Source organism: Chenopodium album, chromosome 26 (genome assembly GCF_948465745.1).
Source record: "Chenopodium album chromosome 26, dcCheAlbu1.1, whole genome shotgun sequence".
Lineage (NCBI taxonomy): Eukaryota > Viridiplantae > Streptophyta > Magnoliopsida > Caryophyllales > Amaranthaceae > Chenopodium > Chenopodium album.
The window spans coordinates 14,155,831-14,227,919 of record NC_137859.1 but is presented as its reverse complement, the minus strand read 5'-3'; the positions used below and the strand labels follow the sequence as shown (position 1 = coordinate 14,227,919).

The following is a 72,089-nucleotide window of genomic DNA, read 5'->3' as shown; positions in this document are numbered from 1 at the left end:
CTTGTTTCAGGTGAAGAGGTTTTATAACTTACAGTCCTAATATAAATAAATAAAAAAAAAAAAAAAAAAATTGTATACTCTTCAAAATAAGATAATTAATTTTTTTTAAAAAAGTTCATTTCATACGTAAAAGATAACTTATATACTTTTTTGTAAGATATAAAATACGTAGTACTGTATAGTTTTTTTTTGGGAAATTTTGTGGACAACTACCATTTAAATGACCACTTTTGAGAACAACTACCATTTAAAATTTTCTTTTGAAAAAACTGCCACAAAAATACAAATAGTTTGGGTAGCACTACCACATTTATTGTTTCCGGCAAGAATATCCGTTTTTGGGGCATATTTTATAAAATTTCCCTCAAAAAACCCAAATAAAATGACAATATTGCACTACATTAACCCTTGATTGGATTATACACTTCATTTGCCTCAATTCCCCCAATTTCGTAATGTCCTAAATTCAATTTTTTGACCATAAACTCTAACTTTAAGATTTAATTGAGAAATTAAATAAACTATAATGTAAAATTAAAGATAATTGACCTATACTTGTGTTTTACTATCGAAATCTCTTGTTTTCGATACCATAATTGATTGAAATTTTATAAACTAGGCTTTTTCAATCGGAAATTTCTGCCGGAAAATAAAACGTGGTAGTGCTACTCAAAGTTTTTGTGACTTTGTGGTAGTTTTTTTAAAAAGAAATTTTAAACGGTAGTTGTTCTCAAAAGTGGTCATTTAAATGGTAGTTGTTAGCAAAATTTCTTTTTTTTTTTCTAATGTACATGACTCGTTAATTGGAATATAACCTTTATTTTCTCAATAAAATAAATGATAATTTTCTTTTCCTCAAAAAAAAAAAGAAAAAAAAAAAAACTTCTCTAAAAATAGGCGAACTCTGCCTATCCATACAGGTAACAATGCTTGCTAAAACACATTCTCTGTTTATTACTTGCAAGTTACAAAGTTTCCTAGTTTTGGTAGTATTAGGAGTTTAAGTGATTACATTCAACCCCATCCATTTCATAAACGCTTTCACTTGAACTTTTCACAATTAAGGAGAGAAAACGGGAAAGTTAGAGAGAGGCATGGATTAGTGGAATGTCGTAAGAAAAGAATAATTAAAAATAGTTTAGAGTTGCATTTATCAAGAAAAGAACAACAAAAATAAAAAATAAAAAAGGTTGAGAGGAATGCCAAGAAAAAAGAAGAATTAAAAAAATTTAGGTTTAGTGGAGGGTTGTACTCCGTTTGTAAAGAGGGAAAAAGCAGAGTGGGGAAATGGTTTAAATAAGGTGGGTCGTAGACCCAAAATTTAAATGCAGCAAGTGTAACCACTAATATGAAACGCCCATTTTCGAAAGCATAACCATATAATGATACGAAGAAGTCACTAGTAGCTCCTCCGTATAAGACTAGGATAAAATCTTGTCTTTCCTAATACTAATCAACAACAATATCAATACCACTTCAAGCCAAAGATAAAAACGTAAAGAAGAGAAACTTCTTACTTGTTCAGAAGTTAGCTCAGTCTTGAATTTGTGGGTTCTCTCATCATAGTTTTCCTTAATTGCATTCTTGAAAGCGCTTTCAGGGAGAGGCAAACAGTCTTCATAAATTCTAAAGCGCACCTGAAAAAGTGACATCAATATCAATAATAATTACAGGAAAATGTCTAAGAAAAACAAAACCTTTTTTTTTTTTTTTTTTTTTTTTTGAGATGATCCACCTGAGCAGGGAAAGCTCCACCAAAAGCATCTGGCTCAAGTTTCATACCCCCAGCAGAAGATGCTTCATAGATTCCATACATGAGCCTTAGATCAAAATCGTAAAGGAAAAGCTTAAAACCAGGTTTTATACCAAGCACAACCTCCTTTTTGCTGGAAGGCAGGGCCATGACTTTGTAACGAAAACAATCAGGTTTTGTTTTTGCATTACACATGAAGATCAATCCACCAACTTTATGCTCAGAATTTGGAGCCTCGACCCTTTTTCGCTCAGGCTTACTGTTTCTATTTTTTTTCCTTTTGTCTTCCTTGAAAGAACCGTTATCTTTCCTATTATCACTTGAATTCATATTGCTTTCTTTTTCTACTCTTGCTGCTGTCTTGTTTTTATACTTATTATCGCTTTTTGGCTCATGCTTAGTGTTTCTATATTTCTTATTTTTGTTCCCCTTGGGAGCACCATTCTCTTTGCCATTTTCACTGGCATTCAGATTGCTTTCTTTATCCACTATTGCTGCTGTCCTGTTCTTATCCTCATTTGTGACTTGACTCTGTGAGGCAGCTTCTTTTCTTTTTGCTCTTCGCAACCTCCGTTTCTTTAATCTCTTCAGCTGTTTAGCAGTGAGCTTCAAAGATTCCGGAGTCTTCTTCTCAGTTGATGCTTTAGAGGAGCTATTGGCAAGCTCAGCTTTTTTCTGACTCTTCTTCTGCACCATCCTGTTTTCCTTTCCAAATAAACATACCAAATGGTGAAACTTCACAGTAAAAGTAGGTTAATTTCACTAATTCAGTACATAGAAAAACCTTGTTTAATTCAAAGAGAAGATATGCTAGGGGAAAAAAAATTAAGGGCATATTGCACATTTGCACATTATAGTGATCTAGAGTTTAAACATATGTATATGAATCACAATTAACCTCTCCTCTGTGAAAACAGCTGATAAGATCATTCTTTTTTTTTTTTTTTTTTTTTTTTTGCCACAGTTTTGTAGGTTCATGAATAAAGTGGTAGTCATAGGACTCATAATCAGTAAAGTCCCGCAAAATCTTCCCGATTGCTAAGGTGGGCACTAGCTAATATTTTTTCAAAGATTGCCTAACAAAAGACTAAAAAAACCATGGAGTGACTAGTAAACTAGACCACAAGAATAGCTCAAAGGCTAATAATCTTGACATATGTGATTACGGGTGAAAGACTGATGACAGTTTCTATATCAACAGACTCGAGTATGACACAAAACAAAAAAGCTCCATACATCAAAATCTTTGCAGACATTTTAACCTAGCAATACCTACCCCTCCGCCCTGTTCCTGAACGAAGGCAGGAGGGAGAAAAGTTCCAGTTTCATAAAAGGTCCTGCAACACATTTGCAACCAAATTTGATTCAATTTTCAAACAAGGCTCATACATTTAGGAGAAAAGTACAATTTCATAGTCCAATCCTATCACTCAAAGGTTCTGCAACACATTTGCAACCAAATTTGATTCAATTATCAAATAAAGCTCATAAATTTAGGAGAAAAGTTACAATTTCATAGTTCGATCCTATCACTAAAGGATTCTGCAACACATTAGCAACAAATTTTATTAAATCATCAAATAAAGCTCATTAATTTGGTGTAAAAATGTCCCAATTCATAGTTACATCATAACATTTAAGGCAAATTAGATTGAAATGTAAATTTATACGTAGAACCCTAAATTGAGTAAACTGAGAATTAAATTAACCATAAACCTTCAATTGTGAAAATGAAATTCGATTATTACAAACAGAAACATCTTACCTAAGAAACTGCTTCAATGGAAGATATAAATATCAAAAGTCGCTTTAATGGAGAACGTTAAGTGCGCTACAATGGAAAATTGAGAGAATGAGAAGAGAGCAATGTTTTCGACCAGTACATTTTTTTTTCAAATTTATTTTAACAAATAAATACTCTTTGCTTTTTTTTATATGCATCAGTTTTGACCGGCACATTTGTCAAGATGTTACTTTGACTATAAATATCTTTAATTGTGTATTAGTAAAAATTATAACAAACTTATATTGTGAAACTAGACATTATGATGAATCTAATGATATATAGTATAATAACATTTATTTATTTTTTAGAGGTGAAAAAATTAAGTCAACCATGGTATGTGAATAGTGCAATTGTCAAAGTGATGCATATAAAAAAACGGAGGGAGTAAATGTTTATTTAAATATTTGCCATTAGTGTAAAGGCGAGTTAAATACTACCTACGTTTCATATTATTTGTAACAATTTGACATAAAGTAGAGAGAAAAATATATAATCGTTGCAAATAATATGAAACTGAGGTAATATAATACTCCCTCCGTCCCCAAATGATAGTCCCTTATGGGCAAAAATCACGGGAATTAAGAAACTTAAATAAAAGTAGTAAAATTACATTGGAAAGATAAATTTACATTGGGTATGTAAAATAGTAGAGAGAGAAAGTAATAAAAGTATATTGGAAAACAAAATTTATATAGGATAGATAAATTTGCACAAATATTGTTGTAATTAGAGAGAATTTTGATAAAAAATTGATATTAATGGTACTTGAAAAAAGCAAATGGGACTATCATTTTGGAACTAACAATAAGCTATAAGGGACTATCATTTGGGGACGGAGGGAGTAATAGGGTCTAACCTTTTCATTTTGTCACTTTTTGGGACCTCCCACTTTTTTTTTCACCTTTTGGGACCTTTAGCTAAGTTTTCGGTCAGCAAAAGTCAGTCCCTTATTTCATTATTTATCCTAAAAAAGTTAGTCCCTTCATTGGAATTTGCACAAATAAGTGAGTCCCTTCATTAATTTAAGCATGAATATGCAAAACAAGAGTATATTATCCAAATATTCAACGGAAAATTAATTCCCCAAAATAAAAGCTACATCAATATTCATCTAGCCGTTTAAATTCAAAAAAAAAAAAAAATTAAAATCCATAAATGCAGCAGCACCAAGCCTTCAGTACATCATTTTTCTTCTCCAATCTCTGCAAAAACATAGGAATGGGTAGTGTCACAAATTTCTGCATATGTTCCAAAAGGGTTACTTGGAGAATTTCAAGAACAACCAAAAATCCTTTTAGGAGATTTCATATATGCCAAAATTACATGAAACCTAATGGATGTGACTTTTGGGAGTGGATTGATGATGATTATGAATGGGGGGTGAACAACGAAATGATCAAACTGATACAAAGCAATGACAAGCTGCATGAAATGGAAGAAATTAGGAAAAATCATGTTTCATTTTATAGGATTGTAATCTTAACTCTACTTATGGTGATTGTTGTAATGTATGTAAAATTGAGTTAGGGTTTGTGAAGAAAAATACCTTGTTAGTACATCCGAACTGCTCTAGTAGTTGATCTGAGGTTGGATTGTGTTTGAGTTGTCTGTGATGTATGAATTGGCTGTAATAATTATCAATAAAAGCTTAATTACTCATAAGTTTGTTGTTGTTTGAACTAACAATAAGTACAAATGGGATGTTTAAGCTTACCATTGCAGGTCTGATGTACCCATTTGGGTAAGTATAGACACCTACACCTCTTTGATGCATAGGCAGATTCGTCTGACTTTGCTAGGTGCTTGGAATGGCCTGATCAGGCTGCTGTTGGGTCTGTTTTCTCTTCTTAGCCCCTAGCCTACAGCGGATGACTCTCCTGTCTGTGATGCATTCTTGGTAGACTTTGGAGGGGCGGGCTATTTGAGTGGCAATGGGCATTTGGTTCTGTTATGCCCTGGCTCCCTGCAGTTGCTGCACTTGTGAGCTTCCCCCCCTTTTGGACAACTTAATACCTTCAACCTCACCAAGTGATGGCTTTTTTTAGTAGTTGGCCTGTGTTGAACCTTTTTAACTTGTGGTGCTTGAATTGGTGCATAGGGTGATTTAGGCCACTGTTAAGGACCATTCAAAGGCTCTAAAGGATAATCATATGCCTTAAGATAGGTTTCTATTCTGAACTACTCAAAGACATAGTGCTCAGGATGCTCAACTGCCTTCCATATAGCTACCACAGTATGATGGCATGGCACACCACTAATTTGTCATGCATTGCAACTACATGTCTTGTCTAGTAAGCTTACAACATATCTTGTTTGTGTAGCTCCTTCCCTCACTCCATAGCAGTAGTGGCCATTCCAAAATGCAGATCACCCTCTAGCATTAATTATTGATTTCTCTTACCTTGTTTGGATTCTAGGACATATACTGATCTCTTTTTTGGCAATGAAATCTCTTTTTTTTTTTTGTGTTTTTTATGCAACCTCCCTATCAAGCTTTCCCTTTTGTCCATTAACATTGTTATAAAAGGCTTATGCCTTCTAGACGGAATATAAGCACTAAAGACTTCATTCATGTTGTTGTCAATGTTGTCACGTGTGGATTGGGGTGTGATGAATGCCATGACCCATTTTATATAATTACTTTTGAGCAAGCCTTGCCCTACAACAGCTGAAATCTTACTTAACTCATACAAATTCCTCTTGAATCTGCTCTTAGTAGTTGACTTTGCTATTCTCCAAAAGCCAAGTCTATACTGCAAACTCCCTCCAAACACTGACCCGTGATATGTTATTTTTTTATAAAATATATATATAAACTACAGTTGCTAGGGTTTGTTTTCTATTTCACTTAGCAGCAGCCACCTTCTTCTCTCTCCTTCATCTCCCCCTATCTCTCTCCTCCAACTTTCTCTATCCACTTCTTCTCTCTTTCCCCGTCTCCTTTGTCTCTCTCCGTCCTCGTCCCCATCTCTCTCCGATCCTTTGTCTATCTCTTTCTCCGCCTTTCTCTCTCCCCGTCCCTCTCTCTTCTTTCAGCAATTAAATCGAAGCAACAAATAACGCAGCAACAATTTCTTGAATCCCAGCAAATCGAAGCAACCCGTAGGTGCGGTGCAGTGCTGTGCTTGCTTCGGTAAGGTGGCGGGTCATGTCTTCTCAAGCCAACTCCATTTTCATTATTCATGCTCAGATCTACAAGATTTACAAATTTTCAAAATACTAATGGAGTATATTTGTTAAATAGGGATGAATATGTTTACCCAAATTAATTTGGGTTTTATTGTTTTACAATTCAATTAGTAGTAAATTAATCTTTTATTGTGTTCGAATTAGTATATTCATTCATGGATTTGATATTATAAAGTTCAAGTACTATTTTAATTTTCTCTTGAGGTTGTATAAATGTATAACTTGTTCATATTAACTTGTTAATTGGTTTTTTTAATTTTTTTTTGATGCAAGGTTTTTTTATTAATCTATGTTATATACTTTTTTTTTTGAGGAAATCTATGTTATATACTTACTGATGCTAGAATGCCAGTCTCATATAATTATATGAGAAATTTTATACGGTACATATAAAATAAATAGACCTTTTTTGAAAAAAAAAATAATAAAAAAAATAAGTCGGGTACCCTGTGACCCGACCCGAGAAAATCGGGTACCCGATAGCCGGGTACCCGATTTTCTCGGGTCGGGACATGGGCCGGTTACCTAACTACCTGCAATCCCGGGTACCCGAAAATCCGGGTAACCGGATTTGAACAGCCCTAGCCACTAGCAGCTGGCCACCAAATGGACCTTTGAGGAAACAACCATCCAATCTAAAAAATGGCCTACATCCAGCTAGAAATCCTTTCTTTAAGGCAGCAAAAACACAAATACACTATCTCTAATAACACATTATTGTTCAGTTGAACTTGATTGTATTCTCAAGGTTAGAACTAAGTATCTCTTATGCATATCTGTACAACAAAGAAAACTGCTCCCTATACTCACCCAATATTAGCTCTTGAGCCATTCTCCTTGCCTTAAGAGCCATCCACAATGTGATTTTGATACCCCATTCAGTCCAAACTGTGTCAACAATTTCTTGGCACTTCAAATAGGGGTTCACATTGAACTTTGGATGATAATGCTTAGCAATCCATGATTGCTCTAATCTTCCTGACTTTAGCTAATCTACCATAGTTATGTTGTGGGAAGTGTGTTTTCACTGTCATTGTCCCTTTCCCTCCCCGAAGTGAAGCCCACAAATACCACTGGCAGTCTTTCCCGTTACACCTAGCACCAATCCTCTTCTTGTCATTTTTTGTGTAATGAACATCTCTCCCTATACTGACACAATAAGAAGTGATTGCTAACCTCAGTGCCACATATCCTCAAATTCTTGTCCTAAATAAAATGGTGACTGCACTTCTACCCTCCCCCTAAGTGGTTTATTTAAGTTGAACTTTGGTTTTACTGTTTTAGTCTTCATAGGCTGTGGTAGAAGGTAACCACAGTCTTCCTCATTGTCAAAGTGGGGGGTGATTCTAGGTAAAAACTAGAATCTTCACCATCATCACTACTTACATCTATGTTGCCTTCACCTGACCTAGATGCAAGTCTATTCAGAGACTCTTCTTCTTGAGTGAACTGAAACTCATTATCTATATCCACCCTAACTTTCTCCCTAGCATCTTTCACTTCAACATCATCAATATACTCCCCTCTTCATCATAGTCTATGTCGTCTTCTAAATTGATAGTGCATTTAAGTTATAATCACATGTGTCAAACTTATTTTAACCTAGACCCATTTCTTCAGGCTCATCCACTACAACTGAAAGACTACTAGACCCATAAGCATTCCCTAACCCAATATAAAAACCTTGTACGTACAGTGTCATGATCATGTTCAATGTACACATCAACTATCTTATACTCAAACAATATACTCTTAAGTTTGGTGAAATGCATTCATCATATGACAAGAATCTAACACCATTTGACAAATTTTTCAACGGATCACAATAGAGCAATTTTCATTGTTGTAGCCTAAAGAGTTGATAAGAGATTTCAGAAATGTACCATCAAAATCATCACCCAACTCATTGAATACCTTCACTTGTCCCCCAACATAGTTTGAAATGGGGTTATTCTGCCACTATCCACCATGATGAAGAATGATACATGGTGCAATGTCATCAACCATTTCTACACAACATTTATTTCAAGATTTTATGTTAACATTATCATCATTTGAATTATTGCATAAAATAAATCAAATATCCAATTTAATTATCAATTTCAATACTAATCACAAACAACTTATAAGACAACAAATTGACAACATAATCAATATTCATTACTTCATTCATTTCAAAAGATTCAATTACACCATTATTGTCAAAGTTGTGACAAGGTGTTACAAAAACCTACCTCACCTTGTTACCCAAGCACGCATTAACAAAATAAAAAAAAAAACATCCAATACAACACTACTTCCCTAAGGGCTACAAGCAACCAAAAAATAATACAGCCCCATAATTATTAGCTACAACCGCCAAGGATGACCCCAAAATGCTAACTACAACTACCCATCCACAACAAAGACTACTCCTCCCCAAACAACCAAGGGAATTCATGACAATAGGTTGTCCAATCACCAGTCATGTGAGCCCAAAGTCATGACCTCCATTGTTAACGAGGTCATCAGCTTCCCAACCCTTGTGGGAGTTGAAGTTGTTAAAATGACGGTAGACCACAATCCTACGCTTATGGACCATCTTTTGTCGGTCCATACAATCCCTCATAGCCACAAGTTGCTCTCCCCAAGATAGTTTGGGGAATACATGAAGCACCATTATTTGCTCTATCCCAAGAACAGGATTAGCCTCCTCCGGCCATATCGTATCATCTTCCTCCACCTCTTATATGTGTTTGAGGCCGCGACCATTGCAACTGGGTCAAGCCTTGGGAAAACATGAAAACGTAGGACATCAAGGTGTAGCAAAGGGTGAGCATTTTCAAGTCCGTCCATTTCACTCCTACAATCACCAAACACAACAATTTTTTAAAACATTTAACACTAACACTCTTTTTCAACTAAACCCTAACCATAACTCATGTTATCGACTAATTACAATAAAATAACGATCACCAAACACATAAACTACATGTACACAACGCTAACACATCCAACATCTAATTTCAACACAAATTTGCATAATTCAAGCAATCGGAAAAAAATTCAAAACCCTAAAACCTATTTCAACCCAGATCAAAAAACATACATTTTCGCCAAAAAAACATGCACATTAGTAGTTTAGGATGCTTACCTCACTATCCTTGCAACTGGGTGTGCGGATTACCAGATTTGAGAGCCACCAAAGACGAAGAATATTCACAGGAAATTGGAATTTGCAGAGCTTTAGCAGGGAGTAAATGAGAAAAATAGCGCCTAAATGAGTAAATGCCCACAAAGATTCCCACTACTACAAAAATGGCCAAAGTGATAACCTATTAAAAGAGACCTGTTATGTCATACAACATGTTTCTTTGATCAGTAAGACCTAATATTACTAGTAACATGTCTCTTATGTATTAATTGATCGATGGTGGGAAAAAAATAATGAGACCTGTTTAAATCTTTAACAATTCTCTTTTATACTATTTTATATTATTTAATAAAAATATCTTAGAATAATACTATACTAGTCTACTAATATTAGAATCAGGCTCCTTGTTTACAAAAGAACAAACTCCTTTTTAGTTTTTATCGTCCACTCTCACCTAAGTCAACTCTCACCCTCGCTTCACTACCCCCTCCATCGTTGTCCACACTGCCGCCCTCTAACTCTCACTGACGCTACTCTCAGGTGTTCCTCTCTAGTGTTGGTACGGTTCCCTCCTAACCCGAAGTTGCTTTCCTACATAACCGCGAAGATTGCCATCTCACTCTCGAACCTCTGGTGACTTCTACATCTAACGCGACCTTAACCTCTAGCGACTCCGTGACTGTCGACTCCATTACTCCCCTCCTATATATACTCGAAGCATCCCCCACCCAACGCTTCCATCAATACCCTTTTCCCCATATTAATTTTTTTTTTTCTAGGGTTTATCGGCTTCTCTTTTATCTTTCGATTGCTGGGCTTCTTTAGCTGAATATTGTGGAGAAGAAGTAAATTTTTAAATTGGAGATGGCAATCATACACTCACATCTTGGTATAGGTAATTTTTTTCAACTTTTTCTCAATCGTTTGTTGGCATTAAATTTTGATTAATATACAGTATGATTATTTTATTTACTGAATTTTGTGAATGATTGAATTTTAGTAATTTTGTTTATGATTTGGGGGAGAATGCGTGAAATTGTTATGGAGTGTATTCCTAATTTTGTTGTATTAATCATGAAAAATTGCTAAATTTTGGTTGATTTTTGTGTATAAAAGTGAGACAGTGAGTATAATATGAACTAGATGTTAAAAATTGAAACAACTTTGATTTAGAGTCTATATTCATTTGAAATTGGGTGTTTAGAATTGAAATGTAAATGTTTTGGTGAAAGATTAAATGCCCCTTGTAGTCTTTCAAGACCTAAGGCACTGGCTTCACCTCACAAGGCAATTTTACTCTACGGTTGCAATTTAAAGCATTATAATGTATATGAACTTCGCCTGAGAGATGGCTTTTTTTTTTTTTTTTTTTTGTGATCTTATACTTTCCAAAGGCTAGCATGAAATATAAAATGTGCTCTTGGAATGAACATTTAAATCGTTTTTGTAGCACGCTGATAAGTGTTTTATTTGTCCACTTATCATGGCATTTTTAGCACAATTTTGTTGTCGTTTTCCCCTCTTTACCCCCCTTTCCGACTCCTTTTTGTGTATGATTACAACTTTTGGCTTCCCCGTTCCTTTTTATGTGTGTGTCCGTGTTTGTAGATGCAAGGAGAAATTGGTCATATAACATGAACATGAAGAACTATATTGGAAGCAAAGCACAAGAGGAGAGGGCGTGCAACCCCTTAGGAGAGGGCGCTCCTACCCCAAGCGCCACAATCTGCCTCTCTTTATTCCCAGCTAGGAGAGGGCGTGCACCATAGTAGGAGCGGGCGCTCCTCCCTGATCTTCCACAAACTGCCTCAAATTGGTGCAGGAGGAGAGGGCGGCAAGAGCCAGGAGAGGGCGCTCCAGCTTGAGGAGCGGGCGCTCCTCTATGTAGGAGCGGGTGCTCCTACATGCAGACCCGACTTTTTGGGCGGATTTTACAATGTTATTTCGGGGTGTATAAATACGACCCTTGGCTTCAGTTTTCTGCATCTTCTTCCTTGGAGAAGATCACCTTCTTCCCTTTAGTCTTCTTAGGCCCTTAACTCTCTAAACTCTTATTAATTAGCTTAGTTTCTCTCAAACTCTATCATTGAAGTAGATTAATTGAAGTTTGTATTCTTCCTTTCAACATTTTCTCAACCTTGAAGCTTCATTAGTGTAGGGAATATTTCAAGCATTACGATAACCCCAAACTTGAACCCCACTGTGATCATACACTAAAGTACGGTGGCGTTCCAAAGGGAAAGACAAAGAGCAAAAAGAGTCGTCAACAAGTTTTAGGAACTTGTAAACCCAAAAGACAATCCAAAAGGACCATCAACTACTCCATAAGGTCTTGAACCAAACAGGGTCCGGGGATGAGGGTACGAATCCAATCTACAAACGAAAGGACCCGCCCTATAAAATAGGCCTCTACTTTGTTCTGCTCGTATTCATGTGCGCTTTTCGAATAACATACAAACATTATATTGAACCTACCCTGTTTATCTATGTTGGTTGAATATTAATGCACAAATAATACTATTATTGGCGATCACTTGAGTTAAAATCACATTAGCCTAAACCAAATTAATAATTATCTTATTAAGCGTGATTTCAAGTACAAATTCCCTTTAAACCTGCATAAAAGGTGTGATCAAGCAATAACAATAGAATATAAAACAAGCAACATAATAATAATCAATAACAACGATGATAATAGCATGATAAGGCATAATAAAGCTTAATAATAGCAAGATCCTAGGCATGATACTAACAAGATTAATAACAAATCCTAGTATGTCACTAAACAATAAAGATCAAAGCTTTAAACCTAACATGGTACTAACATGCTAACATGATATTAGAAAGAGTAAAGGCATCCTAAACATGATACTAGAAAGCATTAAATAACATCCTAACATGATACTAGGAATTATAAGACAATAATAAGCATGCTTTCTATATTGAAAGAGAGTAATAAGATTACATACTTTGAAGCCTCGTACCTCTTTCTAATAACAAAATACACAAGTTAGTAAACTTCAATGAAAATAATAAAGAATAATTAAAGAATTAAATTGAAATCAAGTTAAATAAAGTTTAGACTAGTTTTGGACCAAACCCTCAGAAATTATCAACCTTTCACGTCTAGGGCGAAGGCAACTTCGAACTTGGCTAAGAGACTCAAAGTCTTGTGAATGCGGAATATTGTATTTGAAAAAAGGTTGTTTAGAAAGAGAGAAAGAAAAGAATTAAGTAATTCTTGAGAGGGAATAGAGAAAATTGAGAAAGAGTTGATCATGAAAGTTGATTGTAGATGATTTTGAAAACAGGGATTCGGACGCTATTTATAATGAAAATAATCCGGAAAAACATAGAATTTGATAAGGAATAAAACTCCACGCTGTCGTCAGGAATTGACTCTGTCGCGACGCGACAGGGTCTGTCGCGCGGCGACAGGGTCTGTCGCGCGGCGACAGGGTCTGTCGCGCGGCGACAGACTTGTCGTTTGGCGACAGCCTGTATTAGCGTGTTTTTCTTCACGCGGAATCCGATCTTTAATCAACTTGATCTACGGAATCCGTACAGAAGATAAAATATATTTTTAAGATAATAAAATTATATTTCATTCCAAATAAAAATCTTTTTAAAAATAATTAATTATTAAATCTAACAATATTAGAATTAAAATGAACTTTCTAGAAACTTCTAGAAAACTATAATTAATCCTAATAACTTTAGGAATAATAATTAATATTGGGCCCTCCTCTAGATCATTGGGCCGTATTAAAATAAATAACCGAGCCCAGTTTAGTATTTTGGCCATAACTTCCTCAATATTCATCGGAATCGGGCTTATAATATATCGTTGGAAAGGTCTCTTCGAGCCCCATCCATCTACACCATTATTGGACCCTTATCATGGACCAAAATAAACTGAAATGGACGTTTTCAAATAAATAAGGTCATTTTCAAAAACAGAGAGAAAAGAATTTAATTAAAACTAAACCGCAACACTTGACTTTCAAACCACTTTCACCTAATTCGATAATAACACGACGTGCAAGGCATTCATCACTGGGTTTGGTTTTGGGGAGACCCAAATGGGTGTCTACAGAAGCCCCCACTTTGACTGAGTTTGAAGAAACTTATGTTTCAAAAAACGAGAGTCAAAGTATCGATAGGGACGGAGAATGATTCAAAATGTTCTGCAATTCCAAATCATTCTTATAACGCCGATACCTGCAAACCAATCATTAGTTAAACAGATAAAAGAGTTAAGAAACGCGTATCTTGCACCGTCGAGCACACGTCTCTGAAAGTAACCATCTTGTTGTTGCTTCATTTGTTGTTTGTGACAACCTCCACAGTGCCTCGTGAACGCCATCGTTGAAGATAACCATATGTCGTCGCCTTCAATATTCTTGGTAACAATCCTCCACAGTACTTCAGGACATCGTCGAAAATAACTGTATGTCGTCATTTCCTGGGTGTGGCCGTACATCGCCACAGCAGTATGTCGCCGCTATAGACAATCTCTTCTTTACCTTGAGGGACCGCCGAAGGTGGCCTTACTTCGCCATCCCCACCATTTGTGACACTACCTCGTCACGACCGTACTTCGCCGCTAAACAATTCCTCTTTATGTTGAGACATTGCCAAAGAATCACTTTACCTATTGACCCTTAATATGTTGTTATCATCGTTTTTTATATTCGTGCCGGTACTTTGGTGCTTTTGCCTTCGTAAACCATTACTTTGGTGCATCTATTGAACCAATATTTCGGTGCCTGTTGAACCAATATTTCGGTGCTTTGAACCATTATTTCGGTGCCCTGAACCATTATTTCGGTGCCTTATTTGTTAAACCAATATTTCGGTGGTTTATTTGTTGAACCAATATTTCGGTGCTTTATTACGAGCCAATACTTAGGTGCTTTATTATGAGCCAATACTTAGGCGCTTTATTATGAGCCAATACTTAGGCGCTTTGAGCTAAAGTGAGACGATCTTTCATCAAGTCGATCACTCAGTGCATTTTGATCAAGCTAACTAAATCATGTCAATTTGCTTAAAGGGGCTAACTGGCGTACCAAGGAACCCAAACTACTAAAATGGACCCATAAAACCATAAGGAAGAGCCCAGCACTCTGTCGCCACTCCTGCGCTGTCCAGAGACACCTGTCGCGAGCATTTTCATCTGTCGCCACGCGACAGAGTCTGTCGCCTCGCGACAATTCTGTCGTTTGGCGACAGAATCGGGGTTTTAAACCCGTCTTCTTCTTCTTTCTCATTTCGCTGCTCTGCTTCACAAATTTCGCGAAAAACTTCAAATTACTCGTTCTTGCTCATTTCTCAACCAAATTCGCTCAAACTTGTTGCAAATCGAAGCTTTTCTCATCTATTTTCCCGATCTATGTAAGTTTTGCTCAAACTCTACTCGGTTTTTGACGAATTACGCGTTCTAATTCGCGAATTTTCCGAAAAATCGAAACTCATTTTGCTTAATTTGCTTTGCTCGTTGAATTTTATGCCTTGAATTTGTTTAATTATGCTTGTATATTACTTGGGGAGTATTTTGAGACTTGTTTGACCCAATTTGGTGAAGAAATAAACAATTCACCATTGTAGGACCTCTTAAGGTCGTGAAGAACAATGTGAGTCGTTCTTTGCATTTTGACTGCTTTTACTTGTACAATTTGTCACAATATTCATCATATATTTGCAAGAAATTATTTATTTGCTCACAGAACACACTTCCATGCTCGTTCGAGAATTTGCTCTGTTTTAGTACTACGTACTCTGTTTTTTTTTTTTAACATAGTATCATGCGGCTTAGGCGAACTTTAGATACTGTAGAGCCTTAAACTTAATTACTTTTACATACTTTAGCATGGCTAGACGACGTGGTTCCGGTTCTCGGTCGAGGGACACACGTCGAGAGGACGAGCCCACCAGCGAGGGCGAGGACGTGCCTTCTACTTCCGGGCTGGGTGTCATGCCCGACTGGGACGAGCGCACTCTATTTCACGCGCCAGTTCATCATCTGTCGGAGAGAATCCGACGAGGTCTAGCGAGTGGGAGGACCCGTAGCCATGGTTCGGGTAACTCCACCATCATCTCCCTGTACGACAACTTTATCTGCCGCGATGAGGGGCTTCGTCGTCTTTGGGAGTCATGTGGGTTGACTCCTCTGCTGCAGGCCACTCGGGCCATGTTTTCATACGATGGGGGTAACCTCGTCGTCCGAGCTTTGGTGGAGTTCTTTTGGGACACCACTAACACTTTTCACTTTCCCTGGGGTGAGATGACAGTCACTCCAGCTAACTTTAGTCTCATTACGGGGCTAGAGTTTCAGTCTACTCCTCTACCTTTCGATGCTGGCGTTACCGTTTACTCGCCGGAGGTTTTGGAGTTATTAGGGCCGATCGTTATTCGGGCCCAGGCCGAGGCTCAGTCGGGACAACTGAGTTCCCGATGTATCCGTCGCGGCACGCTGGCTGCGGCTTTCGAGGATGATGCGACTACCCGAGAGCAGTGGGTGCGCATCTTTGTGCTGATTCTGCTATCAGGGACATTTTCCCCCGATCGAGGTAGTAGGGTACTTCTATACTACCTGTTCGCCGTTCGCGACCTCCAGTTGGTCGGGACATATGACTGGGCCAGCATGGCCTATGCTGATTTTTTACTGGGCTTGCGGTGCTCCTGTCGTCACAAGGCCTTGTCTGGAGAGATAGCCCTTTCCAGTTTCTGGAGGGTCGTAGAGGTATATCTCCTTTTTCCCATTTAGATTTTAACTCTAGCTTTAGAAGCACCATTTTTACTGATTCTCACTTTCTGTATAGATTTGGTTCTACGAGTACTTCCCTTCTCTTGCGCCTGCGAGGCCTTCTCCTCGCGTGCTCCCCATTGCTGCTAGTTGGGGAGGCCGCAGAGGTCCGCCGGAGGTGTTACGCCTTCGAGAGATGATCCTCACGGTAGGTTTTTCTTTAAATTCTTACTTTCTCTTTTATCACCTTTTAGCGTTAGTATCTTACTTAGTGATGTTTCAGGAGCCTAGCCCGGTATATCGACCTTGGGCTGCTTTTCCTATCCCTGCGCTGGCGGCGCAGTATACGGCTGAGCGTCGTTACTTTCTGGGGACATATGGCGCGGTGGTCTACCTAGGGGAGAGGGTGGCCATCCAGCACTCCTCGGATACTTTCGTTGTTCCTGCTCCTCCACCTCGGCATATGTTCCACGATGCCTTGCAGCGGGATCGTGCTGGTGGGCCTTCGCAAGGTACTCCCTGGAGGTCACACGTTCTCCTCGAGCAGAGCTATGAGGAGGACCCGCTACCGTTGCTAGCGCCGGCTCCTGTCCCTTCAGAGGAGGCAGCGGTACGCTTTTATTCGTTTAGTTTATCTTCCTTAGGTAGCCCCCAAGTATCTTTCTAATTTTTACTTTTAGCAGGCTGGTCCTAGGGAGTTCATCCCTCCGAGGATGTCTATACGCTACCAGGGTACGTATGGACCGATCGAGGAGCTTATTCCGCCAGCTCCAGCGGGAGAGCAGTTTATGGAGCGGTCTATTCCTCGTCACCAGACTCGAGTAAGTAGTTTTTTTTTTTTTTTTTTTTTTTATATACCATCCCTATGTTGGACTTTATAATTGTTATTGACTTTGGCTATTTTGGCAGTTCTCTCGTGAGGTGGTGACGGCTATGGCCAGGTGCATTGACGCCTTTCGCAGCCAGCTTGTGAGGTTGCGGAACCGTGCTACCTGTCGTAGCAACGACGTTGAGGAGGTATTACTTTTACTTTTACTACCTTTGGCTTTATTTTCGTTGCATTTGCTAACTTTGATTTACTTTTGCAGGGGCAGCCTATTCCTTCTCCACGCACTCGATCGAGGCCCGAGCCTAGGAGGGAGACTACTAGGTCTAACTCGAGGCGTCGCCGGACTACTTCTGGTGGTCGAGGTGGTCGTTCTGAGGCTGCCACTGTAGAGGATTCGGCGTCATCACCTGAGGACATTCCGACCGGGCCGACCGTTCGAGGTGGGATGGGTGGTGGGACATACGAGTTTGGCTCGTCGTCGCAGCAGCCTTTGCAGCCCCAGCCTCTTTCCGTCGGGTTTCAGGGTGAGGTTAGATGGCCTGGTCCTGAGCTGCAGTTCGCGCCGCCTAGTGGTTCAGGGGGCGATGATGGACATACTCCACGGAGTAGGACATTTTTCGATACATTCGGCATCCCTCGCGACTTGCGACCTCCAGCGCCATAGTTGTACCTGTGTTTGTTTTATGTTTGACTTTTGTAGGACTTTGTCTATTGTACTTATATGACTTATGTACCAGACACTTGTATATATATATGCATTTTATCATTTATTAACATTTTATTTGCCTGATTTATTATTGTATAACAAATGTGTCGTGCATGTAAGTGTGTGAGAAAGTGTAATTTTTGCGCAAAATTTTTCCGTCATTTTTAATATTAATGGAGGGTACCGACTCTCTCCCCCAAAAAAAGAAAAAAGAAAATGAAGGAAAGTGTAAAAATAAATTAAGCTTTAATATAATAATAATGATAATAATAATAATAAGAATAATAATAAGAGTAATAATAATAATAATAATAATAATAATAATAAAAATAATAAAAATCATAATATTGAGGGTATGAGAAGAGGAATAGAACAATAAGCCAAGTCAAAGTCGAAATCAAATACGTAAAAACACGGTTTCCTACGCGCAATAGGTGACGCTGCAAAGAAAACAACTGGCGCCGCGTAATCCATCCTGTCGCCACGCGACAATTTTGTCGCCTGGCGACAGACGCGCTTTCCTGTTTCCTACAGGAATTGAAGTCTGTCGTGCAGAAAAAGTTATAAATAGCCCCCCGAATCATCCGTTTACTGCATAATTTAACCAGCTTATTAAACTAGTAATCATGCCTTTAGCTAAAAGAACCTTTTGTGGGTACATGGATGAATGGTGTCGTCACTTAACTGCTAAAGATAAAAAAGCATTAGATCTTTCTCATATGGGGGGTATGTTTGGAGTCAAGGGGATGAGCCTTGATATTGACTTTATTTATTCTGCCATAGACTATTGGAATATTGATACTCATTGTTTTAGATTTTTTCATGATGAAATATGTCCTTTACCGGAAGAATTTGGGGCCATCATAGGTTATTATTCCACAGACCTTGCGGTAATGCCTAGAATCAATGAATATTACTATAAAGATTTCGAACACTTTTTTGATTTGAGGGGGACGGCTTTGAAACACATAGTGCATGGTAACCTAGTTAATTTGACAGAATTTGCACATTATTTTTATGATAATCCCAATCCCGATTTCCGTGTCTATAAAAGAAGGGCTTTCCTTTATTGTTTATTTAACCAATTGCTCTTAGTGAGTGGCAAAGATAATGAGGGGCAATCGATAATTATATCTGTTATAGAACAAGTTGAATCTGGGAGAAATCCAATGCCATTAATTGTTGGAGAGACTATGTTGTGGTTAGATGCACTAAGAAAGGATTCAAGGGCACCTTTAAGAGGTTCTCCAATTTTATTACAGGTATAAGATAATATTATTATTAATTTATCAAGAACTAAAGAATATCATTCTTACACTGTAATGTTAATTTAAATACATATTTGCAGATATGGCTCATGGAGAGGCTGAAGCTTATTAATCCTCCCGATGATATTCACACATATGTTCCAAATTGCATAGTCCGCCGAAAGAAACGATTTTTGAAAATCGGTCGCCATGAGTGGAACAAGGTGTTCGCTGCCGGTGACTTTACCATAAACTGGATTGTTCCTTGGTGGAGGATTGAGGCGATGATTGGTTGTAGTAATCAAGCATATTGTCGTCTCCCGAGCTTGTCGAGACTAACCTTTTACTTTCCTTGTAGAGTCATGAGACAATATGGTCTCGCACAAACCATCCCTACAGGAGATCTTCGCCGTCCTTATGAATTTCCTGTGTCCCAAGAGATTGAGCGCTTTGATGGATACTGGAGTGGTAGGCCCTTATGGGAGGTGATTACCCATAGGGAACCACCTTGCTTGTCAAATAAAGTGAAGCAATGGCTTGATGGAAGATTCCAAAAACCTCAAGTTACAATTGAAAAGACCAATGTGAAGTATCGTCTAGGTGACAAGAAGATCCCTACTAAGGAACGCCTAGGGGAAAGAATTGAGTTCAAGACTCCTATTATGCCTAGAAAGAAGAGTGCCAAGAAGAATCAAGGAAAAAGAAAAGTCGACTCAACTAAGAAGGAAGCTTGGGTAGAGAAGAAACATGGAGTCCTAGCGGAAGGAGAAACTATCTATACTAAAATAGAGTGTAGATCTTCTAACGGTTGTCTCCTAGCGAAGGTTATGGATCAAGAGGAAGAGAATGAAGACACAAATTGGAAAAGAATGAAGAAGGAGAAAAAAGATTAGAACATTGCTTTTCTTTTGATTTATTAGACAAAGTTAATTTGTTTTAGTTAATTTTTCAGCTTTTATTTTATCAATAATGTCCTTTCTTTATTAATCAATAAAATTTCAGCTTTTATTTTAATTATCTTTCAATTAGAGCAATGAAAACAATTACAACATTTATTTTTCAGAGAATTAATTCGAGTACGGAAGTCGAATAAATTTCCAGAACATGCGAAATTGGTCTAGACACTTGCAGAAGACTAGCGCTGCTATCTGATGCACTGTCGCTGACGATTGGGCTCTGTCGCCTGGCGACAAAATTGTCGTCTGGCGACAGAGACTATCGTCTGGCGCCAGTTTTGAAATTTTGCAGACATGAGTTTTTTACTTCGGAGATACAGAATCTGAAGAGATTAAAGCGGCCGCACCCTATCTGGGTTGCCTACGTATCCTTTGCTTAAGGAATCAGGCCAAACGTAGCTCTCTTGAGTATTTTACTCAAGTACTTATGGGTAGTATTTCTTAAGTTGGTCAAGGTTTGTCATGTTTGAAAATTCATTGCCATCCATATCAGTTAACTTAGCCGCGCCTCTTGACAGGATTGTTTTGACAATATATGGTCCAGACCAATTAGGCCGGAATTTGCCTCTTGGATCTAAGACATTTTTCCTTAATGCTTTTAATACCAAGTCCCCAACCTTGATATTTCTAGTCTTGACCTTTTTGTTGAAATGTCTAGCCATGCGGGTTTGATAACATTGAGTATGATGTAGAGCTTCTAGTCGTTTTTCATCGAGTAGGATTAGCTCTTCATATCGTGCTCTAGTCCACTCAACTTCATCGAGTTTACTTTCTAACGCAATGCGCAGAGAAGGTATTTCTAACTCTACAGGTTGTACGGCATCCATTCCATATACCAAGTTGAATGGCGTATTTCCTGTTGATGTTCGGATTGACGTGCGATAACCCCACAATGCGAAGTGAAGTTTGTCAGGCCAATCTTTATAATTTTCCGTCATTTTCTCAATGATCGTTTTCAAATTCTTATTAGCGGCCTCAACTGCTCCATTTGCTTGAGGTCTATACGGGGAAGAATGGTGATGTTGAATACCATACTTTTGTAGCAATTCTTCACATTCTGCTTGAAAATGAGTTCCATTGTCACTTATCATTTCATGTGGGACTCCGTATCGACAAATTATGTTTCTTTCGATAAAGAGTGCTACATGCTTGGCGGTGAGTTTAGCATATGATTGTGCTTCCACCCACTTTGTGAAGTAATCTATTGCAACCAAGATGTATTCATGGCCTCCTGTTCCGGGAGGTGTAATCTTTCCAATTATGTCTATTCCCCATGTAGAGAAAGGCCATGGTGAAGTGTAGGTGTAGAGAAGAGATGGTGGGATATGTTGCAAATTTGCATAAATTTGACATTTTGGGCATTTTTTTACGTATTGATGACAATCTTTATTCATGGTAGTCCAGTAATATCCTTCTCGCATTATCTTTTGGACTAGCATTTTGCCGTTCACATGTGTTCCGCATATACCCTCATGGATTACTCTCATAGCCCTTTGAGCATCTTTTTTGTCTACACATAATAGAGCTCGTCCCTTAGGTACCCTTTTGTGTAGTTCATTTCCTATGAGTACAAACTGGGAAGCTAAGAGTCTTAATGCTCTTTTCGCTCTTTTGTCAGCATGAGGAGGGTATTCTCCTTTGGTGACATAATTCAATATATTTACGAACCATGGTTCCTCCTCTGGTTCTTCTTCTTGAATTACTTCGTCGTCTTCTATGGCCTGAATGTATGCTGGTTTATGCCTTTTTTCTATGGTTAAAGGCATTTGCTCAATTTCTTTAGGTATTCTAACCATTGAGGCTAGCCTCGCCAAGGCGTCGGCGAATTGGTTTTCCTCTCTAGGTAGGTAAGTGTATTCCACTTTTTCCAATTGATCGGTGAGAGTTTCCAAATATGTTTGGTAAGGAGCTAAACTTTCACTCCTAACCTTCCATCTTTTGGAGATTTGATTAATAATTAGGGATGAATCTCCGAATATCCGGAGTTTCTTTACACCTAGGGCTAAAGCGGTTTCGAGGCCTACCACGCATGCTTCATATTCAGCTGCGTTGTTGGTGACGTCGAAATCTAATTTGATGGATATAGGGACATGTTCTTCCTTAGGTGACACTAATAAGACTCCTACGCCGCACCCCTTTTGGTTTGAGGCCCCATCAAAATATAGAGTCCATGTATCATCCTCTGTCATCATTAAATTTTCGTCCGGGAATTCGTTCTCTTCTAAGGGTGTTGAATCTTCTATTGGGAAATCTGCTAGAAAATCCGAGACCACTGATCCTTTAATTGCTTTTTGAGGCATAAACCTTATGTCGAATTGGGCCAAATTTACTATCCATCTTGAGATTCGTCCATTAAGTGTAGATCTTTCGAATAGGTATTTTAGGGGATCCATTCGTGAGACTACGTAAACGGTATGCACGAGCATGTAATGTCTCAATTTAGTTGTGGCCCACACCAACGCGAGGCACAGCTTTTCCAATGGGGTGTAACGTGTTTCATATTCGAGCATTTTTTTACTTAAGTAGTAAATAGCATTTTCTTTGCTTTCTACCTCTTGTGCGAGCATAGCTCCCATTGTTTCTTTTGTGACAGTTAAGTATAGTCTTAAGGGTATTCCGGGGAGTGCTGGGGCTAATACGGGAGGATTCGCAAGATAGGCTTTGATCTTCTCAAAGGTTTTTGACACTCATCGTCCCATATGATTGGTACATTTTTCTTAAGCTTTTTGAATATTGGTTCGCATATCGTGGTTAACTTGGATATGAACCTACTTATGTATTGCAACCGGCCAATAAATCCTCGAATTTGCTTTTCGGTTTTGGGAGGTGGCATGGACATGATTGCTTTAATTTTGGTGGGATCTATCTCTATTCCTCTAGAGCTTATGACATAACCCAAGAGTTTCCCTGAGGTAACTCCAAAAGCACATTTAGAGGGGTTTAACCTCATGTTGTATTTTCTCAGTCTTTCAAAGAATTTCTTTAAGGCTGTTGGATGTCCTTGGCGGTCTTTTGATTTTACAATCATGTCATCCACATAGACCTCCACTTCTTTATGCATCATATCATGGAGTAGCGCAGTTGCTGCTCGTTGGTAAGTAGCACCCGCGTTTTTTAACCCAAATGGCATTACCGTATAGCAATAAGTACCCCAAGGTGTTATGAATGTTGTTTTCTCCATATCTTCTTTGGCCATGAGGATTTGATTGTATCCTGCGTATCCATCCATAAATGAGAGAAGTGCATGGTTTGCTGTGTTATCTACCAAAATATCGATGTGTGGCAAAGGGAAGTCGTCCTTTGGACTTGCCTTATTTAAATCTCGATAGTCGACACACATTCGAACTCTACCATCTTTTTTCGGAACCGGGACAACATTGGCGACCCATTCGGGGTATTTGGATACCCGGATGAAACCTGCAGTTATTTGTTTTTGTACTTCTTCTTTTATTTTAAGGGCCACGTCGGGTTTCATTCGACGTAACTTTTGTTTTACAGGTTTCATTCCTGGAATTAATGGTATAGTGTGTTGAGCTATTTCTCTATTAATGCCTGGCATATCTTCGTATGACCAAGCAAATACATCGATAAATTCTTTAAGTAGATTAATTAAATTGGTTCTTTCTTCTTTGTTTAGCGTCAGTCCGATTTTAACTTCTCTTTTAATGGTTGAATCTTTTGAGATATCAACCGTTTCTGTATCCTCAATTATTGGTGTCTTATTTTCAAGTGTTTGCATTGCTTTAATTATTTCTTTGTCATTTTCATCATTAGTTAAGCAATGCTCGTCATCTTTAGATAAAGAAAAACAAAAGGAATAAGGGGAAGAAGACATGTTATTGAACTCAGAAATCATTACATCAAATAAAGAGATGTCCATGGGGACTTGATTGCTAACTATCCTAGGAGTAGAAAAAGAAGGTGAGGGTGCTACAACTAAAGACTTAGAAGACTCGACGAGGGAAGACTCTAACTCAGACTCTGACTCAGACGACTCTTCGAATATTGGTCCTTGCCCTGTAGTTATTGAAATTTTCTTTCCATTTATAGTAACTATCTTCACTGTCTTACGCCATCCACGCTCTTGATCTGCTATTGGAGTGATAAGTTCGGAGGGATTAAAATTTTCGCTTTGGAGGACTGCTTGGATAAGTGAAGAATCATCTTCCGCATATCTTAATTCGTTCTTTTCCCTTCCAAAGAGGAGTCTCATGACATTAAAGTCGAAACAAGGGGGTGCTTTTTCCTTATATGTTGGGGCTGGGATCTCGTCTAGGGAACAACAATCCAAAAAGATTTCGAATCCAAGCTGCCTTATACCATTTACAACAAAAGGTTCAGTAAATTCGTGACAAGGGTAATCCTCTCCTTCTCTTATAAATTGCCCGTTTAAAGTGAGAGGATATTGATCCATGGGTATTTCCTTTTTTTGTATACGGGCATTTCTTCGTGCTTTTGATTTTTCCTGGGCTCGTTTAAGGTCTTCGAGGGTTGGTTCAAAACCAAGTCCGAAAGTATCCAATTTAGGGAGGCCAGGTAAGCCCATGTGTTTAGCTACTTCTTTCTTCTTTCCTAGAGTCATTCCGGGAAAGTGTCCTTGTTTTCTTAGGATAGCATTTGTTATCATGTTTGAGTGGAGGTCATAATGAAGAGGGGTTCTTTCATCTTCCTCTATTAAGGAGACCTCTTCGCTAAAGCCCCACAAATCTTCATTGTTTTCGTCGTGTTCCACATTAATTTGTGGATTTTCTACTGTTTTAATCCTCATAGATGAAGCATCAATGGTTATTGGCACGCCTCCAACTATAGCCTTTACTTGTTGATGGAGAGACGAAGGGACGGCCTTTAAATCATGAAGCCAAGGGCGTCCTAATAGCAAGTTAAAAGATGCTTTGATATCTACTACTTGAAATGTAGTAACATGTTCAATTGCGCCTGCAGTTACATTCATAGTGATCGTCCCTAATGCTTGACGACGTGAATTATCATAGGCTCTTATTCCTTGGGTTGACGGGGATAACTCCTCATCTCTTATTCCCAACATTTTTGCGGTTCTAAGTGGGCACACATTAATTGCTGAACCGTTATCCACAAGAGTCATAGGGACATTCATTCTTTTGCATATGACTGTGAGGTTTAGAGCTTTATTGTGTTTGTCACCTTCCGGTGGTAGATCTTTATCCGAAAAAGTGACCAAATTAATTGGACTTGGGAGATCGCTCGTGAGGAAGTTTGCAAGTCCCTCAGGAGTGGTGTCCGAATCTATGCCTACCTTAGCCAGTGCATCCATGACTGCGACTCTATGTTCTCGAGATGTGGCTAAAAGTTTCCATACATTCATTTCTACTTTAGTCTTTTTTAGCTGTTTGACAATATCGTTGTCTTCTATAATAGGCACGGGAATTTGCTGAATAGAAGGTATGGGTTGTGTTGAAATGGGAGGTTGTATTCTTCCGGACCTAGTGAGGACATCTATGGGTGAATCCTCCTCGTCCCAAATGTCACTTACTGGGTATATTGTTGATAGAGGAGTTTTTTCAATGTCTTTAAGGTACACATCCTCATCGTCACTGTCCCATACTCCATTAATCATGGCATCTTGTGGAAGTCGAACTAACTTTTTCTCATCAATCAAACGTTGAACCAAGTCCTTAAACTTGAAGCATTGCTCTATTGTATGTCCTCCTGCTTGATGATATGCACAATAATATTTGTCTGTCCTTTTCAGTGATTCAAATGGTCTTGGTTCGAGAGGTTGAACTTTTCCGTTCTCGAAGAGCACTTTGAACATGTTTGTGTATGATGTCCCAATTGGAGTATATTTCCTATTATTCTTTTTGGGAGTGTCAATTACTTGGAGGGAAAATGGTTTCTTTGGCTTAAGAGGAGGTTTATTTTTAAGCAACTCATTTTTCTCTTTTATGGCCTCGAAGGTTTGTGAGATTAATTCTTTTAATTCCGAAAGTATTAATGTCAATGCCAATACTTCTTGCTTAGTTGCGGGTTCCTGACCGGAGAATTCGAGAGCATCTTCGAAGATTTCTTCTTCAATGGTCTCGATAGGCTCTATGAGGCTAGATGGATCCTCTTGGTTTTCTTCGTTGGAAATAGCCAAAGAATCCGATAGCGGTGCAGTATTGATACTTGGCTTCTTACTTGCAGGAGGTAATGGGAGCTTGTTACTATCAATCAAATCTTGAATGGCTTCCTTTAATCTCCAACAATTCTCTGTAGGATGACCCCTACCTTGGTGATATTTGCAATGTTCGTTTGGGTTCCAGCTAGCCGTTCTCCTTTCGACAGGTGGGTCCCCAAATGGTCCAATAGGAGTTATAAGACCTTTTGCATGTAAACGATCAAATGCGGTGTCATAACTCATACCAATAGGAGTATAATTCTTCCTAAATGGTTTCTTTTGTCCTTGATTATTATTCATTGCCAATACTTCATTAAGAGGAAAAGTGCTAACATTATTTGAGTGGGTAGATTTGGATGAAGAAGGATTGTCGTTCTTCTTATTTTTCCAGCCACTACTTGAGTTGTTATTAGCAGTTTTCTGTTTAGCAAGGTCATCTTCAATGTTAATTCCAATGTCATATACCGCTTTGAAAGTATTTAAGTTGCTTTGATATTTGAGATGCTTAGAATATTTTTCTTGGAGGTTTTTAATGAACATCCTGACGGATTCCTTTTCACTAGGCACTTCAACCATTTTTGCAGTGGTTTCCCTCCATTTATTAAAGAAGGAGGTAAAACCCTCGTTTTCTTTTTGTTTCAGCATTTCTAATTCTCTATGATCGATTTCAACTTGTATATTGCATTTATATCTTTCAATGAAAGCGCTCACAATAGATTCCCAACTAGAAGTCTTTTCTTTATCAAGTGAAAAGTACCACTGTTGACATACAGCTTCTAAGGATAGTGAAAATACAGAATGAAATGCCTTTCTATCTATCCCCTTAATACTCATTACAGTTTCAAAAGCTCTTAAATGAAAATAGGGGTTATCCATGGCCTTGAACTTAGGGATGTCATTGGGATTGAACTTTTGTGGAAGAAGGTCCTTATCCACCGAGACCCCTTGGGAGCTAATCTCTTGAAATCTAAAGTCGCTGGACAATTTGCCCAAGCTTTCCTGGATTAGGTCCATTTGTTTTTGTTTTTCAGGATTACTTATTTGCAGCGATAGGTTTTGCAGCATTTCAGCCAAGTTGGCTACCTGTCCCTTAACTTCATTAAGTTCTTCTTGACTAGCCATTGCCTTCTTAGCTTTCCTTTTCCTATCGACTGGTTTGTCGAAAAGTAAAACTTGAACAAAAGTGTTGTCTTTGATTAAACGCCCTTCCTTTCTTGGCCACGCGCTGTAATTTAAACCATATTTGTTTTAATATTTGACTCTAATTGACTTGACTTTATGTTTAAAAGATTTAAAAGAAAAAGTGAAAAAATGGGGTATATATTTTAAATTTAAAAAATTGGAGGATTAATTGGAGGATTAATATCCGACTTACCCCCCTAAAAAAATGACGGAAAACACGCATTCAAGACTTTCTAGACATGGTCATAATGTGACAAACATGTTATGTGTGTGCTTTATGTGTATGTGAGTGACATGTTTTGACTACTAGTGTATGACTATGGGACTTTAAGTGTCTAAACTCAATTAAAGACTTAAACATGGTTTGAACCATTAACAAACTGATTAATCCGATTAGTAGACTGTTAATTAGACTCGTCGTGATGACTCGAGCAAAAGAACTGGACTGTCGCTTAAAACAACAGAACTGTCGCTACAGTTTAGAGCCTGTCGCCAGACGACAAAACTGTCGCCAGGCGACAGACGCTAAACTGCAGCGCCACAGTCCAAATTCCTGCGCCATTGCTGGAACATTAATCTGGACTGTCTCCAGTAATTTTACTCTAAATGGACATGCCTAAAGTCGTACTAGGTCGAATCGATTAAATTATTAGCCTTTAATTAATTCAAAGTTAATTAATTAATTAGACAAAGTACTTTTAGTCATTAGTCAATTTATTTAGTCTTTAACACAAGTCAAACAAACGGTTAGCACATATAATAAATACAAGCAAGGGTGCACAAGTAGTTCACATAGTCACAAGATGAGTTTGCAACCTAACCATGGCTCTAGTTCTCTAAAGTTCGAGGATATGGGTTAAGTCAAAAAGGTCCATGGTTAAGAATCCATATGCATTGCACACAAGCCTACCGGGAGGGTTGGAGCGAATGGACAGGATTCCGCGAGTGCGAGATGAACTCGGACTCGACTCCATGGTTTGGTGGATTCACAAACATTACACGTACCCAAATCTGAACTTTGCACATGATCGTGGGATATTCCATTGGGCAGGTGAAGCAAGAACCCCCAGAGGGTTATTTCCATATGTAGAACACATATGGGTTCAGAAAAGTGAGAAAATGACTCAATCAATAAGCAAAATCGAGCCAACAACACTAGAAATGGTCAAAGCAAGAAGACAGACCCCTGGCTCGGTATTGGAAGAACTTGGCGCCAGACTACAGGGACTGTCGCCGCAAAAAAGCTTCTGTCGCCAGGCGACAGAAACTTTTTACGGGCGACAAGCCCTGTTTTCTAGACGCTAGTTCCTACATGCCTTGGCAAGTTTCTGTGTCCTTCAAATTTTCCAGATTTCGCATCATCTTTTCGATTCTAGTCATGAAAGATATTTCCCAAATTTCCTACGTGTAAAATTCCTATGGATTGACTCATGGGGTACTCCCATGAGGACCTTTTAATGCATATGACAATAATGTTAATCAAATCACGCACATGAAATACTTAGAATTTTTCAAGTCTCATCCGCTCATTCTAAATAATTGCCAAAATTAAATAAATTTCAGGAATACAAATAGAAATCCTCCCCAGCGGAGTCGCCAAAAACTGTAGGGAATATTTCAAGCATTACGATAACCCCAAACTTGAACCCCACTGTGATCATACACTAAAGTACGGTGGCGTTCCAAAGGGAAAGACAAAGAGCAAAAAGAGTCGCCAACAAGTTTTAGGAACTTGTAAACCCAAAAGACAATCCAAAAGGACCATCAACTACTCCATAAGGTCTTGAACCAAACAGGGTCCGGGGATGAGGGTACGAATCCAATCTACAAAAGAAAGGACCCGCCCTATAAAATAGGCCTCTACTTTGTTCTGTTCGTATTCATGTGCGCTTTTCGAATAACATACAAACATTATATTGAACCTACCCTGTTTATCTATGTTGGTTGAATATTAATGCACAAATAATACTATTATTGGCGATCACTTGAGTTAAAATCACATTAGCCTAAACCAAATTAATAATTATCTTATTAAGCGTGATTTCAAGTACAAATTCCCTTTAAACCTGCATAAAAGGTGTGATCAAGCAATAACAATAGAATATAAAACAAGCAACATAATAATAATCAATAACAACGATGATAATAGCATGATAAGGCATAATAAAGCTTAATAATAGCAAGATCCTAGGCATGATACTAACAAGATTAATAACAAATCCTAGTATGTCACTAAACAATAAAGATCAAAGCTTTAAACCTAACATGATACTAACATGCTAACATGATATTAGAAAGAGTAAAGGCATCCTAAACATGATACTAGAAAGCATTAAATAACATCCTAACATGATACTAGGAATTATAAGACAATAATAAGCATGCTTTCTATATTGAAATAGAGTAATAAGATTACATACTTTGAAGCCTCGTACCTCTTTCTAATAACAAAATACACAAGTTAGTAAACTTCAATGAAAATAATAAAGAATAATTAAAGAATTAAATTGAAATCAAGTTAAATAAAGTTTAGACTAGTTTTGGACCAAACCCTCAGAAATTATCAACCTTTCACGTCTAGGGCGAAGGCAACTTCGAACTTGGCTAAGAGACTCAAAGTCTTGTGAATGCGGAATATTGTATTTGAAAAAAGGTTGTTTAGAAAGAGAGAAAGAAAAGAATTAAGTAATTCTTGAGAGGGAATAGAGAAAATTGAGAAAGAGTTGATCATGAAAGTTGATTGTAGATGATTTTGAAAACAGGGATTCGGACGCTATTTATAATGAAAATAATCCGGAAAAACATAGAATTTGATAAGGAATAAAACTCCACGCTGTCGCCAGGAATTGACTCTGTCGCGACGCGACAAGGTCTGTCGCGCGGCGACAGAGTCTGTCGCGTGGCGACAGACTTGTCGTTTGGCGACAGCCTGTATTAGCGCGTTTATCTTCACGCGGAATCCGATCTTTAATCAACTTGATCTACGGAATCCGTACAGAAGATAAAATATATTTTTAAGATAATAAAACCATATTTTATTCCAAATAAAAATCTTTTTAAAAATAATTAATTATTAAATCTAACAATATTAGAATTAAAAGGAACTTTCTAGAAACTTCTAGAAAACTATAATTAATCCTAATAACTTTAGGAATAATAATTAATATTGGGCCCTCCTCTAGATCATTGGGCCGTATTAAAATAAATAACCGAGCCCAGTTTAGTATTTTGGCCATAACTTCCTCAATATTCATCGGAATCGGGCTTATAATATATCGTTGGAAAGGTCTCTTCGAGCCCCATCCATCTACACCATTATTGGACCCTTATCATGGACCAAAATAAACTTAAATGGACGTTTTCAAATAAATAAGGTCATTTTCAAAAACAGAGAGAAAAGAATTTAATTAAAACTAAACCGCAACACTTGACTTTCAAACCACTTTCACCTAATTCGATAATAACACGACGTGCAAGGCATTCATCACTGGGTTTGGTTTTGGGGAGACACAAATGGGTGTCTACAATTAGTAATCTCTTTCCTCTATCCCTTACTTTCTATTTTCTGTTTTTAATTCCTTGAATTGTAGATTTCTCTCTTAATCTTGGTTAATTGTTGTTGCATGTTCAATCTACTTTGTTCTTACTACTCTCTTTAATTTGTTAGATTAATTTTGAACTTAGATATTGTTGTTAGAATGTTCTTCGCCATGTTTAGTGAGTAGTTTCTTAACTAGGGGTTGGGTGGAGACCCAACCATGCCATGGGTTAATTGATGTTTGTGTTTGCATGTTCATTTTGGGTTGATGATTGATTGTTAAAGAATTGGTTAATTGCATGTGTAATTGGATGGCCACTTATTGCTCATGTATTCACTTCTATGCTTGCATTGAAAGATGAGGTCTAGTTGTGAGCCATTTCTTGTGTGATTATGCTAAATTCCTCTTGATTACGGTACCTCGTTTGGATGATGTAGTAGTCTTAGTTGCGGTAATTAGGAGAGAAATCCCAATTATTTGTGCCTTAGTACTATCTTGAACCGATCGAAAGACAAACCCGAGTTAGTAGTCTACTTCCCATCGTTTAAACTTGGTTGGCCTATCTTGTTAGTCGAGTTTAGTTTATGAATGCTTAGTATTGTAGTTTCGAGAGAAGTGAACCTTTTCTTGTATGATTAGACCGAATTTCTATTTTGATTACGGTTTCTTGTTTGGATGATGTAGTAGTCTTAGTTGCGATAATTAGGTGAGAAATCCCAATTATTGTGCCTTAGTACTATCTCGAACCGATCGAAAGACGAACCCGAGTTAGTAGTCTACTTCCTATTATTAAGACTTGGTTGGCCTATCTTAGTAGTTGAGTTTGTTTTAAGAATAATGCTTAGTGTGGTGGCTTCGAAAGAAGACAATGTTGAGTGCCCTTTCTATCACCCAATTTGTGTACATGCTTGCCTATTGTTTTGATTCATTGGTTTGGTTGGTGTCGATTCCCATTTTCCCCCTAGTGTTTGTCTCCATATAGTAGTTATTTAATCAAACCTCCCATTTGTGACCGAACTAGATTACAACCGTTTCATATTCTCGGTGTACTCATACCCATTCCCTGTGGATACGATCCTTTACTTGCCCTAGACTTGTCTTAGGTTAGTTTAGGTAGAAATAGTGTTTGGCTTAAGGGTGATTGTCCAACGACCGATTATTTCCCTCTACCACACGCACACCGTTTGTTTGAATCCTTAAATATAATGTCTTTATTAATTGAATATTATAGCTATAAGAAAGAAAGGTTGGTGTAGGAATAAAATTTAGCTTTAATATTGTCTACTTTTGTTAACTCTTAGCTTCTTAGCATATATCTTAAATAGTTTGGCAAGTGTGGGGCATGTCCTTTCCTCTTAATTAAGATGTCTCTAAGAGCATGTTTGGTTGGAGTGATTTTTTAATGTAAACGGATTCAAACAAACCATTACTGTTACCAAGTGTTTGGTTGGAAGGTTTGGATAACAATTACTATTACTAAGGGTAATGATTTCCACCAATTCGTTACCCTTCTAAAACCTAAGGTAAGAATTACCCTTACTCTCCTCAAACAAATATAAAGGAAGATATGCAACGTTCGTGGTGGTTCAAACAAGATAATATAGGCAGAAGGTTGTAATTTTTTATAGATAAAGCATAAGCTTGCGAAATGTAACAATGGCTTTATGCCATCACTCTCCAATATAATTCTCAATAAAATTTTTGGCTGCTCTACTTTTCTTAGCATTGCTATATTTATACTCCTCAGTTTGTACTACATAAGTGGCCAAAGGCCTTCAAGGCTACAACTACTACTACTTGTCATTTAGTGACATCAATAAAGGAAAAAGCTAATAATCCAAAAGTGCCCTGCTGCTCTATTGAGCCGTTGCTGCTTGTGCTATTGCTTGAGTCTATGCTTGAGTAGTTGGTGGGTTGCCCTGCTGCTGTCTCTGTCCTCTTTGTCGCCTGTCGTACACCAGTGTCATAGGAGATGGTTGTGGGCTCATTGCAAGATAGATAGGTTTAAGTGATTCCATTCTATATTAAACCAAACAAATGGAAAGGTAAGAGTTAAATGATTTATTTCCTCCCACTTATTTGTTTCCTTTCCACTCCATTTTAGTCATACCAAACGCCGCCTAATTCTTTTTTTCCGAAAATTCAGGTAAAAGCATTTGCACAACTTGCATCAAAACTGAATTGTTCACTAGGACTTTTAAGTTAGTCTTGAGGTTAAATTTTTTTTAGCCTACTTGAGGTGATAATGTAAAGCATATTTTTACTTCTGTTTTTCAGCTTTGCGATATTGGGTTTATATGAGCCATGTCAAAGGTTAGGCTTATTTGTTGTTATTTGCCTACTGTTATAATTACTTGCTATATAATGTAGTCTGCTTCTCCAATGATAGTAGGGTATCCCTTCTACAATTCATCATTTGTGAGTGTGCTTTCTTGATATAGTGTTCAGAGATAGCCTCTAAGAATTATTATTTCATATGCCTACAATGAAGTCATGACTTGTAGTAGTTCTTCAATTTTGCTCATGATTATGGTGAGTTATATGTGACTTTTGACGTTCTGTAACTAGTTTAGTAGTACTTCGAGTTGTTGCACTTTACTCAAAACTGCAATTTAAGACGCTAATTACATGGTTCCAGAAACTTGCATGTTAAACTACTCAGTATTGATTATTTTGGATTTGGAAACAAGGGTATATGATGTCAATTAGTGTCATATAATGGTTACAACATAATTGATTTTAAAAATGAATTAGTTAGCCCATCAAAAGTTGAGAACCATTAAATAATGATTACAATATACCTGATATTTGAATTAAGTTAATGGCCTGTTTGGTTTAAAGCATTTCATTTGAAATGCTGGATTTGGGTCAAAGTTCATGTTTGGGCAAACCAAACATTTGGATTTAGAATTGGCCCAATTCCAACCAAATTAAAACTCTAGTCCATATATGAGAATTTGAAATTCAATCCAAAACCCTATCATTTGAAATCCCAAAATTAAAAAAAGATAGACATTTTGTTTTCTCTTTCTTTTTGCTCTTTCAGTGTCTCACATCAAGGTCAAGCTCTACCTCTCTATCTCTTTCTTTAAACTCTCTCACGCAAGCTTTCTCTCTCCTTAAGTGTGTTCTCTCTCCCCCTCTACTGTGAAATTGCACTTCTAAATTGAAGGAGAACATAATTCTAAATTGCTATGTTGCTATGGCGGAAATCTAATCCAAGTTCAAAGCAACAAGGAGCGGAAGAATTTTTCAATTAATAATATGCTCATTGATTTGTGTGATAAGCTTTTGATTTCCCCTAATTTTTTATTCTAATTTTGTCAATTTGATGAAATTATTGTTTCTCTATTGTATTAGATTATCCTTAAGCTTCCCCCAATTCCTTCAATTTTGTTGTTGTTTCAATTTGTTTGATTTATGCGGCTAATTGTATCTTGTATCCCTATGCTTCACATCAACAGATTTTTCGCTCTTCATATATTCTTCTTTATTTTGTAGGTTTTTTCCCTATTTTTTTTTTAAATTTTCTGAGTTGATTTAATTTATTTGCAAAAGTTTATATTTTGGGGAAAAAAACGAAAAGCACTAAAGAATTATGGATATTCTTAGTTTCCCAAATAAGCTTTTGGAATTTGAAATTCAAAATTTAATTTCTTAATTTGCCATACGTGAAACTTGGAATTGAATTCTAGAAATTGAAATTCTTGAATTGAAATCCATGATTTCAAATGAAATGCAAGTATCCAAACGCAACCTAAGGTTACTCCTCCGTATCATTAGGCAGTGAAGTATACAGGAAATTCATGTGTTGATGGCTATTTAAGCTCACCATGGACATATAGTTTTGTTTATGGCCAATAAAAGCTCCTAAGTAAGCATTGCTAGTTAGAACGAAATATGTCGAGTGAGAACGAGCGCGAGAATTCTCTCTCGAGTGAGGAAAATGACCTGCTCCAAAGGTCTAACAAGAAATACAAGCGTAATCAACCTGATTCGAAGACTCAATCAAATGAAGTTTCCATGGAGGATGCCTCATTTGTGGCTGAAACTGGAATTGGATTGGAGAAACAACAGCCTCCGGTGTCCTATAGCCAAATGACAAAGGGAATAAACAGAGGTCTTAATCTTTGTTCGAAGGAAATGAGAGTGAGGATGATCGATATTGCCTCAGATGATGATATCCCCCTGGATTGTGACTCTGAGGACGAGGGATGTCCGGTGATTTACCTTACAAAGAAAGAAAAGCGTCGACTTTGAAGCCCATGGAGGTATGCTTTAATCATCAAGCTATTTGATAGGAGATTAAGCTATGAGGTGCTTATGAAACGCCTTAAGCTTAAATGGAATATGAAAGGGGAGATTGCTTTAACGGATGTGGGGCACGCATACTATGTGGTTCGATTCAGTAATATGGAGGATTATGAGTATGTCTTGACAGATGGGCCTTGGATGATTGGAGATAGTTACCTTACTATTCGAAAATGGGTTCCCAATTTTGTCTCCGATGAAGAACCTATCAAGAAACTTACGGCTTGGGTTCGTATTCCTCAATTATCGGTTGAATATTTTGACAAAGAATTTCTGTTCAAAATAGGTTCCAATATTGGCAAGGTAATCAAAATTGACAGAAACACAGAGTCTAAAGACAGGAGACAGTATGTTAGGTTTTGCATCGAGGTGGACCTATCTAAGCCTCTATTGTCAAGATTCAAGATGAATGGAAGAATGTGGCGTGTCCAGTATGAAGGCTTGAGATTGATATGCTTCAAGTGTGGGAGATTAGGTCATAAAGATGCAGATTGCAAAGCGTTTGAGTCCAAGGAGAATGGTCATGACATGAACCATAGGAATGTTCAACAAGGCAATCAAGGGGTGTTCGATAAGAGTCAAATTCCTGGTACCCGCCCTGAAGAGAAGGATAAATTTGGAGCATGGATGATTATTCAGAAACCGTCGAGGAGAGCTCCACAAAAGCCTAGAACAGATCCCATAAAGCAGGGGCAAGGAGGTGATAAGAGCAAGCAAACTACTCTTGGTAAAAAATCCATCCATCGAGACGGATCGAATGATCAAGTCTGGAAACCAAAGAAGGCATCGAACCCATCGAACACAGAAAAGAAGAACAGTGGTTCACGGTTCGAAGTTCTTGGTATAGAGGATGAGACCTCGGATGAATCAGAAGGGCAAAATCGTAACATCTCGATGGATGATGGGAATAGGAAAGATCTTGGTACAAAACAATTGAAGGAAACAATTGTTAATTTAGGAGATGACACCCCAGATTTGGGAAAGAATGCCGAGGCAGGAGGGAATTCGAATGTGGAAGTGGAGGAAATAGGAAAAAGGAATTACTTGGAAAATTTGGAGAATTCAATTCAAATGGAGTAACAAATCAGTTGATTGAGGAAAATTTGCTAGCAAAGGATCAGGGAATTATTTTTCCGAAAAAGTAATGTGGAATTGGGGCAAAATGTGGTAAGGGAATTAAATCATATTGATTTGGTGAAAGATAGGATCTTAAATAATGGGAGAATTTTGGGAAATAATTCGAAAATTTCAGCTCCAAATATTAACCAAAATTTTCCTAAAAAAATGGGGAAAGATATCAGAAATTCTTTGGCTTCCAAAAATAAAGCGTACTCGGATTTGAAAGGAAGCTTCAAGAAATCTGATGCCAATGTTTCCACTTATACGAAGCTAATTGGCAAGAGTGGAAAAGAAAATAAATTAGAGGAGGTACTTGGGAAACAAATAGAGTGTTCGAATCAAGAAAAATTGAGTGAGATTGATCCGAATATTTATTATGAACCCCTGGCTAATTCCAACCACGTTGGAATTAAGGATTCCACCGAGCTACGAGACTTTTGTGGATTATCCAATGGAAGGACCGAGCTCGATTGTAGTTCATCCTCTGGCAAACAAGGCATTGATGGAATTCAACTCCTTCATACCCCCGGAGCACAATCCACCATGCATGTTGGTGAATTTTTCTCTCCCATTGGAGACAGACGGTCCGATGAAAGCCCTTCGGGAGGCTTATCTGAGCTTGATGCCTAACGTTCCTTTGAACGTGTATGATAGGTTTCCTAATTTTCCTTCGTTTAATATGTCGATCAAGATTTTAATCTGGAATGTCCAAGGAGTAGGAAATAAGGTGACTATCATCAAAGAGTTGGTTCGTATCAATGATCCAACAATTTTGGTTCTAGTAGAGACTCATATGAGTGGTGAGCAAGCCCAAACTATTTGCAATAAAATTGGCTTTTCGGGTCAAAGGAGGGTGGAAGCTCAAGGTTTTAGCGGAGGGATTTGGATGTTTTGGAGAACGGAAAAAATCTCTATTACAGTATATGATGAACATTCACAACATCTAACAGTGTTGATTGAAAAAGATGAGGCTAATCCATGGTTGTTCTCTGCAATCTACGCGAGCCCAAACACTTCTATTCGCAAGGAGCTTTGGGATGAACTGGAGAAGATTAAGAATTCCTATTCGGGCCCGTGGTTGTTAGCAGGGGATTTCAATGATACGATGAATATGGATGAAAGAAGTGGAGTAGGGGGATCAGAGATGCAACGAAGGTGCTTAGACTTCTCCAATTGGATCGAAAATATGGAATTGATGGACTTGGGTTGCTCAGGCCTAGCCCATATCTGGTTTAGAGGCCTATCACAAGCTACATTCAAATCAGCCCGTCTCGATAGAGGGCTAGCCAACAAGAGTTGGAGACTGCAGTTCGAAGAGGGGGCGGTTCGAAATCTTCCAAAATCCCAATCGGATCATTGCCCTATTCTGATTAGCACAAATGGTTTCGCACCTATTCCCGTGGCAGTGAAACCATTTAGGTTTCAAGCTGCTTGGTTGACTCATAACACTTTCGATAACTTTGTGCATGATAATTGGGATTGTAATGCTCCTCTGATTCCGTTCCTTCATCAGTTTGCTGGTAAGTTGAACACTTGGAAGAAAGAAATTTTTTATAATATTTTTAGAAAAAAATCGGAGCTCTGGGCTAGATTGGAAGGTGTACAAAAAGAGCTTTTGAAGGGGCGCCTACCTCATCTCATAAAATTGGAAGCTCGGTTGAGGGTTCAATTAGATAAGGTCCTCAATGCGAAGGAGTTATTATGGTTTCAGAAATCGCGAATGGATGCAATTCAAGATGGTGATAGAAACACTCGCTATTTCCATTTGTCGACAGTGATTAGAAGGCGTCGAAATCGAATTGAGACTCTCAAGAATGATCAAGGAGTTTGGGTTACGGATCAGAGCAGTGTTCAAAATCTGGTGCTTGAGTATTGGAAGAACTTGTTCCAAGAAGAACATCATGGCAATCGAGACTCGAGTTTGCTGCATGATTATTTTCCAGAAATTTCGAGGAAGGAATTGGAGTCTTTGTCGAGACCTATTAGCTCGTGTGAAATTTGGGCAGCCTTGAAAAGTATGCAACCGTATAAATCCCCCGGACCAGATGGGTTTCTGGTAGGAGGGCAATAATCGGTCGTTGGACAATTACCTTAAACCAAACAATATTTTTACCAAAACTAACCTAAGACAAGTCTAGGGCAAGTAGAGGATCGTATCCACAGGGAATGGGTAAGTACACCGAGAGTATGGAGACAAACATAGGGGAAAAAGGGAGTTGACACCAACCAAACCAATGGATCAAAACAATAGGCAAGCATGAACACAAATTGGGTGATAGAGAGGGCACTCAATGTTGCCTTCTTTCGAAGCCACAACACTAAGCATTCCTAAGCCAAACTCAACTAACAAGATAGGCCAACCAAGTCTTAACAATGAGAAGTAGACTACTAACTCGGGTTTGTCTTTCGATCGGTCCAAGAAAGCATTAAAGCACAAGCAATTGAGATTTCTCACCTAATTGCTGCAACTAAGACTACTACATCATTCAAACAAGGAACCATAATCAAGAGGAGATTAGCATAACCATATAAGAAAAGGCTCACAACTAGACTCCATCTCTCAATGCAAGCATAGAAGTGAATACATGAGCAATAAGTGGCCATCCAATTACACATGCAATTAACCATCTCTTTAACAATCAATCATCAATCCAAAATGAACATGCAAGCACAAACATCAATCAACCCATGGCTTGGTTGGGTCTTCACCCAACCCCTAGCTAATTAACTACTCACTAAACATGGTGAGGGACATCAAAACAACAAGTTCTAATTCAAACATTAAGTTAACAAGTTAAGAGAAGTAGTAGGAATAAGGTAGATTGGACATGCAACAACAATTAAGCAAGATCAAGAGAGAAATTAACAATTCAAAGTAAATAAAAACTGAAATTAAAGAGTAAGAGATAGAGGAAAGAGATTACTTAAAATGCTTCAAAGTTGAGAAATTGTTGAATTCAAGAGAACAATCTTCAATTAACCTATTACAATGATTGAGTTTGAGAAGATCTAAGCTAATTAATGAGGGTTGAGAAGAACTAAGGGCCTAAGAAAACTAAAGGGAAAGAAGATCCAGAAAACTGAAGCTAAGCGTCCTATTTATATGCCCAAAAATTACATCGTAAAATCCGTCAAAATCGGGCTTCAGAACAGGAGGAGCGCCCGCTCCAGTAAGTAGGAGCGCCCGCTCCTGGGCGTGGAGCGCCCGCTCCTGGGCTCTCTGCATGCCCTCTCCTCTTGCAACAGATTGGGGCAGAAAGTAGAGGATCGGGGAGGAGCGCCCGCTCCTTGAAGGCTGCACGCCCGCTCCTATATGTGCAGGGGGAGGCAGAATGTGGTGCTGGGATGAGGAGCGGCCGCTCCTGTAAGGGTGCACGCCCGCTCCTGCCTGATAATGCTCCTTCGAGAAAGTCTTCATGCTCATACTACTTAACCATAATCTCATTGCACCTACAAACACAAGCACACACATAAAAAGAAACGGGGAAGCCAAAAGATGCAAGTATGCACAAAAAGAGTTAGAAAAAGGGATTGAAGTAGGGGAAAGAGTACAAAATTGTGTTTTAAAAAGCCATGATAAGTGGACAAATAAAACACTTATCAGTTTCAGCCTTTATTTTATCAGAAATATTGGGAGTTGGTGAACCCGAGTGTGATTAAGATGGTGAAGGATGTGCTAGAGGGGAAAGACTTTCCGGATGGGCTAAATGACGCGTTTTTGGTTCTCATTCCTAAAGGTGATTCTCCGGAGAGGGCAAATCAATTCCGTCAAATAGGGTTGTGTAATATCACTTACAAATTGGTTACAAAAGTGATAGTAAATCGGTTGAAACCAGTTCTTCCATCACTTATTTCTCCAACCCAATGTAGTTTCGTCCCTAAAAGACAAATTACAGATAATGTAGTGATAATGCAGGAAATGCTCCATTCTATGAAAGGGAAGCAAGGTAGAACGGGTGTCATGGCTATAAAGATTGATTTCGAAAAAGCATATGACCGACTTAGATGGGATTTTATTCGTGAATCCTTAATGGAGCTTCGAATACCTCAGGCTATGGTCGATATCACCATGCATTGCGAAACTTCGTATACTTTGGAATGGTGAGCCGATGGAAGCATTCAACCCGACAAGGGGGATAAGGCAAGGAGACCCGTTATCGCCATATATTTATGTCATATGTATGGAGAGGTTAGCCCATTTGATAGATAGAGAAGTTAGACTTGGGGGTTGGATACCAGTTAGGGCTAGCCGTAATGGGCCTTCGATATCAAACTTGGCCTTCGCTGATGATTTGGTGTTGTTTAGTGAAGCTTCACTCGATCAAGCCAAGATAATCCAATCCTGCCTCAATGCTTTTTGCGATGCTTCGGGTAGCAAAGTCAGTGTAGCAAAATCGAGAATCTATTTCTCCAATAATACAAATCTGCAAGTTCGTGAAGAGATTTGTAATTTCTTGGCCATGGAACATACTGATGACTTTGGGAGCTATTTAGGAGTTCCAATGTCCAATGGTCGATCATCAAAAAAAGAGTATCAATATTTGGTGGATAGGGTGAACGGAAAATTAGCAGGATGGAAGACGAAAACCCTTTCAATTGCTGGAAGAGCGACTCTCGTTCAATCGACTTTGAGCATGCTGCCAAGTTATGTGATGCAATCAGTGAAGCTTCCTAGATCGAATTGTGATGAAATTGATAGGAGAAATAGGAAATTTCTTTGGGGTGAAAGAGATGGACAAAGGAAGTGCCATATGGTCTCTTGGGACAATATAGCCAAGCCCAAAGAAAAAGGTGGGCTGGGATTTAATACAATGAGGGATGCTAATAAGGCTTTTTTAGCCAAGCTTGGTTGGCGTTTATTGGCGGAGCCCAATGCTTTGTGGTCAAGGCTTATAAGAGCTAAATATTGTGATAACAGATGTGACATTGATATGTTCCGAGATAAGTCGAATGCATCTCCGGTATGGAAAGGAATAATGAATAGCATTGATGTGGTAAGGAAGGGGATTAACATGGCTGTAGGGAATGGCAATCGAACTTTTTTCTGGCATCATCGGTGGGCCACTGACCAACCTCTGATTGATTTGGCGAGCAGCGAACCTCCTCTTCAAATTCAAGACATGACGGTGAATGAATTGTGGGAAAAGAATACGGGTTGGAAGCTCGAGTTGTTTGCGGATTATCTCTCGGATCAGGTGTTAGGCAAAATTGCTTCGAACCATGTGATAGAAGATGAAGAGTCAATTGACGAGGTCTACTGGAATGGGAGTTCATCAGGGGGATTCTCTATCAAATCAGCTATTGCTATAATCAAAGAAGAGAACGAGACTCCAATTGAACAAGTTCGTGGATGGAAGCTTATTTGGCAGAACTCAGTCCCCCAGAGAATTAAATTCTTTCTGTGGCTGGCGGTACAAGAGAGGCTAATGACGAATAGAAACAGATTCGTGAGGGGTTTGACGGATGATCCTCGGTGTAAACTTTGTGATGCGAGTGAGGAATCTGAATTGCACATCTTGAAGGATTGCCCTGCTGCACGCAAAGTGTGGATAAAAATAGGAGGGGTATCGGTGTTTGAAACAAACGCAGCCTCTGTTCTAGATTGGGTGATTGAGAATATTGAAGGTAGTGAACCAGAGAAAGGGGAAGAGTGGTCAAGAGTTTTTGTTGTGGTGTGCTGGTGGTTATGGCGTTGGCGTAATGAAAGGAGCTTTAACACTGACCCTAAAATCCCCCTGGATCAAATTAGTTTCATTTTTGCTCGGGTTGGACTGATTAAGCAGGAAATGGAGAGGAGTTGTATGCTGAATCACAAGGGAGGTAAACGAAAAAGGGAGCAAATTTTTATTCGATGGGTTCAACCTGATATAGGGTGGGTTAAGCTTAACACAGATGGTGCGGCAAAGGGGAATCCGAGTGCTGCGAGAGGAGGTGGTTTGTTTAGAGGTAGCTCAGGGGAATTGTTCGAATGCCTTGCTATCAACTGTTGTATTTGCACTTGTACGAAGGCTGAATTGATGGCAGTAATGAGAGGGTTGCAAGTCGCGTGGGATGGAGGTCATAGAAGGGTCCATGTCTCTATTGACTCCGAGGTAATTGCTAGTATGTTGGAGGACGATGCTCCTGCCAACTCTCCGTACATTCATATGATCCGTAAATGCAAAGCTCTTATGGAAATGCGTGATTGGGAAGTTGTTGTTTCTCACTGCTATAGGGAAGCCAATCGAGCTGCTGATTGGCTCGCAAATTTTGGGGTAGTGGCTGAGCAAAAACTTACCATCTTCGAGGCGATCCCGAGGGTCTTCATGTAGTTTTATTGGAGGACTTGGGAGGTGTAGCGCTGCCGAGAATGATGCCGGAGTCGAGGGTTAGAAGGGGTTGATCTCTCTGTCCTCTAGTTTGAATAAATGTCTGTATGACATAGTAGTTTTATGTTTTCTTTGTTTTATTTTATTTTTTTCTGCTTGCTTTGGTTTGTTTTGATGGGTTTGTTTTTCGTTTGTAATGGGGCTTGCCCCTCTCCTTCACCAAAAAAAAAAAAAAAAAAAAAAAACAAAAAAAAAAAAAAAGCTCACCATGGACATTGCTATATAATCAAGAGATGCTGATAATTCTTTGGTATGTATGTAATTCGCATGAACCTACGTTATTAAATTTTGGATAGTTCTCTATGCACTATTTTTCAAGCATAAGTTGCTACTATTGATGCAATCTTTTTCATGCTTGTGCTGTCTATTTGGTGTGAAATTATGAAGAATCTTCTCATCAATATTTATGACAGTTGAGCAATGTAACTCCCTGATGTTAGTAGTAACAATTTTTTGTATTTGTAATTGCAGAGCTATTACTTTTGTTGGTTGGCAAGGGGAAGCTTTTTCGTGAAAAAAAAGCGACATTAAGAATACAAAATGCCTTAATGGTTAAGATGTGCCGGTATGCATTTCCATTTGTGTTACTGCTTCAGGTCACACTACTCTTACATTAGGCACACAAGTCATATAGCTTAAGCATATATATAGTTTTAGATGCAATTGTGAAGCTGCAAAGATGGTAGAATAATGTTTTGGAGTACAAATTGAGAAAAGAAGCAGAAATTGTTATTCAATGTCATATTCGTGGATTAGTTGTCCGCAAAAAAATGACATTAAAGAGAGATAGCAAGCCATTACTATTCAAGAAAGATTGAGTTCTTCACAACTTCATCTATTGCTCTAGGATGAAGTATTTAACTAGTTATTTTTTTTTTTTTGAAAGAAGTATTTAACTACTTCTAATAGGTTAATGAGTTTGGATTATATTTTGGGGGATAATTAGAATATTTTTAGATGTTTTTGTATAGTATTTTTGAAGGTTACATTTGAATTTTATTAATGAATGTTTGTAATTGTGTTTATCAACTTAAGTTTAATAATATATTATCCATGAACAGTATGTGATTATGGATTAAATATTTAGAGTATATAGCATTGCAAAATACAGGTTCAAGAATACTGTATAGGTACCCTACAAGAACAAATACTATATAGGGTATATTTTGATTTTCTTTTTTTTTAAAAAATTAAAGACATAAGAGACTTGTTGTCTCTCCTTACAGGTCACTTAAATGCGCTCAATAGACATGTTGGAAAAGATAACAGGTCTCTTTGCCTTCATAGATTCAAAATAGTATGATGGCCAAAGAGACCTATTATCACACTTAGGAGGTCTCTTATTAATTTCAAAGAGATTTGTTCCATAGAGGAGGTTGCCAAAGAGACCTGTGAGCTAGAGACCTCTTCTAATAAGGTCTCTTAGGCCTATTACAACAGGCTCTCTTTGCATACTTTTGTATCCAAATTCTACGTTTGGGTTTTTTTTTCCAAAAAATAAAAGAAAACAAATGGTTTTTTAATTAGGACCACTCATTTACAAAGCTTGCAGTAGAAGCTTTGTATTCCCCGTGCACACGTGTTCGTCATTTACACGCCCTTATCTAATCAACCTGCAGGAGCATTTAATAGGGGACTAACTTATTTAAGGGGAATATATTTCTTTTTGCCACTTTTAAGGGACTAACTTTATAAACCCAAGGGACTCACTTTTTGGTCGGACTCTACCCATGAGGTCTCAAACGGTGAAAAAAAAGTGGGAGATCCCAAACGGTGAAAAAGTTAAAAGCTAGTCCCCAAACTTATACTTAACTCGAAAAATGGCGTCTTAAATGAGTAGATACCCACAAAGATTCCGGCCAACCGCTGCGTTTCGGTTTTTTTTTTTCAAAAATTAAAAGAAAACGAATGGTTTTTAATTAGGATCACTCATTTACAAAGCTTGCAGCAGAAGCTTTGTATTCCCCCTGCACCCATGTTCGTCTTTTACACGCCCCCATCTAATCAACCTGCAGGAGCAGTTAATAAGGGACTAAGGCCCTGTTCTTTTGAGCTTCTAGGCAGAGCAAAGTAGAGCAGGAGTCAGCAGAGCAGAGCAAATTAAATTTCAGCAGAGCAGAGCAGAGCAGATTTCAGAATAGCAGAGCAGAGCAGAGCCGAGCAAAGCAAAGCAAAGCAGATTTCAACATTATTATTAATATTATTATTATTATTATTATTATTATTATTATTGTTATTGTTATTGTTGTTATTGTTGTTGTTATTGTTATTGTTGTTGTTATTATTATTGTTGTTGTTGTTGTTGTTGTTTGTTGTTGTTGTTGTTTGTTGTTGTTGTTGTTGTTGTTGTTGTTGTTGTTATGTGCATATAGATATAGGTGAGTGAAAGCATAAATATATGTGTACCATATTCAACATATGTTAATAGTAGAAAGATAAAAGACAACGGTTTACGTATATTTATTTCACAAAAATTTTAAAATATAATGATTTAAAGAGTAATAATGACTTTACTTATAAATTTGTCTTAATCATATATTTTTAACCCTAAAATAATAATAATGTACAAAGTACTACTTGAAAACAACCTCTTTTTTTTTAATTCTTAAATTGTATGGAAAGATTTAAAAATTAAATTTAACTCTATGAACTAATAATCAATCCCCACATAAGATGTTTCTACATATTGTGTACTAATATCAAATGTTTATAAAAGAAATTGTTATTAATAGTTATTATAATTATTACTATTTATTTTTTGAAAGAATTGTTATAATTATTAGAAATTATTTAATATTATTTAATATTAATTCTTAATAGTTTGAATTATGAAATATTATTACTGATAATTATTATTATTTTGATTAATAAATATTAATTATTATTAATATTAGTAATTATTAAAATTATTTTTAATGTTAATAATTATTATAATTATTCAAAATAATAAATCATTATCATCATTATAATATTAATTATTATTATTATTGAATATTAATTATTATTGTTGTTATTATTAATTATTATTTGAAAATAGAGCCGAGCAAAGCAGAGAAGATTTCTTTTGAGCAGAGTTGAACAGATTTAATTTGAGCAGAGCAAAGCAGAGCTGAGCAGAGCATAGCAGCTCTAAAGAACGGGGCCTAACTTATTTAAGGGGAATAAATTTCTTTCTGTCACTTTTTGAGGGAATAACTTTATTAACCCAAGGGACTGACTTATTTAACCCAAGGGACTCACTTTTTGGTCGGATTCTACCTATGACGTCCCAAATAGTGAAAAACAGTGGGAGGTCCCAAAAGGTGAAAAATTTAAAAGGTTAGTCCTCAAACTTATTGTGTAAAGGCGATAAGAAAATAAAAAATAGAATTATTAGATTAAAATAAACATTGATTACATCTAGGGGTGATCAAATTGAGCCCAGCCCGTTGGCCTAGCCCAATTTTTTAAAATTTTTGGGCGGACTTGGGAAACAAATTTTATGCAATTTTGAGTTGTTTTTTTTTTTTGCCTAGCCCGAAAAGCCCGCATGGCGGCAGTTTGGACGGGTTTGGGCACACATTTCTGACCCGAGGTTTGGCCCGACCCGGCCCAACCCGATAAATGGGCAAATTCTTTTAACTTTGGTCCAGCCCGCTCATTGATCACCTATACTTACAGCATTACACAATTGACGCGTTATTTTGACTTGCATTCCTAAATTAATAATACTTTAAGAAATATTTTAAATGTTTGTTCAACCTTCGGGAGTATTCGTTTTTTTTTTTCAACGTCCGGGGGTGTTCGTTAATAAGATCCTAATGTAAATACATTTGTTCCATTTTTAAGAATAGTGTTGAGAAAATTATGGCCCACTCTCATTTGTCTATGAATTGCTTTAATTTAACTCTTAACAATAGCATACAAACATTTATTCATATCTTAAAAGTATTTGTTTATTTATGCTGTCAACCACTAAAGTTGTGATGTAAAATCAAACCAAAAGAGCTGCCCGAATATGGCTAGATATGGCGTGCGCATTTGCCTAGTATCAAGTTTGTCACTCAATAAATAGTCATACGTTATCAATTTTTTTCACTATTGATATGAAAACTTTGACCTTTTTTAAAACATTTATAAACAAATTTATCATGAAATATGTGATTAAAAAGATATTAACATAAATTTTTACTGCTCGTATTGTGTACGGCTATATGGCTAGTCACACCATGTGGTATTGTGGTCAGTTGTAAAAGAACAAAGTAGCACTATAGCACTTACCAATCCCATGTAACATTGACCGAGTAATCTCTATACCACTGACGAAGAAACCCTTGTAACACTAATTGAGTAACTTACATAATACTAACGAAATAACCTCATTAAGGCTGGTCATACGGTGTGGTAAGCCACATATAAAAAATTTATGTCAACCCGTGTTAAGTATTGTAGGACAGAGAACATTATCTAGAAAATAAACTTGTATGAGTATTTTCTCATTGACCCTTTATCTTATTTGACAAATTGGCAAGTTGCAACAACTAGCATCTTTTTTTTTTTGTTTAGTGTCATTATCTGTAGAGGTTCAGGAACCCTGTTTAAATAACACTTTCTGACATATGCTCGTATATAAATTCCGTAGTAGTCCATCAGATTTCCAGCAATTACCAAACACATTATAATTTTCCTCCTGTGTATTTCCTGCTGAATATTTTCAGAAAAAATAAAGACCAAAATGTTCATGCTCAATTTAAGGTTAGTTTTTCTCTCTTTTCAATCCTATAAATTACTTACTAGTTTAACATACATTTAAGTTACTTAAATTTTTTTATTTTATTTTTTTGGTCCTGATTTGTAGCAGTTTTGCAGAATAATTTAATAACAAATAATCATGTTATAGACTTTGGATCATATGTCATTTAATGGCCAGCTTTATCTTTTTTTCATTTCCTTTTTTATGTGTAATGGTTGGGAATTTAGATATGCCATATGCCCATTGGAATTTTCATTTCTTCTTTTATTGGGTGTATAGTACGCTTTTAGAACTATGATATAGACGAGAATCAATCTCAGGCCAAGGGTATAACCCCGAGAGTTTAATTTTATCAACTAAGGTTGTTGACATTACGAGTCAGGACAATGAGTCTTGCTGTTAGTTGTTACATGACAGAGTAGTAGTCTACTAGTCTGTCTTTTATTAAAGTGGTTGTCATGAATCTTCTTATGAAAGTTGATTAGTGGTTTCTAATGAAATTGTGATCAATGTATTTCTAACAGAAAACTGAGTTTGATCTCAAGAGCTCTAGCTTCAGCAAGCTTCACCAGGGAATTCTCTAATCATGGTGGAAGGTATGCAGATCATAAATTTGCTTTGGTTATTGTACTGGTATGTGTATGTTTGACTGTGCAATCCAAATATCCGGCGTATGTAACTGTCATGTTCTCGGGTTTTCGAGGATAAACTCAAGGAAACATTTAGAGTCATAAAAGGGAAACTGTTAGTTTTGAATTACCATGAAACTATTCTCATTATAGACATTTAGAATCACAAAATGACCTTTTATTTTAAGGAAACCAGCTTCAGATTTGTAAGAATAATTGATTAATGATTAAGAGTTATCAGTTATCTTGCTTTTTTAATATATCCAAACAGTATGAAAATAACAGTTCTCAACCACAAATCCCACGTTACATTTTGTGTAATGTAGAACGGAATATAATGAAAGGTCTATTATTCGAATGAGTTATGTTTCGTGCTGTCAATCAGACAACCAGTACATGTTATAGTTCAAATAAAATTATACTTTTGTCGCGCTGTATTAAGATTTTGTTGCAAAAAAACAATGTTGAAGTTCCTTTTTTTACGAAGGGTAGACTTTCAAGTAAGGACCATCTACATTTTGTAGTGTAGCACAAGGTAAGAAATGCAATTGAATCTAAAAATCTAAATGCTGCACTAGTAAAAATGCATATGATCGAAACACGTTTTAATTAAAATTAAAATGCTTCATGTCGGCATGGTTTCAACAGATTACATTAAGAAATATTCTACCTAGCTGTTGGCCTAATGTACGTGTGTGTTAACTCTGGCATCGCCACGTTGCTATTGAGTTTAATAGAGTTTCTCAGTTGAATTGCATCAAGAAAGACCTTACCCGACCTATATATCTACTTTATACCAAGAAATCTTTGAATAATCTGTGCTGTAGATTGTGCTAGTTTGTGGCTTTGGTTTCAAGATTGTATACTTTTTGTTATTGTTAAGCAAAAAGTTGATTACTTTTGATGGTTGCTATAAGATTCGTATGAGTCTATTGATGGAAATAATCTGTGTAAATGTTTGTCACACTTTCTTGGTAAATTAATTAATTAGTTCTCATGTATCTTTCAACAATATTCATGTCTGTTGTTGCAAGGAAAGACGAGTTTTAATACTGTTTTTCCTTAAAGACCCTCAAAAAAGCATCTTTAAGGTTTTGTTGCTTCGGTGAATCACTTAAGCTCTGGTTTCTGTTCTCGACTCATCTAATAGTGAGCTTGTGCACCAGTTTACCATAATATTATTAAGAGCTTGATATATATAGTTTAGTAGACCTAAAATAAAGGTCAAGGTGTTACAATTTCTGAGTCTCAAAGATTAAAGCCAAATTATTAGAGAATTGTCCATTAATCGTATTAGTTTTTTGACATGTGTGAAGTTTAACATCTCGATAAATGCTCGTGTTTCCTTGCTTACCAGTCAAACAACAATGTTACCTACTTTGAGTCAATTGGACTACATCTGAGCATGTACTTACACCTAGAGTCTGTTTAATTGTTTTTACTCTGAAGTCTATAAGCATAAATATTGTAATCTGGTTGGTCAGATTTTGGATTAGAATACTAATTAAAGATTTGGTTTAAAAATTGATTGGATCTTACAGAGATACGCGTTTATCCTTTGTGTTCTCATTCCACAAGCATATTTTATTCCTGCATCCCATTAAGTTGTATGTTGAGAGATCACTAAAGTAGTCTGATGACTCGACTTGTATCAACCAATACTTGAGTTCCGCGTTCATGGGTAAAGATGGGAACCTTGATTTGGCTTTCTTTCTTAATTATGCATTAGCAAGCCGACAATCTCTTTAACTGTTGTAATCTACCTATATTAATCAGTGGGAACATATAATTTATGTTATGCAAAAAGGCAGCATTCGAGTGCCTTTTTGCCTTTTACATAAAGATTGTTCTATCCAATGAATCTACATGTAAACTATCCTGTTTTTCACGTTTATTTGCTTCAATTCAAGTAGTATACATGTGAAAAATCATCAGAATTCAGAAAAACTGTTTCCTGCTAGTATTTCAGAATCAGCTTCTCTACTTATTAAATATTAGATGTACTTTCATGTTTATTTTGACTTCCCTATACCGGCCATATGTATCGCTCTGAATCCATTTGACATGTTATAATCTGTATCTAACTCTTACAATCAATTCTTATTACAAAAAAATATATAGACTGGAAGGAAAAGTCGCACTGATCACTGGAGCGGCTAGTGGGATAGGCAAGGCAGCAGCAATTAGATTTGCTGAAAACGGGGCCAAGGTTGTGATTGCTGATATTCAACACGAACAAGGCCAAGCCCTGGCAAAGGAATTAGGTTCAAGTGCTTCATTTGTTTCCTGTGATGTCACAAAAGAATCTGATATCTCTGGTGCCGTTGATTTCTCTGTTTCCAGATATGGTCAACTTGATATCATGTATAATAATGCAGGTGGGTTTTGGTTTGTGGACCGACTTAACTGATTTTATTTACTCTACTTAAGAAGATAAATGCCTTCTTTATATGTACATGTACTACAGTTATATACTGATAGTGATCGAACATGTAAAAACACCACAATACAAAGTAGTCGAATTGATGCAATGCCAATTTAGACCAACCCACTTTTGGATTACCATTGTAGTTCAGGCATAGAAAAGAAAGTTGTTTCATAAACTTAATACATTTCTGATTCAAATCTGCCTGTTAGCTCTTTGCAGAATGTGATAAGGAATGTTACAAATCAAACTCATTGATTTAACTATGTCTTTTTTCCCAAATGTAGGGATTGCTTGCAGATCACCGCCTTCCATTAAAGACCTTGACCTTGAAGTCTTTGACCGCGTAATGTCAATCAATGTGAGAGGTGCATTAGCAGGAATAAAGCATGCATCACGAGTGATGATTCCCCGTCAAAAGGGTTGCATTTTGTGCACTGCAAGTGTTACTGGGATGATGGGTGGGATGGCTCAACCATCCTATTCTATTTCAAAATCTGCAGTGATAGGCATGGTAAAGTCTGTATCAGCAGAGCTGAGCAAGCATGGGATTCGGATAAACTGCATATCGCCCTATGCAATTCCAACTCCTTTTGTTATGGATGAGCTGAGGATGCGGTTTCCTGGGGTCAAAGATGAAGTGATAGTGAAGATGGTGCATGGTGCTGGTGAACTAAAGGGAGCAAACTGTGAAGAAATTGATGTGGCCAATGCGGCTTTGTACTTGGCATCAGATGAGGCCAAGTATGTAAACGCCCATAATTTAGTCGTCGATGGAGGTTGCACTTCCATTAAAAACTTGCATATTCCAACACAGGATCAGGTGTCAAAAGTTCAATAACAAAGCAAGGCCTTTTCCCCACTATACCCCAAAAATATACGAATAGTAATTAAAAAAAAGGGGGCATTCCGAGAATCGAACTCGGGACCTCTCGCACCCAAAGCGAGAATCATACCACTAGACCAAATGCCCAGTTGTGTCAAAGTTACTTATAGTAAATTATATATTTTCATTTGTCTTTTAATTTGTTTGTTGCTTGATAAGATATTAATCTGCATCTATTTTATATTTTTATGGAAGAGTAGCTTAATTCGGTTTTATGTGTGTGTGTGTGTGTTTTTTTTTTTTTTTTTTTTTTTTTTTTTTTGAAGAAGAAGGTTTTATATGTTGTTATATTCACACATCTAGTATTGTCAAAACGGTTTGACAGTTCGGTTTCGGTTCGGTTTGAAATCGGTTCGGTATTTAATCGGGTCGGTTTGGAATCGGTTTAATTGTCTCACGGGTCGGTTTTGGTTCGGTTTAAATAGTTATCGGTTCGATTCGGTTTCGGTTTATTCTTAAGCGGTTTTAATTCGGTTCGGGTTGTAAACAGTCCGGGTAGTAAACGGTTCGGTGCAGACGGGTTGCGGTTTGTTAACGGTGCGGTGTAAACGGTTTTTATCCCGCTTCAAACAGTTTCGGGTTGGAAACGGTTTCGGGTTAGAAACAGTTCGGTTCTTTTTTGGTTCAGTTTATAACTGGTTCGGTTCTTTTTCGGTTCAGTTTTTAACTGGTTCGGTTCAGTTTATAACTGGTTTGGTTCTTCGATGGTTTAAGTGTTTAACCACTTTAACGTTATTCATATCGGTTCCATTTCAAGTTTACTAAATCACGGTTCGGGTCGGTTTTCGGTTTCAAAAAATAAATTGTTTATCGAGTTGTTTGGATTCGGGCAGTTAAATGGTTTTGGTTTGAAATTTGATAGTACTTGCTAACCTTTTGCGTTCAAAAGTTTTATATAAAGTCGCGAATCATTTCATATTTAGGCATCATATTATAAACAAATTCTCATTGATTTTATAAATACATATTATGTTCTGTTTCAAGTTTAGTCATACTGATCTTACTAGTTATATTCCCGTCAAAAAAAAAAAAGTTTGTAAACAGTTCGATTTAATTATATTCCCGTCAAAAAAAAAAATCCATTTAATTATATAAAAAAGTTTGTAAATGGTTCGATTTAGAAGCGGTTTGGTTTATAAACGGTTCGGTTTATAACCAGTTCGGTTTACAATCAGTACGGTTTTTAAATGGTTCGGTGCAAACAGGTAGCAGTTTGCTAACAGTTCGGTGTAAGCGGTTTTTTTGCCAGTTTAAACGGTTTCGGGTTAGATACGGTTCGGTTCTTTTTCGGTTTGGTTTTCTTTCAGTTCGGTTTATATTTGGTTCGGTTTGTTAACGGGTTCGGTTTTTATTCGGTTTAACATTATTCGGGTCGATTTGGTTTCGGGTTTACTAAAATACGGTTCGGGTCGGTTTTCGGTTTCAAAAAAATCGGTTTTTAATCGGTTCGGTTCTCATTTGGGTCGGTCGGTTTCGGGCAGTTAAACGGTTTCGGTTTGAAATTTGACAGCACTACACACATCTAATTATGTCAGTAAGTTGACATATACTCATGAACAAGTCTATTCAAAAAAAAAATGAACAAGTTAAATAAAAAATTTGTATACAAACTTGCTTGAAATTTCTTTTTCTTTTTTTTTTCTTTTTTCTCTCTGGTTTAATAAACAAGCCTAGCTCGAACCATTCGTTCAACTGTTCATGCTCACTATCTACTTGTTCATATTCGTTTACGTGTATTCAAATTCATTTAAAACTTGTTTGATACTTGTTCAAGCTCATATTGACATTATTAGTTTGTGTAACAAGTTTTACTATCAACACTTACAACTCGATTAAAAACAAAATAGCCTATAACATCTTCTCGGCTCCTCACGTGAAAAGATCTATGATAGTGTAGCTGTGTAAGGGAATCATAAATCCATCTTCATGAAACAGATTTATTACATACTATAGTTCCTGTTTACCTAAGGATAAGTTTAACAGATATAAGTTCGAGAAGCATCGATAAGTTAAGCCTCTGTGACATATCTTTACAAACTATCAGCATATGAACAAATAATTACTATTCTTAAGAAACTTTTACACTGCCACAATCTCTTTCCGCTATTTCCCTTTCCTTCAATTTCCACACAAGGAGGAGACAAGGCTGGAGATGGACAGGAAGCAATAAAGACGTAATAAGGATGACATGAAGTTAAACATTCTCTATCCTCTCAGCAATAAGATCAACAGCAGCATTGGCAGAAGAGAAAGCTCCATGAAAGCTTTCCTGGTAGGAAATAGTTTCTAGTTCTCGGACCATTTTCAACAAAATTTCACCCACATCAGTAGTCTTCTGCAGTAATGACTGGTAATAAGAATTAGCAGCCACTCTACTAATGTCAACATTAGTTGGTTCAGGACAATATTCATCATCTAACCACTTGTGGAGTGACTCTCTAAGCCATTCAGATTCCTGAAAGAAACTAACAGCAACCCTCAGGATTAAAGCAAAGGTGAACACGACACAAAGTATTTGAAAGGAGGGAAAAAGTAGTGAAAAGCGCCAGTAAATTGAAGAACGCGATGAATCAAATTGTTGAAGTGATAAGGTCAAGAGAATTGAAAAAAAAAAAAATTAAGAGACAGAAATGAATCAAGTCGCGTGTTCAGCTAAAAATTACAGCGTATGTAGCCAAGTTTATTTAAGAACAGAAAATAGGAAATGAACTACAAACATAGGCAAAACATTAGCAGCAATCAGATACATTTTCAACATACTGCAATCTAATCCAAGTAAACAGGAGTGCAAGAATCTGGATTCAATTTATTGAAGTCATGGCAATGATTTTGTGTGTGGTGCTGTACATAACTACGTATATCCCATGGTTTGAAGTCCATATTATGAGTATTTTCACCTTTTCTTCTTCGGTTTTATCACCACTCATTATCCCCTGAGGGAAATCATTGTAAAGGTACAAGCAAAATCGTAACCATTACCTCTATGTATAAATTTAGTGCCAAGCTGTTTAGGACAGAATAGAAACTGGAAAGACCAAAACCCCATGCATACTCTATAGGTAGACAATTTACTAGTTGATGCAAATATCCTTTTCCTCCTATATTCCTGTCTTTCCTCCAGCTACCAAGTGAGAAATTGGGTCAAAAACAATCCTTTTGTCACTCACCCCTTAACATATAACACTTTATCACCACCACATCCCTTCCCTCCACAAGGAGGACAGAGGTCTGTCTAGAGCCCTTTAGACAACCCCCTCTCTGCATTTTCTGGACCGTTTTTCATCCACAAAGACCACCTTTTCACAAAATGCATAGGTGTGAAAAGTGAAAACCCAAATCACTTCTTATAGACATAAGGAAGCCTCTCAAGCAAGGCGGGCTAACAAACTTGAGGAAAGTCCTGACTTCTGATGACTTCAGAAACCCAGAACATTTGATAAATATTGCTATCTTGTCGATCAATCAATGCCTAAAATACAATCAATCAAAGCCTTAATCCCATAAAAAAAGACAGTACACCTTAAAACCAGATATATAGAATCTGGATGCTTTGTCAAAATGTAGTATCCTATCATGCATCCCATCTCTTTTTACCTTGACTGATCACCACTATAAAATGAATGTTTCTAAGCAAAATTGATTAATTACATCTTTGTTGGGGATGCGGTGATTGAATGGCATGTAAAGGAAAGGTTTAGGGCACGCGTAAGAGGAGACACTGAATGCAATAGAGGATCTCTACTACCTAATACTAGAAACCGACATCATAATTGTCGAAAAATGGTACATATTAACAAGATACCAAAGGATGATATCGCAATTCTAGGATGCTACCAACTGTTGATAAACCAAATGAACCTCACTCGGTCCCATTCTTATACGGAAAGGATACATTCAAACTCGTGAATTCTACATTAAGAACGGCGTAAGGTACTTCACCTTCATATCAAGCGCAAATGCACAACTAATTGAATGACCAAAACTTAAATTAATCGATCACAATGAAAAACCAGCTTAAGTAAAGCAAGTAATTTTGATCCAACTTTACCAATAAGAATTTAATTAAAAAAAAAAAACTGTTCATCCTCCAGATTTACTCATTTTGCATCTTACATCATTAAGTTCAACAAACAACTCAGGAATGCAAAGTTAAGTTTCCGAAAAATTCAAAAAGTTTCCGAAAAATTCTCAATAATTACATAAAAATGGGTTCAACATTAATTTTCAAGAAATTAAACTAGGGGAATTATTTACAGTCAAATAAACAGCATTAAAACGTGATATTTACAGTATCAAAACGTGATATTTTAAACAAAATACACAAATAATTAGAATTTGAGGTGATAAGAATTACCTGAATAGCTCTGGAAGGTTCCAACCAATGATCAGGAACCCTAAGAACCTCAACTGAACCAAGTGGGTCTGCTCCATTGATGGAAGAATTTCGAGAAAATCGAGAATTTTTCACCAAAAACCCTAATTGAAATTGGGGTTTTGAAGGGTAATTTAATGAACAATTAAACGGGAATTTTGGGGGAATTGAGAAGGGATTAGAGGTTGATTTGTTTATTGTTGAAAATGGGATTGTAGAAAGAGAAATTGAATTCATTTGGCTGGAATTTGGAATTCAGCTTTAGCAATGGCGGGAAGGATGGTAATCTGGTGATGAAACAGTTACCAGTGGTCTACTACGTATGGTCGGAAATTGTCCCAAGAGTACTATGGAAGTATGGAGTATGAAGTATTAGATTGTAATATTAATTTTTTATAATTTTCACTTATAGGTAATTAAAGATGTTAATGATTGACTTGTGTATTGGCAAATATACGTTGTTAGTTTCTAGACCTGACAATCCTGACCCGATGATCCGACCCGAATGACTCGACCCATGACCTGAAATTGATCCAAAAATATTGACCCGAAACCCGAAATTGACATGACCCGACCCGAAAAATAAAGTTGACCCGATCCTGACCCGACACCCGAACTGACGCGACCTGAAATTGACCCGACCCGAAGTGTTTGACCCAAGACCTGAAATTGACTCGATACCCGAAATGTCCCGAACAAAATTACCTTATAATTGAATTTAAAGTATCTTGTACCAAAAATAACTCAAGTTGTTCATCTTCAATCGTAGCTAAGCAACATAAACTAAATTGATAGTTTTTATTATGAGTATAACAAATAACAATAACAAAATATATACTCCATATAAAATTATTGATTTGAGCTTGATATTCAAATGTAACAACCCAAACATGACCCGATTAGATTTTGACCCGACCCAAATATGACCCGAACATACTTGACCCGACCTAAACATACCCAACCTAAAATTGACCCGAATCGAACCAATCCGACCCATACTCGACCTGACTGTTAGCTGACTCAAAATGACCCGACCCGAAAGTGACCCGACCCAAACCCAACCCGAATGACCCATTTGCCAGGTCATAATTTCTACCAAAGTGATTAAGGACCTGTTCTAATTTACTGAACTGTGCTGAACTGAACTGAACTTATTAGAGCTAAACTGAACTTAATATTTTATGAGAGGAAAAAATTAGGAACTAAACTGAACTAAACTGAAAATAAGCTGAAGAGAACAGGCCCTAAGTTAATTTATTTACAATTTTACCACTTATAAACGAATTTTGTTTATCAAGATAATAAAATGGGCTTCCTTTTATGTTTTGTTTGAAATAAATCAATCATTCACTTGTCACTTGGACAATGTTTTTAACATTCACTTGTCACTTGGATAATATTAAATGTGAGCAAATAAAAATCTCTTAAAACTTTGTGTAAATGCAAGTGATATATATACAAAAAGAGGGTATTATAATAATCAAACATGTTTTTTTGTGGGGAAAAAGAATGGTGTAAATAACAAAAGACGAGCATAATTTTTGAACGTGTCAGGAAATATTTCTTCCTAAGAATTTTCAATGTACATAAACTTTAATTACTAGGAAGTGTTAAAAATTGTTTGACTTGCAAAGAAATTCTATCTCCCATGAGAAGTTCTACATACCTAGAAAGAGTAGGAGAGTAAATTCCTACATTTTGTAGGAAATAGAAAATTTTCATGTTAGTATTGACTCAATTGGTAAGCAACTAAGCATACAAGTTGACTAATAAGAGTTGACTCAAGTGGTAAGCAGCTTGATATGGCTTAAGGGAGGTCTCGAGTTCGAGCCTCACCTACCGAATGCAAAAAACTCTTGTTGGGAGACTCGCCCACCAAATTGTTCAAGACTTAAACCACACAAGCACTTAAAAATTGTTTGTTTATGGTGGAGCAAAATAATAAGGAAAAATAACAAAGCGCAGCAAATTTGAATAATCGATGCATTAAACAAACCTAAAAGAAAATCAAAATAAAGATAACTAGATGAATCCTGTGCGATGCATGGTTTGTTTGATTTTTTATTTTATTTTATTTATTTATTTATTTTTTGCTAAAATTGTTACATATTTAGATAAAATTTCTTATATCAAAAGATAATATTTTATATATAATTAATTTAAACTTAAAAATCTCATTCACCAATTTTACTTGCGTGTTATTTAAATTATTTAATTCTAAAAGAAATTAATAATCTCTTATTTGATTAGCTTTAACCAAAATTTATGATCCTATATGGCGCGCTAAGAAAATTAAATCCTACATAACTCTCTAAAACTCAGGAAAAAAACTCCCCTTTATATATAAAAATTAGATTAGATTAGATTGTGCAAATATATGAATACTACATACTAATAGCTTTGCATACCAAGTTACCAATTAGTCACTACGTGGCTTGGCACATAACAAACGTGCTTGCTAGAGAAAGACCCCTGCAGGATTGTAATTGTGTATAATAGAAACTTAATTACAGATTATTGTTGGTCGTCTCATGAATGTTGTGGTGGTTTTGGACCGCCTAAAACAAGAGAACAAAAACTTTATGGGAATAACCCCAAATATAACGATTGAATGTTGCTTAGCACCTTCATATGCTATGGGGACAAAATATACACGTAAGGGGAGCTTGAACATGCTTTCAGCAGGGCATATCAGATTACCAGCCATGATGAAATCCACCATGGCTACAGCTATGACATTGTTTGTTCAAGCAGACTAAGAATGAAAAAAACTGTAATCAGTACCTCCATCAGAGCAATATATGCTTCATCGGGACAAAATTGGTATGGGGTTATAGGCTGCCTTTTTAATGTAAAATCCCGATTCAAAGACTCAACAGGATGACTAATATGCTTGGGTACAAGTATCCTGGAAATGCTGAACCACATATTCATCTCATAACCTTTTGTAATGTAGATAGTCTTAGAACTTTCAGATGCATGCATGGATTTGTGAAATGCCCAAGATTCCTTGAAAGAACCACAACCTTTTGTACGAAGCACCTTGGAAGAATCCAAAGGAGAGAACTGGTATAAAAGGAGTGCCAACCATTGCCATATCCAGTCACCTTCTTAAGGTTATTCTCAATTCACAAGAGTATGCCTCCTCTGATAAAAATCTTACAACAGAAATGAATGACTAGAAGACCTCTATAATAACAGCTATGAGGCCAGTCTTCCAAACAAGACACCGCTAAAGATGAGAGCACCAAACCATTTGTTTGAAACAAACCTGACAGTTCAGAAGGAAAAGGTATATTATAACATGAGCACAGCTGCAGAAATTTGCTATGGAATTAACTAAGACAACATGAGCGTTTCACAGCTTCACCAAACCAAAATATATACTTCGTATTATTTTTGAGGACAAGTTCACAATGCATGTAAATTTCAAGAATGAGAAACAAACACATGCATTTATGATGCAAAAGCATCACATTCAACACCTAGACTATATTCTTTCAATCTTTCATCATAATATCATAATTTTTACAAAAAATAATTTTATGGTAAGGAGGACCCTAGTCCTTTTCTTTATATTGTACGGTTCCTTATATGACGATCCATGTTAGCTAACCCCAAATTATTTTGGGACTAAGGCTTTGTTATTTTTGTCGTAAGGAGGACCCTAACTAGACAACCCTCTAAAGTTTTTTTGTTACACAGGCCAAGAACTAGAGAGTAGAGGGGAGGATAAGGGAGTCCTTACCCCCAAGTACCCTCACTTGGAAGGATTTAAACCCCAAACCTTTAAAAGATTGTGGTAAGAACCTTACCAAGTGAGCCAACAATTTGTTGGTATGTTTTTGTACATGCATATGCACTAGTGTTCTTTTGATGCAACATGTATACATGACCTAAACATGATTTAAGTGTGAATTGTACTAGTCGTAAAAAGTTCACACTGCATGCAGTTTTTATACTACCCCGTTAGGATCTTTTTTAACAATTGATAGTTCAATGTCTTTTATTAAACCATAGATTGGCATTTACTACATATTAAACAATATGCCCGTCTTAACCAATAAATTATGCTTCAATATGGCGACTGCATACCAGACAAATCAGTACCATGATGTGATTATACAGGCAAACGGGTGGAAATGAAGTTGTGTGTGTGTGTGGGGGGGGGGGGGGGGGGAGGGGGGGGGGGGGTTGTGCACAGTAACGAAAACAAGTACCTAGGTGTTATGAATAACTCCCGTTGTCTCAGAACTAACTAGCTAAATCAACATTACTCTAAGGGCAATGATATTAAAGAGGAAAGAGGGATAAACATGAATGTGTAAGTTGTGTAACTACAACATTAGTGAAAATGTAGAGAGAAATCTTATCAAAAACAGTAAGATAGCTTAGCTCTCGGTCAATCCCAAAAATAAAATAAAAATATACCTTAACTCTGGAATGGAAGGAGTGGTGGCAGTCTATTAACACATTCTGTGAGTTCCATCATTATAAATTTACAACTTAATATTTGGTTGAAAATCCACCAAAAAAAAAAAAAAAAATTGGTTGAAAATTTAGAACATTCATCAGAAAAATCTAAGGATGACAAATTTATCACAACATGCTCATCCATGGGCATTGACCCACAAATTCGAAGGTCAAGTATAATATGCAAAACATTAAACATTGGTCCATAATAGCATTATAGCACTCAATTACTCCTTCCTTAGTTCTTTGCAAATTAAAACTGCATTTGAAACTTTGTTTGACACAATATCTAGAACATTATAACCAATTCAACAAGCGTAATATAGTAAAATAAGCCATTAGTTATAAGGGATAAGAACATACTTTCTATTACAATCAGCACGATTCGACAAGTCAACCGTATAGATCTGCCATGTCATCTGCCCAGATGCAGCAGCCAAACATGCAAAATATGGCCATCCTGTAGTTCCAACAGAAGAAAAAAAGCAAATAGCTTTAAAGTAAAATCCTATAAACTATAACCCCAAATATATAAAACCAACAACTTGAAACCATGAGCAGAAAACTATGAGACATGCATACCCAAATGTGCATTGTATCCACTGAGCGCAAGGCTGCATATGCTTACAATTCCAAACCCAGTGACCCATTCCTTTGTTAAGTCCCCAAACCTCAAGGCCGTAGATTTCACACCCACTTTCAGATCATCTTCTTTATCCTGCAGTAATTTACAGTTTCAAAGGGTTTGATTCTCAAGACATTAATCAAAGACCTTTTTATTTACATTCCAAAAACACACACAACTATGATTTTGAAGATCAACCAATAACTTGAAAGAATACAGGTTGCAGAAATATGGCAATTTCTTCAATTTAATTTTTCTCTAGAGGCCGCCACACTACCATTATCAAATGCTAGGTATAAAAGCAGATTTGTCATTTGAACTAAAGATATTATAATATTTGTGAAGAGACTCAGAAAGAGTACCTGATGTGCATAGATAGTATCATAGACCAAAGTCCAACAAACACCAGACAAGTACAATGGAAGGACTACAAAAGGGTCTAAACTTCCTCTGACAGCAGACCATCCCAAAAGCGCTCCCCAGTTAAACGTCAATCCAAGGTATGCCTGGGGCTGTAACTCCACAATTACATATTCCAGACATGTCAGTACGGAATAACATGATGTTTACAAGCAAGGACAAAGAAAAACGTAATAAAATGCTTCACAATATTATTACCCAAAATGTCAGCCTCTTCATAAGGGGATATGAGAAAACTAGAAGCAAGGATGAAGCTCCCAGAATGCGGCTGTTGATAAATGAATGTCAACACAGTGATGTTCAATCAAACAAATAGTGTATAAGCATGAAAATATACTACATATATAGAGTTCATTTTTTTTTTTTTTTTTTTTTTATTATTTTTTTTTTATAATCATAATCATCATCAACTTTATCTAGTTTAATTATTCAAATTGTAGTTCAAGAACAGAAAAGTTCTTTCTTCAGAATTTTTAGCAATAATGTTTTACACTACTCCAGAAAATGCAAGTAAAATGAACTTTTTAGTCATATGCTCATATCCCTGTAATGCTGTAACTACAAACTAAGCACCAAATTTAGTTGAAACAATTATTAAGCTCAAAACTACTTCATAGCTTTTTTCAGTGCATAGGAACCAAACTCCATTGATTGAAAGAGTTGTCCAAACTGGCCATTTCTGTAACACTAATGAAATGTATGATCAAATTATATAGCATTGGCAACTCCTTTTCATAGCAGTTAGTTTTGGAGCAGAGTGAGCTCAATCATTAATCTTAGCTCAGAACAGAAATGAATCTTAGTTCAGAACAGAAATGATACAGAGCTCACCTGTAATTATTCAGCTGAAGGAGAATTCCGAGACCCAATAGAAGTTGTACACCAAGAAAAGAAATCCCTTGAAATGGAGTCAAAAGACCACTAGCAATTGGTCGTAGCTTAGTACGTTCCACCTGAAAACATAATTTTCATTCATTGCAGAGGATTGGCAGTGAAGAAAAGTTGTAGACATCAATAACAAAAGGGATATTTTCCAAAATTGAACCAGTTGACCAATTGTCTTAAAAAAATAAAATCACGAGTAAAACTATCACAATGAACATAAAAGTAGCCCACTCTGCTCCAAATAAACTCTAATTCTAAGTTAATGATTCTGATCCTAGTTGTGGATGGTATTATTCACAATGAAAATAGCAATTCAAAAATACATGCTCCTCCATGATAAACAACCAAATTTGATCACAAAAAAAAAAAAAAAAAAAAAAAAAAAAAAAAAAAAAAAAAACAAGTTAGAAAGCATCAATACTGCAGCTCCCTACAAGTTAGATCACATTATCACTCACATGATTATTTAGAACAAACAAGCAGACTAAAATTCTTTCAAATTTATAGAAAGCATCTAAGCATGTTGCATCATCATCATACATTCATAAAATAACTTGAAAGGATACCAAATCAAAAACAGATTAAATATTGACACAGAATTAGAAGATAGATACTATGGTGAACAGAATCTGAAAAAGGTTGAAATGGGGAACAGGGGGTACATTCTGCACTAAACCAGACCATAGCTAAATATTGATAGGGATATAGTACAAAATACTCATGTGAATACATCAATTTAACATCCAAACAGTTCAGTCTAGTATAAGCTTAGTTGAACCCTATCTAGTATACCATCATACTGCTTTTTTTAATGAATAACAGATGTAAACATTTGCAAAGAAAAAGAAAATTGACGAACATTAAATGATTCTATAATACAAGCAAACATAGCAGAAATGAAGAATTTACCTTCACATCAATATCTTGGTCAAGGAGATCATTTATAGTACAACCAGCACCCCGTAAGAGGAAAGCCCCACAACCAAACAGAGCCAGCATCTTGAAATCGGGAAGGCTTCCTGGCTCTGCTGCCATGGTAATGGACCTTAAAGCCAAAAGAAAATGGTAAAGATGCCAAGTTGATGTGTCATTAATCATGAATGAAAATATTGACAATTATATTGTAGCTAATAAATTTGGTAAATACAGTAAAGCATGCAAGCCCTAAGCTGAAGACAATAAGTATAGTCAAGGAGCAAGTCCAGACTCGACATTGTTCTTTATATTTCATTTGAAAAGGTTTAATGCCTTCATGATAGTAAACTGGATGCATAAAACGCATAAATGCAAAGATTAAGCCATCAGAAATATAATACCACTATAAAGCTGGGATCTGAGCATTGCAATAGAACAGTAGCCGGAAACAATTAATAAGGATGCAAAACAATCAAGAGTTTATACATTAAGTTTATGTGACATCAAAGCTTGTAGTCTCCATACACGATTGTAGTCTGTTCATTTCCTCATGAGCTTAAGAGCACCTAGATGGTGATTAATAATTTCTAATATCTGACATCACATCCTAGCACAGTTCAGCCACCTTCATTTCCCCACCTCAGATATGTTGACAAACTATGCTTTGCTACTATCCTTTTAATTTGCAGGAAATAGCATAATAATTGGCATTTTATTTACTACAATTTTTTCATAAAAATTCCCTTTGTCCCTAATGAGTTTCCAATGTACAATTTATGATTGCCCCAATGTAAAGTTTACACTACCTTTTCAAATTAAAATTGATAATGCATATTTTCCCCCATTCTCAACATCCCATCAATGCTTCTCTCTCCTTTCATCATCTCTTACTACCTTATCCCTCTTTTTTATTTTAAAAATTTTCATCTACAAGCTACATTTGACAAATATTCTTAATATTAATGCCATCTAACCATGAAGTTAATACTACTCCCACCCATTCTTTTTGTTGTTCCAATATAGAATCTTGGCACTATTCATAAACTGAGAGAATCTTCTAAATTAATCTCAATACATTAAAAAAAAAAGTAACATAGTCTTGTTGAATTTTATTTGATTCGTTTCAATGAGTAGTTTTTTTGAATTTTACAAATTGTACATGTAATAGCTGCTTATTTATCACCATCCATGGGACGGCTCTCCGATACTGTTTCGTGCTATATAGATAACAACCCCCTAATTACTAGAGACCAATAATGTAGCATGTAATCCAATCATACAAAATCAAAAACAACGAAATCACCAAAAATTAAACTATAATTGCAATTAAAATTGACCAAATACCTATTTAAAACCTCTTACCACATACATGGCCAAGCAAGCAACCAAGTACCAATAGGTTTATCTAACCGAGCCAGCTTAGCATAGGGCTGAGCACTACGCGGCAAATACAAATCAACCCATGAAGCCTCAGTCCTTGTCTTCAACTTCAACTGATCATCATCGTCGTCTTCTTTACCAGAATTCGCAAAATGTGACCCTTGAGGTACCGTAGAATAAGCATAGAAAAACGATTTCTGGCATAATGTAAATTGATCCAAAAAATCCAATTTGAAATTGAAATTAAAATCAGGGGTTTTGTAATTATTGTTAGGTTTATAGTTAGGGTAGGGGTTAGAATTGGGGTAAGTAGATGATGATGGGCAATGGAGATGAGGGTAGGAGAGAGAAAATGGAAGGAGTTTACGGCTTGAGCGGGAGAGACGACACAAGGCCGCCATTGATGGAAGTCGGAGGCTAAATCTGACTCCGATTCGTACTCCACAACTCCGAATCCGATCCGATTCCAATATCCGACCTCCGACTCCGATCAGATGAAATTCTTATCTTACAATTACCAATTCTGCCATCACACAACAAATAACAGATTATCAACAGCAGAAAATAAATCCAGCTTTGAGCAATTATCAACCACTCCACATCATCACAACAAAACAAAATAACAAAGAATGAACAGATTATCAATTCTGGCATTTAAATTAACAGATTCTAAGACATTAATTCTCTCTAACTAATATAGATTAATCAGAGTATGTAGGAATTTAATCCATTTAGAAGAGTATACCTCATGAAATCACACTAACTTTAGTGAGGCATTTTATCAAACAGTTGGTGTGCACAAAAACAAACCTCGTTTTCCTGTTAATCTTAGAGGGTGCGAGCAATTGATGACAAAGGAGAGAGAAAATGCATGAAATTGTAGCTTCATGTTCCCCTGTTTACCTTCATTAGATAAAATGTGAAAATGTGGTATGAGTTGTGATGGATTAGAGGAGGAAGCACCGAAGAAGGGAGGAGGAAGAGAAATTCTGGGGTGCCGTTGTAAAGTACATTATGTTACTAGATGTTTGCTGTTTGTAATTGGTTTGAGGCAGCGATCTTGGGTGGGGAAAGAGGATATGGGAGAAGGGAAGGGGGCCGTTTCCGGTGGTTTGGGGGAAAAGAAGTGAGGGGGGGATTGAGAATCGAGGTAGGAATGAGAAATGTGAGGGAAATATGAACGAAATGGAAAGAATGAGCTCAAAAGGCCAAAATGAAGTCACGTGATAGTTGAGGGACAAGAAGGTGGTAACTTTTGATGTTTTTGAAAATAGAAGGTTGTAATTTTCAAAAAATAAAAAAAAATAGAAGGTGGTAATTGCTAAAATGTACATAACAGAAGGTGGTAATTGTCAAATTTTCCTAAAAATAAAAATAAAATTCGGGAGCTTTCCATGATTTTTTTTTTTTTCAGGAAACTTCCCAATTTCCCATGAATATTAAAACTTCCCCATTTGAAATATATATATATATATATATATATATATATATATATATATATATATATATATATATATATATATATATATATATATATATATATATATATATATAGAGAGAGAGAGAGAGAGAGAGAGAGAGAGGAAGGCTCATGTAAGAACCCTCCTCTATATAAGAACCAATCTCAGCCCTTTATTAGTTTTGATCTAACCATCTAAAATGATCCTTTAGTAATGGCATTTTTGTAATTTTGACAATTTCGTATTTAGAACATAAAAAAAAAAATTTAGAACATAAGCTGAAAAAATTTAGAACATAAGCAGAAAATTTTAGAACATAAGAAAAACAAATAATTTAAAAGATAACAAAATTTTAGAACATAAACAACTAAAATATTAGAACATAAGAAAAATAATTTAGAACATAAGTTGAAAAAATAATTAATAACATAATCTGAAAAAAAATAATTTAGAACATATGAAATATTTAGAACATAAGCTGAAAAAATAATTTAGAACATAGGAACAAATTTTTAGAACATTATTAAAAAATAATTTGGAACATAAGTAGAAAAAACTTAGAAAATAGGAAAAACTTTAGAACATAAGCTGAAAAAATAATTTAGAATATAGAAAGAAAATTTAGAACATAAGCTGAAAAAAAATAATTTAGAACATAAGCTGAAAAAAATAATTTAGAACATAATCTAAAAAATAATTTAGAACATAATCTAAAAAAAAAATTAGAACATTATTGGAAAAAATTTGGAACATAAGTAAGAAAATTTTAGAATATAGGAAAAACTTTAGAACATAAGTTGAAAAAAATTTAGAACATAGGAAAAAATTTAGAACATAATTAGGGTTCTTATATATATATATACTACCTCCGTTAACTATTATGTGCAACAAAGGGGTATTATTTGTGAGACATAAAATATTCCTTTGTTGCACATAATAATTAATGAAGGTAGTATATGGATTCTTACCGGATCCCTCCCTATCCGGTAAGAACCCCACCTTATATAAGTACCCTTTCTTATGTAAGAACCCTAATTATGTTCTAAACTTTTTCCTCTGTTCTAAATTTTTTTCAACTTATGTTCTAAAGTTTTTGCTATATTCGAAAAATTTTCTTACTTATGTTCCAAAATTTTTCCAATGTTCTAAATTGTTTTTTAGATTATGTTTTAAATTTGTTCCTATGTTCTAAATTATTTTTTTCAGCTTATGCTCTAAATTTTTTTTTCTATATTCTAAATTATTTTTTCAGCTTATGTTCTAAAGTTTTTCCTATATTCTAAATTTTTTCTACTTATGTTTCAAATTATTTTTAATGTTCTAAATTGTTTTTAGATTATGTTCTAAATTTGTTCCTATATTCTAAATTATTTTTTCAGCTTATGTTCTAAATATTTTCTATGTTCTAAATTATTTTTTTCAGATTATGTTATTAATTTTTATCTATGCTACGATTATTTTTTTCAACTTATGTTCTTAATTATTTTTTCTTATGTTCTAACTTTTTTGGTTGTTTATGTTCTAAATTTTTGCTATCTTTCAAATTATTTTTCTTATGTTCTAAAATTTTCTGCTTATGTTCTAAACTTTTTCTACTTATGTTCTAATTTTTTTTTCTATGTTCTAAATTTTTTTCTCTATGTTCTAAATACGAAATTCTCAAAATAACAGAAATGTCATTACTAAAGGATCATTTTAGATGGTTAGATCAAAACTAATAAAGGGCTGAGATTGGTTCTTATATAAGACTAGGTTAAGTCCCGTGCCATGCACGGTAATTTTTAAAACTTAATACTTATCATTAATTTAGCATTATTATTTAATTATAAAAAATTAAACCTAATAACAAAATAGGATAAAAGTTCTGTAATTACAAAAAAATTTAAAAAAATTGATCACACTAAAGAAAACAGAGAGAATGTGAGTGAGGGATAGCTCAAGTGGTTAGAGCTTCCTCCCGGTTCCAGAAGATCTTGGGATCGATTCTTACCCCCCGCCCTTGTGGCTCTCTTAACACACACAAGTAAAAAATAAAAAAAAAAAGTAAAAAATAAAACAGAACGAATAATATATACACAAATAACTATGAATTACATCATTAAGTTATAGATAGAAAACAATTATTGCATAATATTGTATAAAAAAAATTATATATATATCTTTGTTTGATTGTGTACAAATGGAATATACTTATAAAATAGAAAGTGAAATATTATTGAATAGTTTGTATTAAAAACTTCTCTAAGAAGCTTTGACCAAAAAAAAAAAAAACTTTTGGAGGGAAAATTTTAACCAGGAGATGACATGTGTCATTCCTGGTTTCGCCTTTAGTATAAAGTTATAGATTGGGTTCTTATATAGAGGAGGGTTCTTACATTAGCATCTCTCTCTCTCTCTCTCTCTCTCTCTCTCTCTCTCTCTCTCTATATATATATATATATATATATATATATATATATATATATAGGGTCGAATGAGAAGGGTCTTATAATGAGAAGGATTTTATTTTTATTAAATGTGCATATTATAGAATCACCAACTTTGTCACACCCATATTGTAACACCCCCGATTTACTAGCTAATAATAAACAATAAATGAAGGAAAAATAAACAACCTTTAAATACAATTGCGGAAGCATACACCTAAATCGGAGGTATTACCGCCACACTCGACAACCTGTCAAGTGTTAAGGCTTACAAAATCCCAATAATTACAACCCAACAAATCTAGGTGAGCTATTTATACAACTTTACAAGCTCGATATAAAAACACTAATCGAAACACTTGAGCTCCTTTAGCTATGATCACTTGATCAACCTGCTTAAACAAATCTTGACTGCTCACCATTAAGGACAAATTCCAAAATAGATCGTCGCATGGCCACCATAAAAAAAAACATGGCCACCATAAAAAAAAAACATGGCCACAAACACAAGTAGCACAACAAAACAACAAACACACACACGTCAGCAAAAAGCTGAGTAATCATCACTTATCAAAATATAATTAAACAATATATATAATAATCAATATAACTAGCTCACTTAGCAATGTAGCCCGAAACTACATTCACAAATATACCAAACTCAAGGTTAAAATTAACTCCATACTCCAAAAGTAATCCTCAAATATAATAATACGATAATTTGCTCAATTAACTCATCTAACCAATAAGTTTGCCACGCTCTTTGTTCTATACCTAGCCTTGGACATGAGTAATTCGAATAATAAACCAACAAGTATAAAAAAAACTTGAATACTCCCAATAATTAGAAAACACCTTGAACCAGACCACATACGGGCCAATTCCCACTGTAGGGGACCATTGAAAAATAAATAATAAAGATTGTACCTCATTCTTAACTCATGATCATTATCTCATTACCAAACATGCCAAGGACTAAGGTCTATAACGCCGAGCCTCAAACCAATAACAAAATAATCACTCTCAACCTTTTGATCTCATACATTGATCAAATAACCATTCACAAACTAATACATAGTATCTCAATAATGGCACGAGTACCCAAATTACACGACAATTCGATTCATAAATATCTCAACTCTTACAGGGCTAATACTAGTACCCAAAATTAATTATTTCTCAACCCAAAAATAATACTCTGCATTAACAACCCTAAAACCTCGATAAAACAATACTCTAAATAGAGACAACATTAAAACCCTAGAAATAACACAATCAATCAATTCGACAATTAAATCACATAATACCACATACTAATCATATACATATAAATCATAATCATATATAATTCACAAAGTATAAAATTTAAACATAATAATACAAAGTACAATAATTAATACTAACAATTTGTAACCAAACAAATCACAAAATTAATTGAGATCGTGTGATTACCTTTCAAATCGAAACATCAAATATATTACATACGAGCAAGGGACATTGTTGGATTTGGGGAACAAAAAGTCACCGAGTATGCTTGATCCGAATAAAAGGAAACAAAGTTACCCAATAATTAAAAAAAAAAAAAGGAAAACATAAGGTTAGGTAATTGATAATTGCTTTTAGAAAACTAAGAAGTGGAATCAGATGTAAAATCATCTTGCAACCAACCTTGTGAGGACTCTCGTACGGCAAACGAAGTGTGCAACGAAATAAAGGTTTATATATACATTACATAAGTAATTTAGATAATTATTAGGGTTTTAAAATAGTTTATATAAGATAACAAAAAAAATAGAGTATAAAAAAATTGATAATTTCATATTTTAGACATAAAATATATTTTATAAAATCTTAAAATATTCGGGTATTACACATATCTCTTAGCTTCCATCTAATCAAAATGGATAAATAAAACATATTAGCAAAAATATAGTTTTTATAAAATTAATCTTTATAGTCTTATAAAATAAATCAATATACTTACCAGGAAGTGAAAATTTGTTGTGAAATCGATCTAATATTGCTTCTTATTTGTAACAGTTAAAAAGTAAGATTTGTTTTAATCATAAAATTAATTAATAAAAACTAAAAAAGGTTTATAAAAAATTAATAATTGTAAATGATTTATAAAGATATAATAACTCTTCGATCTTTGATTTTCCGATCATATTTGCTCGAATTTAACCCTCTAATTAAATTAGATCTACATGTAAAACTCAGTAGATTTCAAATAAACACAATGTTATCAATAATCACAAATATACATTTAAACATGGATTTTAAAAATAAAACTAAGAATTACACAGCCATTGATGACCTAAAGCTGACACAAAATTCGCTTGATTTGATTGTATTAATACGAAATATTATTGGTGTTGTACGATGCGTTAATTTATAGTGGTAAGCATCGCAAATTTTAATTTAATTATATATAATAAAGGAATAATTTTTATTTCTTATCATAAGCACTATTAAGATTATCACAAAATATACCTTTGCTTATGTGGCCCTATATAAGGGTCTTATAATGTGAAGGATGAGAAGGATTTTATGTGCAATTTTTTTTTTTTTTATTAAATGTACATATTATTTAAACTGAATGTGCAAATCTTTTTTAGCTTAAATTCGATGTGCAAACATTTTGAATAGAATGTGCATAAATTTACTTATAAATGTGCATATTGTTTACTGCTCTTATATATTCATTAACACTAGACAGGGATTTGGCACAGAAGGCACGACATTGTCAATTCCAAACTTCCAGTAGACATTCTAGGTTAATCTTTGGACAAATTTAATTTAATTGCTTGGTGTTCTTGTGGTTTAGTGTAATTGTAAAAAAAAAAAAAATTAATTAAATTAAAAACATCTTGCTTCTCTTTCTCCCTCATCCTCTGTTCCATTGTTAAGTTGTGACACGACATTCATTGGAGTTGCGCCGTTGAGGGGAGCTCAAAATATAAATCGATGATCTAACATGGTGGAGATGATTAGATTGTTTCTGCTTGAGGGAAGGATTAAAGGCAGGAGATAAAACTGAAAAAACTAGAAGAAGCCACTGCATTCTTAGAAGGAGATAAAACGGAGAATAGAAGAAGCCACTGCATTCTTAGATTTGATTTGGGGGTAAAACTGAAAAAACTAGAGGTCTTGTTTTCTTACAAAATCTGCAAAAAACTGAAAATTTCCAATATACAATACGGACCATGGTATCAGCAATTCAGCAGGCATTAGATAATTTATTTTTGGCTAGTTTTTAATTTTTTTTGGATGTATTATAGCTTTTGTATGATCCGTTGGATGAATTTCTTTGCATGGCTAGGATTCTTTCTCATCCTTCTCACGTTTTTTCTAGACTTTTTAGAAAGCTACGTATGATTTACTTTTCTTAGCGTGTCATGTAGGAATATAAAGTTTAGTTGTAGCCAATTAAATAAGACATTATTAATTTCTTTTAGA

General features: G+C 36.1%; 4 protein-coding genes and 1 non-coding gene across 9 annotated transcripts in view; 1 reads left to right on the top strand and 4 right to left on the bottom strand.

Moving 5' to 3' along the window:
• Nucleotides 1-3,644, bottom strand: part of LOC145618343 (uncharacterized) — a 9,146-nt gene extending 5,502 nt beyond the window's left edge. The window contains exons 1-3 of one of the 2 annotated variants that reach the window (XM_081673119.1): nucleotides 3,519-3,644; nucleotides 1,736-2,458; nucleotides 1,518-1,637 (exon numbers count right to left, since the gene is read on the bottom strand). In XM_081673119.1, the coding sequence (XP_081529245.1) occupies nucleotides 1,518-1,637; nucleotides 1,736-2,449 (834 nt within the window). In that variant the 5' untranslated portion in view covers nucleotides 2,450-2,458; nucleotides 3,519-3,644. The remainder of the gene's footprint in view (nucleotides 1-1,517; nucleotides 1,638-1,735; nucleotides 2,459-3,518) is intronic. The other variant, XM_081673120.1, reaches the window with a different exon arrangement.
• A 43,959-nt stretch (nucleotides 3,645-47,603) lies between these two features.
• Nucleotides 47,604-51,880, top strand: LOC145618323 ((21S)-21-acetoxyl-apo-melianone synthase SDR-like). The gene is made up of 4 exons (XM_081673101.1): nucleotides 47,604-47,736; nucleotides 48,259-48,330; nucleotides 50,485-50,741; nucleotides 51,076-51,880. Exons 1-4 carry the CDS (start codon nucleotides 47,717-47,719, stop codon nucleotides 51,627-51,629), a joined length of 903 nt encoding a protein of 300 aa, XP_081529227.1. The 5' UTR covers nucleotides 47,604-47,716; the 3' UTR covers nucleotides 51,630-51,880.
• TRNAP-UGG (transfer RNA proline (anticodon UGG)) lies at nucleotides 51,690-51,761 on the bottom strand. The gene has a single exon. It is a non-coding gene; the product is annotated as a tRNA-Pro (tRNA).
• A 1,696-nt stretch (nucleotides 51,881-53,576) lies between the features above and the next one.
• LOC145617858 (uncharacterized) lies at nucleotides 53,577-56,411 on the bottom strand. Of its 2 annotated transcripts, none has more exons than XM_081672612.1 (2): nucleotides 56,029-56,411; nucleotides 53,577-54,129 (listed from the first exon to the last, which is right to left on the bottom strand). In XM_081672612.1, exons 1-2 carry the CDS (start codon nucleotides 56,281-56,283, stop codon nucleotides 53,869-53,871), a joined length of 516 nt encoding a protein of 171 aa, XP_081528738.1. In that variant the 5' UTR covers nucleotides 56,284-56,411; the 3' UTR covers nucleotides 53,577-53,868. The 2 variants fall into 2 exon arrangements, with proteins under 2 accessions (XP_081528738.1, XP_081528739.1); XM_081672613.1 differs by having other exon boundaries at nucleotides 53,577-54,139; nucleotides 56,029-56,149.
• A 2,095-nt stretch (nucleotides 56,412-58,506) lies between these two features.
• Nucleotides 58,507-65,865, bottom strand: LOC145617353 (4-hydroxybenzoate polyprenyltransferase, mitochondrial-like). Of its 3 annotated transcripts, none has more exons than XM_081672043.1 (9): nucleotides 65,490-65,865; nucleotides 64,727-65,267; nucleotides 63,359-63,494; nucleotides 62,396-62,517; nucleotides 61,763-61,832; nucleotides 61,507-61,656; nucleotides 61,102-61,237; nucleotides 60,883-60,979; nucleotides 58,507-59,317 (listed from the first exon to the last, which is right to left on the bottom strand). In XM_081672043.1, exons 2-9 carry the CDS (start codon nucleotides 65,143-65,145, stop codon nucleotides 59,248-59,250), a joined length of 1,200 nt encoding a protein of 399 aa, XP_081528169.1. In that variant the 5' UTR covers nucleotides 65,146-65,267; nucleotides 65,490-65,865; the 3' UTR covers nucleotides 58,507-59,247. The 3 variants fall into 3 exon arrangements, with proteins under 3 accessions (XP_081528169.1, XP_081528170.1, XP_081528171.1); XM_081672044.1 differs by having other exon boundaries at nucleotides 65,555-65,865; XM_081672045.1 differs by having other exon boundaries at nucleotides 65,648-65,865.
• Between the last annotated feature and the right edge of the window lie 6,224 nt (nucleotides 65,866-72,089).

Bases quoted from the DNA above. Each gene is read 5' to 3' on its own strand.
- LOC145618323 (XM_081673101.1), top strand. From the start codon at position 47,717: ATGTTCATGCTCAATTTAAG. The intron at 48,331-50,484 runs GTATGCAGATCA...AAAAATATATAG, and splicing joins TTCTCTAATCATGGTGGAAG to ACTGGAAGGAAAAGTCGCAC. The intron at 50,742-51,075 runs GTGGGTTTTGGT...TCCCAAATGTAG, and splicing joins TATCATGTATAATAATGCAG to GGATTGCTTGCAGATCACCG.
- LOC145617858 (XM_081672612.1), bottom strand. From the start codon at position 56,283: ATGAATTCAATTTCTCTTTCTACAATCCCATTTTCAACAATAAACAAA. The intron at 54,130-56,028 runs GTAATTCTTATC...AGTTTCTTTCAG, and splicing joins AACCTTCCAGAGCTATTCAG to GAATCTGAATGGCTTAGAGA.
- LOC145617353 (XM_081672043.1), bottom strand. From the start codon at position 65,145: ATGGCGGCCTTGTGTCGTCTCTCCCGCTCAAGCCGTAAACTCCTTCCA. The intron at 62,518-63,358 runs GTAAATTCTTCA...TTATGTTTTCAG, and splicing joins ACCAAGATATTGATGTGAAG to GTGGAACGTACTAAGCTACG. The intron at 61,657-61,762 runs GTAATAATATTG...GTGGAGTTACAG, and splicing joins TGAAGAGGCTGACATTTTGG to CCCCAGGCATACCTTGGATT.